Genomic DNA, 72,089 nt, shown 5'->3' with positions numbered 1-72,089 from the left:
GCATGTTTCCCCAAGATTCTCATTTTGTCATCTTCATAATCCTGTGATAGATAGGAAAGCTGTATAGATACAGATATATTCTGTAAGTGGTCAGGCCTCATTTTTGATCTTTGGGGGATGTAGAATATAGTTCTAAAGACAGGGCAAACACATCAGTATCATACAACGTTGGAAAATCTATTACGTAATTAAAGGCAGAGTCATACAGCCCTGGCCAGAGGTACTCTTGGAGTGGGAGGGTAACTTGACATAGCCTGAGAGGCCTTCACCAGGGAAAGCAGAAGGATGTTTCAGACAGTATCTTCTAAAAATGTTCTTCCCTTCTGTCTAGAATTCTCCCATCTCTCCTCTTGAGCAGATTAGAGGTTTTTTTCTGTTGTTTTCCTCCACGAGGCAGTTAGGTTTGTAAATAGCTTATGGCCCTCTCTTCATGAGGTCTAGTTGCCTGAATATCTTAATCAATACTCTGGGCTGTGGACCACAGAAACCTGAGCAAGGAAGGAGAATGCATTTGATGATCTTAGGGTGGGGGGACGAGGGTGGGGGGACGAGGGCGGGGAGAGCTCTTTGGAACCTGGGAGGAGAGTGGCTGTGCCAGAGAATAGAAGGCCACCCGCTGGCACACGGCCCCTCTCTGCACATCTGCTCTTCTCATTTGGAAGCAGGGATCTGTCAGCTTCTCAGAACACTTAACACAAAATGGCTGTCTTAAAGCTCTTGAGTTTATGGATTATTCTGTCTCGTACACCTTTTTCTGAATTTCTTAAATCAGTCTGGCTTAAGTCAGGTATCCACCAGAATCCAATTCGCTGTGTTGGGGGAAGGAGCAAGGCACTGTCAGAGCCACACCTGTGAGGATAATGGGGGCAGGAAAGGCAGAATCTGATCCATTTAGCCTTTGGATTCTATTAACAAACTTCCCACATGGCTTCTTCCATTTGCTTGGTGGACTCCAGGAAAGGAGCTTGAATGCGTAGATGGAGGAGGAGGTTGCTCACATGTGCCATTTGAAAGCAAATCTTTCACGACCATCCCACCTTTCAACCAGACTAATTCATCAGAATTTCTGGGTTTGAGACCCTGTGGCATTGGTGCTTTTTAAAACCTCACTGAGTGAGCAATCACCTTGAAACCAAACCCAGCGCCCTGTGGTGTGACTTGCCGTCCAAGTCCAGAAGCAGCAAGAGAATCCAGAACTCAGGGTGTGCCTATTGAACTTTTAAAAAGCTCACTGGATAGTTCTAGTGTGTAGCCACACTTGAGAACAACTGTACTTACAAAGAATACAAAAAAAAAGTAGGGAAATAATTATTGAGAGGGAAGTTACTGCTACTAATGCAAGTCCCTTACTTTAATTTTTTTATGGACATTAATTGATTTATTCAATGGATATTTTAAGTAGTTTCTGTGTGAAGTTTCCTGTTCACTCACAATGCTTACTTATAAAAGTGAGTAGGCTAAATATGGTCCCTACCCTGGTGGAGTTTCCAGTACAATGTGGGAGACGAACTCTCGGTGATAAGGGCTATTGTAAGGCGCATAGAGGGTACTGTAGGAGTATACGGGCTTCCCTGGAGGCTCAGTGTTAAAGAACCTGCCTGCCAAGCAGATGTGGGTTTGATCCCTGGGTTGGGAAGATCCCCTAGAGAAGGAAATGGCAACCCACTCCAGTCTTCTTGTCTGGGACATCCCATGAACAGAGGAGCCTGGTGGGCTACAGTCCATAGGGGTCACAAGAGTCAGACATGACATGGCGACTGAACAACGGTAACAGCAAATATGAGTGTGTAGAAATAGCACTTCTGGTAAGGGAGGAGGCAGGCAGAGAAGGCTCCCTGAAGGACGTGTTATTCAAGTGTTCATGTGTTCAGTCGTGTCTGACTTTTGTGTGAGTCCTTGGACTGTCGCCCAGCAGACTCCTCTGTCCATGGAATTTTCCAGGCAGGAATACTGGAGTGGGTTGCCATTTCCTCCTCCAGGGGATCTTCTTGACCCAGGGATCGAACCTACGTCTCTGGCATTTCCTTCATTGCAGGCAGATTCTTTACCACTGAGCCACCTGGGAAGCCCAAGTGAGTCATGCTTAACTTATGTGTTGTTACAGATCTCAACATCTCAATTTAATTAACCTAATTAATTAACCTAAGTAACCTAATTAGGTTTAATTTTATTTAAACATAATTTTTGAGGTTTAATTAACCTAATTCATGTGAAATTTTTTAAATTATCTTTTTTTTCTCTTTTAAGGTGACTCATATTCTCAATGTTGCATATGGAGTTGAAAATGCTTTCCTCAATGACTTTATATATAAGAATATTTCTATATTGGATCTGCCTGAGACCAATATCCTGTCTTATTTTCCAGAATGTTTTGAATTTATTGAAGAAGCAAAAATGAAGGTAAGTTTGGTACTGATTCACAGTTCCTCAAGAACAGAAATTTTAAAATATTGGTCCATTATCCACTTCTTTCTGTAATGAATATGTAAGAACTATTATGAAATTTCCCTTTCAACAATATTTCATTAATTCCTTTAATTATTCAGTCCTCCAGTTGCTCTTCTTCCAATGATGTACTTATTTTTATTTTCTTGCATTTATTTACTATTACTGTTTTGACTGCATTGGGTCATGACTGTGGCATAGGGTTCTTTCTTGCAGCCTGTGGGCTTCCCTCTAGCTGTGGCACTTGGGCTCCAGAGTGCTTGGCTCTGTAGTTGTGTGCAGACTCCAGAGCGCATATGCTCTGTGTTTTGTGGCACTCAGACTCTCTAGTTGAGGAGCACAGGCTCAGTAGTTGTGGCACCTGGGCTTCGTGGCCCCACAGCACGTGGGATCTTTGTTGTAGCCGGGGATCGAACCCACATCCCCTTCACTGGAAGGCAGATTCTTAACTACTGGACCACCAGGGAAGCCCCTATTTTTTAACTTTGATTTCTCATCTTCCTATGCCTTCCTAAGAAATGTTAGGATTTAAAATTTTCTGCTCAACTGGGTTGGCCAAAAAGTTTGTTTGGGTTTTTCTGTAACATCTTACAGAAGAATCCGAATGACCTTTTTGGCCAGCCCGATGCTAAGGTTCCTTTTGATCGTCTCTCACTATCTGCCCTCTGACCACTTTGCAAGGTAATCAGGTGAACTATGGAACAGAGGCTGCTCTGGTCCTTAGTGTGTTTATGAAGATGAATATCACCAAGATTGTTTGAAAATGCTGATCAATAGCTGTCCATTGGTTCTCTGACTTGAGAAGACCCACAGAAAATACAATACTTTAATCTTGGTACTAGATCCAAGGGAACACTCTGACAGGCAGGGCTTCTAGGTTGGCTTTACCAATTATTATGCCTTGACATTGTATCATTTTTAGTCAATATATAATTCTTATAAAATTTATGTGAGATAAATAGATGGGAATGTAGAAGCTCTTATAGAGAAAAGTTAACTGTCATGGAGCACTTGGCAATAAACAATAGTTAACATTATAGCTTAATTAAATTCTAATGATTTTCCTTCTACCTTATCTCCTTGCCTTTCTCTGTTTCTTCCTTTCATTTAGTAATATTTATTGAGTGCCTTATGTGCCCAACACTGTTCTAGATACCTTCCTCTAGATTGCTGGAAAAATATTGAACTATTCAACCTTATTTAATAGTAGATATTTGGATAAAAAAAAAAGGAAGAGGTTTTCTAATTCAAAGCCTGATATTGGCCACTCTTTTAGCTTGTGAAAAATTATATAGATCCTAGATTGTCATATGCCAGTGTACCAGCTAATAGTGTTAGGAATAAAAGTGATAATGTTTCTGTATTAGCTGCTTTTCTAAGGAGATGTATAATATGCCTTAGATGGTAATGGAAAAATGTAAACGTTATTCATACTTATATTCATATTAGACATATTAGACATGTCATATTAGACATTAAACATATACATGTTTCAAGTAAAAAGGGAAAGGGATAATAGTTAATTAAAGTGGTCCTTAGTTTGGGTTTCTCACAAAACAGAACCTGAGGCAAGGATTTAGAGCTGATGCTTCATTTGAGAGGTGCAGTCCCTAGGCAGTGAGAGTGAGAAGAAAGGGAAGTGATTCAGAAAAGGATGAGAAGCAATGTAAGATGATGTTTTTACCCTGCTGAGCACGGCTTCACAATGAGCTGATAGCAAAATAGCTGGTTCCTTGGCAAGGTGGTACCCAAGATGTCCCCAGGCAGGGAATCCAAAGACACTGCACCTCAATACAGATTTTGGGAAAGAGAGAATTAAGAGAGAGAATTTACCTGCCTGGCTCTCTGTCAGCTCCTGTTTCCCATTGGTCAGAGTTTACGCATGGAGAGGTAAATACCCCCACAATTCCAGGTTACAGCACCCAGCTTTTTCAGCAGCCACCTTGAAGCCCTGTGGTGTGACTTGCCATCCAAGTTCAGAAGCAGCAAGCGAATCCAGAACTCAGGGTGTACCGGTCTATGCAGAGACTGGCATGGGGGAAGAGCCAGTTATTCTTAGGCAAGCAGAACTCAGTAGGCCTACGGGAAATAGTCAGCCACAGAGGTGGCAGCTGAGGTGGAACAGCTGAGGGTCCATGAGATGATGGCATCAAGGGAATCTGAGGAGATGCCTGAAGTGTTTCTGCTGTAAGATATATCTGAATTCTGTAATATGTTCTGATTTCTCAAGCCTTATGTGTTTTACTGGAACCTTAGCCTCAGCCGTAAATTTTCTTACCCTGGAAGCTCTTTATTGTTTAGATAATGCACGTTTAACTTTAGCAAAAGAATTCTTGAATTTTCTTCATTCTATTTTTTTTTCCTAGAAGAAATCTCTTCATGATTTTGCCTGTTGTATATTCAGGCATTATTAAATGCGATTACTCTGTGAATTGCCTATTTCAGAACTCCCTTTCTAGGCCCTCGTTTGTTGTTTTCATCTTTTCACAAAAGCTGCCAAATAGGATGTCTTCCATTTCCCCATGTCTGTCCTCATTTTTCCCTGTAGTTATAAAACCCTGTTTGTTTGGTTTCTCTGTCCTTCCTGTATCTCCACCTAATGTGTTATCTGCCAGGCTTATGCCCAAAGGGACAGAAATACACATGACATGGTAGTAGTAAGATAACCTCCATAGGTTCAAGAGTTCTTTTACTTGAGTATTTACTTGATCCCCTTTTTTATGTGCAGAAGATTTTGTTTGTTAGTACGAACTGTGTATTTGATATTCCACATTTACTTCATTATTTATAAGATGTGATTTTTAAAACATGTAAGTAGTTTATAACATTGGAAAAATATAGATAAGTAAAAATTAAGATCACCCATTTTCACCAATACATATAACGACTTGTAGTATTTTAATGTATTTTTCTATATATCAAAAGACTCATTTTTTAAAAAAGATCTGAACTTGATCTGTCAAAATATATGAGTTCCTTATTCTGAGAAGATAGAAGCGATGTATATTGCTGCCTTTAAGGAGCTGGCAATCTAATTGAAAAGCTATTAATAACAACATGAGAACAAAGCAAGCTACATAAAATGGAAATACTATAATTCTTATTTGCCCATTGCAAAATAGTGATATGATTTTTTAAGAAAATGTTTTCTCAAAATGCATAACAAACTTTTTTTGCTTAGCAGACATTTATGGAATACCTACTATGTGCCAAAAATTGCACTAAGTACTAGGCATAAAAAGATGTCTTGGATATTCTTCCTGCCCTCCTCTCATGCAGAGAGACAGGCTTCTTAGAAGCCATGGTTAGCTGGACCAACGAGAGGAAAAACCCTTTTAAGCACAGGACAACAGCAAATGCAAAAGAAAAATTGCTTTATAAATTATTTAATTGTCATTACTTTGAATTCTGGAAAGGGGATATGAAACTAGTAGTTTCTTTGGAAATCCTTTCAAGGGCAGTATGATACTCAAGGAATAAGAGGTAAATAAATAAATTCAAAGGCTGTAGAAACTAACAGAAAAGTATCTGTTACATAAAGAATGTAAGAGAGAAGAAAATACTAACATTATTAAATAATAGCTAAAACTGATTACACTGTAAGACTAAAGCTAGTTTCATTTTCAAAAGCATATGTATAGATCATAAAATAGTGATAACTGATACAACGTCAGGAAACACTAAAAATTATTCTGGAGGGTATCTCTTATTAATGTTATGAGCCCAAGTTTCTTTGGAAAATCTAATTTGTTTTGCGTTAAAAGAAGTTCATTAATAGTGGGACTTCCCTGGTGATCCAGTGGCTAAGACTCCAAGCTCCCACTGCAGGGGTCCCTGGTTTGATCCCTGGTCAGGGAACTGGAGCCCACATGCCACAAGAAATGATTAAAGATACTGCCAGCTGCAAATAAGACATGATGCAACCAAATAAATAAATAAATACTATTTTTAAAAAAGAAGTTCATTAGCAGTGTCCATTGGTTACTGTAATATGATTTTAAAATGTCTTAAGTCTTATTAAGAAGAGCCATTGTACAAAGTGAAAAAAGTTCTATATATGCATAGTGAGTATTTTTGTTTTGCTTTTCTTGTGAAGAAACAATATCTGGAAATGACTCTGAAATATATAAATATAAACAATTAAAATTGTATTTTTGATAAAAGAATTTTTAAAATATTAACTAATCTTATGAATCATTTTTCTTTCTTTCTTGAAGTGAGATACATTTGCTACACTTGTTATAATAGACTTGGAAAGGAATTTTGCAACGGATTTATGCATCTAAGAACTACCTTGTAAAATAATCTAATAAGCCATGAACATAGCATTGTTGATGTATGCTTTGGGCAGAGAGTTGTCAGATTTCTTCTCCCCTTCCCTGTTCCCATGTTGTCTGTGTTGTACGAAAAGAAAAATCAAGAAATGAAGTAACTAAAATGCCTGGTTCTGCAGGGTGTGCTCACCATTCACTACGTTTCATTAAGATCATTAACTTTTAAAAGGCCTGAGATAAGCCAACCTCTATCAGTGCTGATCCATCAGATATATCACATTCATTATTAATGCAATATTACCCCCATCAGCATCGGTCTTGCACTGTGTCCCTTTTCACTTGTAAAGTATCATTTGCAAGTTACCTGAAACGTTTTGCATTTATTGACCTCATGCTGGTGTCTAAATTACCTTTTCCACTTCATGTTGTCATGAGCTATTTGAGTCAACATTTTACTGCCTCATAAGTTTAACTATATAAAATAACAGAATAAAATAGATCCAAAGGAAGAACATTTTTTCCTTACTGATCATTTTATAGATAGATTTCTAAGCCAGTGATACTAATTTCTTTATTGGAACAGTATATGTACCTAATATGTACATGAGCTTTCTGTGTAGTTTATGATTGTGGTTTTATTTATATTTCCACATATATTTTCTCTGATTTTTCTCTTATTTATGTGGCTACTAAATTACTAGACTTTTATGGGTACTTTACTAGATTACTTCAGGGTAATAAAAGATAATTTCAGAATTCCAAATATATCATCAAAGCATTTCAAACCTGGGAGGTGGGAAAAGAAGGTGTTGATTAATTGATTGATTTTTTTCCCCATTCATTCCCTACAGTGCACTGGTTTCTGATGATTGAATAAATTGAGTCAAATAAATTGATAAAGTGAATATTTTTATTTTATAGTTTTTAAATAGTATAAGATTTCAGTACAACTTTTCTTAAATAAATAATGAAGATTTTTGTTTGGTTTTATTATAGGATGGAGTGGTTCTTGTTCATTGTAATGCAGGAGTTTCCAGGGCTGCTGCAATTATAATAGGCTTCCTAATGAATTCTGAAGAAATCTCATTTACCAGTGCTTTTTCTTTGGTGAAAAATGCAAGGCCTTCCATATGTCCCAATGCTGGCTTTCTGGAGCAGCTTCGTACATATCAAGGGAGCAAAGAAAGCAATAAATGTGACAAACTACAGGAATTAGAAGAAGCAACAGTTCCTGAGTTACATTCTAGCCAATGATGGACAACTGTACTTTCTGAGTTGGTCTCTAGAGCCACCTTCCCTCCTTTTTTGGAGAGTAAACTAGTAGAAAGCTCCTTTCCTCATGCTTTTTTTTCAAGTGGAAATAGAGGTCAATTGATCGTCCTAAACTAGGGTATAAATAAATTTTTCAATTATATCATGTTTTCTTTAGTATTATAATGTGGGATTGAATGTTTTGATTTGCTAAGGGAAAATAACAATGTATTACCAATAATTGATTTCTGTAGAAAGAAAAGGTTTACATTTAACATCTATATTAAAGCTTGAAAGATTAAATTAGTTGATTAAAACTTCTGGTAGTTTCCTATGCCAGCAACTATTTCCATGAAAGAAAAAACGTGAAGTGCTATTTGATTTACTACTTCAGAAGAAGGCAAATTTCTTTGTGAAGAATTTAAGATGAAAAAACAATACCTTAAACCTCCCCAAAAAGGTAACCAAAATCTGAAGATTTATACAATACCTATGTAGTAGTTACATTATTCACAAAATTTTTATGTCCTTTTATGAACATGCACCCACTTTTCATTTTGATTTTTAAATTATATTCCATGTTTATTTTTAAACATTTTTGTGTAGCTGTGCTCTCTTACATTATTGTGAGCGTATTGTTCTTTAATTAGGTGCTAGTCTCTTACACTGTGTACGTTTTATTCTGGGTTCCTAGCATTCTGTTTTGGGATTCCATGTCATAATTTTATGAACTCCTTGAATCTGTAGGAAAGTGTTTCAAACTGAAGAATCATTTTTAAAATGTGGTCTGTTTTCTAGTTTGGTATTCTTCTTAGGGAACATATTTTTAAGGAAGGAACACTTACGGTTTTGTAAGAAATTTTGAATACATTTTTAGAAAGCCCAAAATCATTTACAATTTTATTTCTGGCCAGAGGCTTTGAATGGTTTCTTTTTTTTTTATTAAGTCTCCATGTTGGCAAGGCTAAGCTCTGTTCATTATGAATTTGCTTAAAGATATGCTTTGAATTATTCAGAATAAAATCCACTTAAAATTAATTATAATAATTAAGATGGAGTTTAAGAGCTTTCAAGTAGATTTGCATGACTTAGAAAATGTCATTGCCCTGTAGATTTTAGTAAGAAAATCCTGAGCTTTCCTTAGATACACATTAGAGAGCAAGCATTTTCCTATACATAAGTTGGAAAGTGCACATTGAACACATCTGTGCATTTGAAAAAGCAGGCTTTCTTATGCTGGCAGGAGCAAAAAGTAGAAGCGATAAATGCAGATTATGTTTTAAGATTGCTTATAGCCTGACAAGATGTCATCGTGTGCAAAGCTATGAACTTTCCATCTGTTAAGAAGCAGCCTAAGTATAATCAACCTACAGTAAGCTGTCTGAAGCCTGAAGACAGAATCCTCTTAAATATGAGACTGGTGTATAATATTGTCTTTATAGTTAATATTGCTGAGGATTTGCTGGGTAAACCTTGTCTGGTCGCATGTAAGTATTTATTTAAATACATTTTCCTTTGTTATTGTTATTTCGTTTTCAGCCATTAAATGTTGTAAACATGAAGCCTTAAATAGAACTTATTTCTTATGGATAGTCTATTTTTGTCTGTAGTTATATGTTGTTGCCTGTAGTGACCTGGTTACAGTGCAAACATGTATATTCTGGCACATCTACAGAAGGGCACTGAGCATCAGTTTTGTTTTCTTTTAAATGGTAGTAGTTTGCTGTATCTAAAATAAATCGGTGAAGGGAATCCAGTCTTTTAAATGAGGGGTATTATGTGAGGCAATGATAGGTTGTACATGTAACATGTTTATTTGGCTCCCCATGAGTATGTCACTGTCATACCTAGTTATTTACAAAAAGGAGCTTTATTACTATGATTCTCTATTCCACGTATTATAGAAAAGTGAAAGTGTTAGTTGCTCAGTCGTGTCCAACTTTTTGCGACCACGTGGACTGTAGCCCACTAGGCTCCTCTGCCCATGGAATTCTCCAGGCAAGAATACTGGAGTGGGTAGCCATTTCCTTTCCGGGGGATGTTCCCAACACAGGGATTAGACTTGGGTCTCCTGCACTGCAGGCAGATTCTTTACTATCTGAGCCACGAGGGAATCCCTCACATATTATGAACAGATTTCAAATATACATCTGTTTTGAGGGAGTGACAAAACTATTTCAAGGACTTTGTGCCTCTATTTTAAAACAGATTTTCCTATTTTAGAAAGTCTCCTTCAAAGGTAAATTCTCCAAAGACTCTGGAATGTAGCAAGTATAAATCATAGTATTTTCCTTTTACCTTACACAATAAACTGGGTGAGTTAACACCTTTACAAGCAACCCACAATACATTAAAAAAAAAAAAAAGTAGCACAAGGAATTATTTGATTTTTCGAGCTGACCCTAAGTAGTTGATTTTTCTGCCCAAAGCCTCCTGAACATATTTAGTTACCTGTAGTTATTTAAGACTTTAAAGCAGAAGATTTTAAGGTTTTATATTTTTATGTTACATGCAATGATATTTACAATGAACACATTTTTGGTTTGTCTTCATTGATAAAACAGTTTAAACTTTTCTACTTCAAGTAAAACTTTAACTTACTGTTTTGTATCCATATTTATAATGTGCCCTTTATTGTTTCTGGGTATTGATATACTTTAATAAAAATAATAAATTTACTATTTCTCCCATTAGTATCTTTATTTCTTTGAGGTTATTTGTTTTAAAAGACTTATTTGCCATCAAATTCTGGATTTAAAAAATCTCATTGGCAAAACACTGAGTTAGACATTTTAGAATATAAATTAGTTTAAAGGTCTGTGGAAATTTGATGCTCCAGCCACCTCAAGAAGTGAAGAGCTAAAGTCAGTTCTTGTAATTGGCATTACTGTGGATAAATTGGCAGTGAAAATTCAATAGCATATCTTAGTACTGTAAGTCAAGAGAAGATGCTAAATTACTCTCAGATTAAACTGAGATTTACGTTCTTAGTAAAACCTTCTCTGACCACCTTATTTCAAGTGGCTCGCATCCTTAGCACTTATATCTACCTTTCCCTGTTTTATTTACTGTATATCCCTAATTGTCACAAAAATTGTATGTATTTTTCTTTATTTTGTTGCTTTTCCCATCAAAACCTGGGCTCCCCGTGAGGGCAGAGATTTTTACTATGTTGTTTGTCTGACCAGTGTGTGCCCCGTAACAGGCACTCAAACAGTTCTTGTCAGAAAGAGAGGTGGGGGGAAGGAAGGAAAAGAATTGATGCATGTTGCTGTGCCAGCTTAACAGTGCCCACTGCAGGTCATCATTCATGCCCTGGCAAGTGAACTGCAGTGCACATGTGCAGCCGTGTCAGACAGTGCCTGAGAGTGACAGCAGGGAACACTAGTAATGGGTCTGGAACAGGGCCGCATAGGACCCTACACAACAGAACACATGAGTGTCCTTTTTAATTTCTGAATAATGTACTTTCTCTTTTTTTGGCCATGCCCACAGCTTACAGGCTCTTAGTTCCCTGATCAGGGATTGAACCCGTGCCCCCGGCAATAGAAGAATGGAGTCCCGACCACTGGACCACCAGGAAATTCCTGCAATAATTTTCTACCAAAGTTATTTAGAAATTAAAAAGTTGATCAAACATTCAGCAAGAGTATCCAGGATATGGTATTTTGCTTTCATTCAAGATATGAAAGAAGAATGGCTTATGTGCCAATTATCCATTTATTGTTTCAGCTCCAACTCCACTCATAATTGTGTCTATAAAAAGGAAGATGGGCAATTTACATACCTTTCTCTTGACAGTGGCTGTGATGTTGAGCTTTGTCAGTAGAAGGTGCTGTGTGTTGGAGAGCCCTTTCATGGGGATGGGTCATTTCTACTGGGCTTGGTGTGCTTTCAAGGCAGACTGCTACAGATCAGATAGCCTCCAACAGTGTTCACAGCTTCTCCACCACCTCGCTAGTCCTGGGAGCCAGGCTTCTTCAGCACCCAGTGGCAGCAGCTTTCCTGGGTAATTCCCTGGGGTGGTTTTATAGCAGGGCTTCCCTTGTGGCTCAGCTGGTAAAGAATTTGCCTGTAATGTGGGAGACCTGGGTTCAGTCCCTGGGTTGGGAAGATCCCCTGCAGAAGGGAAAGGCTACCCACTCCAGTATTCTGGCCTGGAGAATTCCATGGATTATATAGTCCATGGGGTTGCAAAGGGTCAGACACGACTGAGTGACGTGAAATACCTCCCTGCCGAAAGCTTTGCGTAGCATCCTAGAGGGTGCATTTCCAGAAAGTTCTTCCATATCTCTGCCATTCTGTGAGCCATGGCTTCACTCTGCAACAAGATCCAGATTTCAACCCTGGGAGACTTTTTCCTTAAACAGTTCCCCAGTGGTGGTGACTGTTCTTTATATCCACTCTTCCTATGCTACTGTTTAGAGCACTTTACTTCTTCCTTTCCAACCAATCCCTCATTACTCCAACCCTTTTATAGTTAATAAACTTTTATATTAAACTTTCCCACTCTTTATTGTGTGGTTTATCTCCTGATGGACCTAGGCTGTCTAGCCTATAATTTACAGTCAATTATTTTCATAATTGTCCTTGTGGAGTGTTTCTGGTAGCAGGTCAAGCTATGTTACAGCCATGCACCTTATGATAATAAAGGCTCAAATGGCAATTAATGGTGTAGGAATATTTTTTGAGAGAATACTTCTGTGAATATAAACAGTGTTCTGTGTAAGAGTATAAGCACAATGACCTGATTTTGCTAATGCTTCTTGTCTACAGAGTGGTGAATTCTTCAAAGTTAAAAAGAGAGCACATAAATAGTGTAATTTGCTATTGCTCCTATGTTTTCACCCACTCTTCCCATTTGTGTATCATACCAGGAGGAGAGGAAATTGCTTTCAGTGCTTGAACTGAATTCTCACTGCCCTCTTTGAATAGTCCAGTTGTGCTAATAAATTTGTGAATCCACTTACTAGTAGTTGTAATTACTGCTAATGCAACTTCATGAACTCAGGAGGTAAATGAACAGAGCTAATGTCTCACCACTAGTGATGTGTGTGTGTGTGATGTCTATACACACACACACATATATATTTATTTTTTGTAATAGCAAATGCTTTTGTAAGTGCTCACAAACAAAAAGTTCCCTACATTTTCTCTAGAATTGGCACACAGCTTACTATGTATAAGTTATAGCATTACTATGTATAAGTTTTAGCATTCTCCCTTTCCTCTTAAAAAAAATCTGGTATAATAATTGCCTATCTTCAATTTTATGACACTCTCACAGCATGTCTTAAATATAACTGATCTTGCTTTGAGAATATCACTAGCAGATTTTCCTAGTATTTCTTCAATATAAAAAAATGATTTTTTTTTTTTTTCACATTCAGGGACTCCCCTGCACGTCAAATACTGTGCTAGGTGCTAGGGATATAATGATCAGCAAAACAGTCAAAAATCCTTGCCCCCATAGAGCTTGCATTCAATGTAACACCACTGTATAATAACAGACACATCTACACTCATCACTCAACCTTCTGCTGGTTAGATTTTCTTCTGTTTTGACGTTTCTGAACCATGGAGGTCTTTCTTTACTAAGGAGAGGTGGGCAAATGACCAAGGGCAGAATTTTCTAAGAATCTCCTAACACAACCACTCCTGGTTCTGCTGAAGTAAGTAGTAGCCTTAAGAAGAAACACAAAAACTCCTCCTCACCAACATCTACCTACAATAATAACATTAATTAATAATAATTACCAAAGTTTAAAGAGAATAATTTCCTAGTAGTCACCAGAAAAAAATTGACTACAGATATCAATTATATATTCTATTACAGAAAAGAGCCCTAAAATATTTTAAAAACTTTTTTCCCCAATGTGCAGTTTTGATCAAGCTACAGACACATATACACATATTCCTTTATAGGCAGTGAATGTGTTTTATAACTGACTTTCAAAACACCTATAATCTTTTAAAATATTAATCAAGCTGATAACTACGGAAATAAGAGTTGATATTCTTTCACTGTTCTGTCAAGGTATGGAGTCCTTGGATGACCATATCTGTATGGGTAAACTGTTAATTAACCATCCTCACAAGAAAGTTGGAAGAATTAGTAATTTAATGTTTATAAACTTTTTGTTTCTTTGGAAGATATTGCAATTATTATTACAATAGGATTAAGTTACAGATACTAAAGAAGTTGCAGTAATAGCACCTAGCTTAATACTAAGTATTAAATTTAAATAAAAAATTGAAGTACATTTCCAAATGATGAGTAGCCTAGAAATAAAATTTTCTCACTATATAGTCCATATCCTTAGGATAGATTAAGCACTTATTTGTATCTCAAGAGGGTTTTCTTTTTCAGTAAGTACTAATATCTTCTACAATTCTCATTAATTCCAGACAAAAGAAGCATTTGTTAAAACTTTGTTTAAGAAGTACATTTTCTTTTCAGTAGAGTTAAGAAATTGGGAAATCAATAGAATTCAATTCTGTGGTCTTTTCCTATTCAGCGAGAATGAGCAGCTGTGGACCTTGTTCACAAGTGATACAGCAAGCTAGCTGACTGCTGCAGTGGCTCCTTGACATTTCATATTCTTGGTGCTGTTGAGGTTAACTCCACTCAAATCAATTAACAGTTGGTCTTCCCTTGCAAAACTTTAGAGACTTCCCTGGTGGCTCAGATGGTAAAGCATCTGCCTACAATGCGGGAGACCGGGGTTCAATCCCTGGGTCGGGAAGATCTGGAGAAGGAAACGGCAACCCACTCCAGTATTCTTACCTGGAAAATCCCATGGATGGAGGAACCTCGTAGGCTACAGTCCATGGGGGTCACAAAGAGTCGGACACGACTGAGTGACTTCACTTTGCAAAACTTTGGTCTTTTATTGCCTGTTAACTTGATATCATCTCCCCTAATCAATGGCTCTACAATTGAATTGTATGAAAATGTGTTTTCTAAAACTGTAAAGTGCTATACTACTAGTAGTATTGTTTTGTTATTTCGAATTAGGAAACATTTTTTAGTCACTCTGGACATTCTTCAGATGCTCCTGTGCTTTTTCTGTAAAATATTTGTTGGCAGTACAGGATATGTTGATCCTCCTCTATAACACAGCCTTCCCTGATTCTGTAGCAAAGAGAAAACTAGCCCTCTCCTAGCCCATAATTCAGGGCGTGTCAGTATTACATGTGTATCTACAAAATTATAGAAACGAAAAAAAGATTAGTGTTTTCCAGGGGTTTAGAAGGTGGTTGCAGCCTAGGGAAGTAGGTGTGGTTATAAAAAGGCAACAGGAAAGATGCTGGTCAAAATGTAAATATATCAACGTTGAGTATCCTAGTTGTGACATTGTACTATAGTTTGGCAAGATGTTACCACTGAGGGAAACCAGGTAAAGGGTACATAGCATCTCTCTACATTGTTTTTTACTTCCTGTGAATCCACAAACATCTCAAGATAACAAAGTTTAATTTAATAAAACTGTTAACAAAAACCTCCAAGTACCCAAGTTCATGAAGCTTACAACTTAGCTGAGGGGAATAGATAATTTTAGAATTATAGAAGTATATATTTCAAATCATAATTTGTCAAGTTAAAAGGGAACGCTCTCCTAAGCAATGTTTGAGATAAGTGCTGAAAGATAAGTAGGTGTTGAAGATCTTCCAGAACTGAGAGAACAAGGCATGTAAAGACCCAGGGGTGAGAAAGAGCATGACACATTGAAATGATGGGAAGAAGAATTTTGGTCTTTTAGAGCAGTAGATGGGATGGAAAAAATTTGAGCAGGAGAGCAACTAGCTCAGAATGTTATTTTTAAAAGCTCACTTCAGCTGTGCTGTGGAGTGTGGATTAAGGAGGGTAAGACTAACCAGGAAGCTAAATCTAGGTATCAGATGGTAAAGCTGGGATTTGGTGAAGGCAGCAAAAATGCAAAGAAGTGGATGCACTTGAAAGGTATTTAGGAGCTATTATTCACAGGATAGGATTGGTGTTGAAAGGATTGGTGTTTAAAGACCATGTCAAGATTTCATTCTTTAGCAACTAGATAGCTGGTGGGGCCATTCTCTGAGATAAATAATTAAATTTTACAGAAAAGATAGTAAGTTTGGCTTTTTATATTTTATTTTGAAGTGCCTTTGAGATATTAAAGTGTAGATGTCCTGTGCTGCTGCTGCTGCTGCTAAGTCGCTTCAGTCGTGTCCAACTCTGTGCGACCCCATAGACGGCAGCGCACCAGGCTCCCCCATCCCTGGGATTCTCCAGGCAAGAACACTGGAGTGGGTTGCCATTTCCTTCTCCAATGCAGGAAATTGAAAAGTGAAAGTGAAGTCGCTTAGTCGTGCCTGACTCTTCGTGACCCCATGGACTGAAGCCCACCAGGCTCCTCTGTCCATGGGATTTTCCAGGCAAGAGTACTGGAGTGGGGTGCCATTGCCTTCTCTGTAGATGTCCTATAGGCAATTGTATATGTAATTTTGGATGTCAGAGAATGAGTTGGGTTGGTGATATAAATTGAGAGTCATTAGGACAATGGAGGAGAAGGCAATGGCACCCCACTCCAGTACTCTTGCCTGGAAAATCCCATGGACGGAGGAGCCTGGTTGGCTGCAGTCCATGGGGTGGCTAGGAGTCAGACACGACAGAGCGACTTCACTTTCATTTTTCACTTTCATGCATTGGAGAAGGAAATGGCAACCCACTCCAGTGTTCTTGCCTGGAGAATCCCAGGGTTGGGGGAGCCTGGTGGCTGCCGTCTATGGGGTCACACAGAGTCGGACACGACTGAAGTGACTTAGCAGCAGCAGCAGCAGCAGGACAATGGATGTGAATACTAATACAGAGAAAGAATTTAGAGTAAGACTAGACCATAAGATTGAGCCTTGGGAACATTTCTGGGGTAGATAGGGAAGGATAAGCTAAGAAAAGAGACTTAGCTACATGGTCAGAGATGTAGGAGAGAAAGCAAGAGAGTCAAAGAAATTAGGGAGAATTTCAAAGAATGTTTACTGTGAACTAATGCTGCTAAAAGTTATATGAGATATAAAATAACAATGTCTTGGATTTAGCCTTATGGAGGTCTTTGGTGATGTTGGCAAGAGTTGTTTGGTAAATTAATGGGGGAAGAAGCCAAATAAGCTTATTAAAAGCTATGTAGTAGGCTGAGTGACATAGAAGAGCATTAGGATACATTTCAGTTATTGAATATATATTATATATTGAATATTAAATGATATTATATATCACTGAATGAATAAGTCAATACATTGTAGCTACTATAATTTCCACTATTCAGATTAAAAAATTAAGTCCTAGAGTTGTTAATGTCATATAACTATTAAGTATTTTTATTAAGTCAAGATTTGCACCTCTCCTCAACAAAATGCTACTTCTCTAAATGAAGACATTATCAAGTAGGAAAAGAGTAATTTTGTCATTGATTTTTCACTCATTTATTCACATAAACTGGGAGAGAATGTATGATCTTTGAACACTCTAGTACTGTGCTTGTGCTTAGTCGCTCAGTTGTGTCCAACTCTTTGCAACCCCGTGGACTGTAGCCCACCAGCCTTCATCTGTCCATGGGGATTCTCCAGGCCAGAACACTGGAGTGGGTAGCTTTTCCCTTCTCCAGTGGATATTCCCAACCCAGGAATTGAACTGGGGTCTCCTGCATTGCAGGCGGATTCTTTACCGTCTGAGCCACCAAGGAAGCCCAAGAATACTGGAGTGGGTAGCCTATCCCTTCTCCTTATTGCTTTAAAAAACAATTTAACTTGGGAAAATGTCAAAATACACACAATTAGAGAATACTATAATCAATTGGCCATCAACAATTATCAACTCATGGCTTTTCTTGTTTAAAGGATTTGCTCAACTATCCTCTTCCTCCACTGCTTCTGCCCTTACTTATTACAGAGGATTATTTCAAGGAAAGTCCCAGACAAAGCTTCTAAAGTAAATCCTATTTTTTTCAGTATTGTCCATTTTTCCTGCTAAAACTTCCATGGGGCTTTATAAAAATAATGTATAACACCTGAAAATTATGTTTTTTAGAATAGTTTTACATTCATAGCAAAACTGAACAATAGGTATGGAGATGTCCCACATACCTTCTGCCCTCACATATGTTTAGCCTCCTCTTTTATCAACATCTCCCACCAGAGTGTACATTTGTTGTAAGTGGTGAAACTACATTGAAACATCATTCAGTTCGGTTCAATTCAGTTCAGTCGCTCAGTCGTGTCCCACTCTTTGCGACCCCATGAATCGCAGCACGCCAGGCCTCCCTGTCCATCACCAACTCCCGGAGTTCACTGAGACTCATGTCCCTCGAGCCAGTGATGCCAGCCAGCCATCTCATCCTCTGTTGTCCCCTTCTCCTCCTGCCCCCAATCCCTCCCAGCATCAGTCTTTTCCAATGAGTCAACTCTTTGCATGAGGTGGCCAAAGTACTGGAGTTTCAGCTTTAGCATCATTCCTTCCAAAGAAATCCCAGGGCTGATCTCCTTCAGAATGGACTGGTTGGATCTCCTTGCAGTCCAAGGGACTCTCAAGAGTCTTCTCCAACACCACAGTTCAAAAGCATCAATTCTTCGGCGCTCAGCTTTCTTCACAGTCCAACTTTCACATTCATACATGACCACTGGAAAAACCATAGTTATCACCCCCTCGAATCCATAGTTTACATTACTTTGGATTCACACTTGGTGTTCTACATTCTTTGGGTTTGACAAACTTAAAATAACATGTATCCACCATGATAATATCATACAAAATAGTCTCACTGCCCTGAAAATCCTGTGTTCTGCCTATTCACCACTCTCTCCTATAGATATATGTAAGTTTTGATGTTGTCTTTTTACTTCCAACAGGTGTTAGTGAGTGAGTGAGTGAAAGTCTCTTAGTGGTGTCCAACTCTTTGTGACCACATGGACTATACAGTCCGTGGAATTTTCCAGGCCAGAACACTGGAGTGGGTAGCTTTTTCCATCTCCAGGGGATCTTTCCAACCCAGGGATCAAATCTAGGTTTCCCACATTGCAGGTGGATTCTTTACCAGCTGAGCCACGAGGGAAACCCCTACAGGTGTTAAGAACTATCTAATCGGTTAAAAGACAAGTGAGTCAGCTAAGCTGATACCTCTTTTGATGTTTGGCTACCCTCTTTCTGCCAGTTGTTTACTATAATGAAATCAGAAAACACTGGTAAGTTTCCAAATATAATCTTGATTTTAATTTGTAAAGATGTAGCTTTGGCCATTACTGTTTATAGTGATCAGACAATGCAAATAACAACTAATTGATTTGCATTTTTTTTTTCTGGACAAAATCCCTATGTCTTAAACACCACAAAGCTCTTTTGGAGATCACTTGTCCCTGGGCCCTATGAAATCATGGTCTCTCCAAATGCTTTATGTGACATCACAATCTACGTCATGGCCTGTCCATGCTACACCAGCTGCCAGAAGCTCAGATGATGGGAACATGAGTGCGACAATGTTGCCTCTCTTGGCTCTCTTTTCAAAGGTGACAAACTCTATTCTTTCCCTAAATTCTTACCAAAGGTGGATATCATTTTTCTTTGCTTCAGTGTCAAAATTCTTTGCTTTTATTTTTAAAGTAGACTAGGAGTGGGATTTAATAATTTAGGTTTATATACAAACATTGCATATTAATGACATTTATAAATAGGTTGATGAATATTCAGTGTGTATGATAGACACACGGTAGTTTGGCTGCAAATACATCAAATATATTGAAAATTAATACATTTTGAGACTTCATGTCTCAAATACATTTCTGACTTTTTAAAAATTTGTGTTTAGAAGAAAGTTGAAATGTATATAGCTGGAAACTAATCTTCAGATTGGACTCTCTGTAGCCGTAGGGATTTCACCCAAGTGCTTCAGGGGTTATTTGAAGGTGATAATTGACAGCTGAGGGGGCAAGAATCCTGAGTTAGTGGGACTTGCACTTTTCCTGTTTTTTTTCTTCCCCTCAACCAGAGTGGGTCTGTTGTAGGTATTAAGTATCTGCCCAAAACCTTGTTAAATGAAACAGTATTCCATATAAATCTGAAAATCAATGATCTACAAAAATAACACTTGGGTGGAATCATATGTCACTGGAAGGCAGCATTCAGAGAACCACAAATCCAGAATAGAAATAAGGAACAGGTGTTCCACTTTGACATTTTATTTACCGTGTTCAGAAAAGAAAGTAGGAAAGCAAGTATTGCAATTAAGATAATAATATCCATGTACAGAAGACTATGATGAACATGCAGTATTTCTAAAGATTGTAGTTTAACAAGAAACATAAAAAGTAAGATTGTGCTATACAATGGTATTCATTCAAGATAACCCATTTTATCTCACTTTATAGAAATTTCATTTTACCAAAAAAGGATAAACAGAACTACAAATAGGTCTTCAATTTATAATATGTATAATGAGCACTTCTGGAAGAATTAACGTGTAAAATTATTTTAAACATTTTAAAACATGAAAATTGCATCAAATAAGTTGTATCAGATAATTACACTTATTTATATAGAGTTTGGCATTAAAATTTGTTCATTTACTTTTTCAACATAGTTTTATTGGAAAGTGATAGAAAAACAGAATAGAAAATATTACGATCCTGTCCTCAAGAAAATTCATCTAGTAGGGCTGAAAAGAAAACTTAAAAAACAAAAACAAGTATCTTGTAGCAAATGAGTTGCAGAAATGATGTGTTATACATTTTGAGATGAAACGATTAGCTGGCAGGGCTGGAGCAAGTTTCATGGTGGGAGAGAGCTGCCACTTACAATAACAGGAATTTGTAAATTGCGGTGGAAAGCAAAGAGATGCTGAACAGGGCTACTGCTGTGAGCAAGGAGTATAATGTGAAGATCTTTCACAAAATGTTGAAACACTTGCAAAGGGGAATAATGGGAGAATTGATTGGAGCAGAAAGCTACGGTGAGAGAGTGAAGAGACTGTTTTGAAACTGAGGTTCTCAACCACGCCTGGTGAAGGTAGGGTGACAATATATATTCCTTTTAGGGTGCCTGTTGAATCAGCAAAAGAGATGCTCCTACTGTCCTGTCTCAGTTTGTTTGGGCTGTTTGCTTCCCTGGTGGCTCGATGGTAAAGAATCTGCCTTCAATGCAGGAGGCATGGGTTTGATCTCTGGGCTGGGAAGTTCCCCTGGAGAAGGGAATGGCTACCCACTCCAGTATTCTTGTCTGAAAAATTCCAAGGACAGAGGAGCCTGGCAGGCTACAGTCCACGGGGTTTCAAAGAGTCGGACATGACTGAAGTGACTCAGCACACACACAGTAGAATACCATAGACTCAGGGGAATATATAAACAACAGAAATTTATTTCTTCAAAGTTCTGGAGGCTGGGAAGTCCAAGATCAAGATATGGCAGATTTGGTGTCAAGTGGGAACCTGCTTCCTGGCTTACAGACAGCATCTTATTGCTCTATGCTCACATGACCAAAGGGATTGGGGAGCTCTCTGGATGGTTTCTTGTGTAAGAGCGCTAATCTCATTCATGAGGACTTAACCCTCATGACCTAACCACTTCCTAAAGTTCCCAGCTCCCAAATAACATCATACTGGGTGTTAGGATTTCCAACAAATGAAATATGGGAACACAAATATTCAATCTATAGCAATTTCCACCCCCCAAAGGATTCTGATTTTCCTTTTGTTGCCTGGGTGAGAATGTATACAGTGTAATGGGAGACACTATTGGTTGGCATGTGCTGCACACGTGAAGCTTGTGAAGTTGAAGAAAAGGAGGCTACTGTAGGGAGTGGGAAGTTGGTGAGAGTTTTGGACAGCTGACTAGTGTGTACAAGGATGGGAGCATTGGATGGTGGTGTTTGGTGGGAGAGATTGAAGGCATGGCGTTCTTAAGAGTTGACTGCAATTGTCTAGGCATTGAGGAGAGAGAAAGAATAGGACTTGGTATCTGAATGTTTGATGGAAGGGAAAATGGAAACCAGAAAAAGCAAAACGGACCAGGCAGTGTACTAAGCATATTGTTATTGTTAAGTCACTAAGTCGTGTTCGAATTTTTTGCACTCCCATGGACTGTAGCCTGCCAGGCTCCTCTGTCCATGGGATTTCCCAGGCAAGAATACTGGAGTGGGTTGCCATTTCCTTCTCCAGGAGATCTTCCTGACCCACGGATTAAACCCAACTCTCTTATGTCTCTTGCCTTGGCAGGCAGATTCTTTACCATTGAGCCGACAGGGAAGCCCGTACTAAGCATAACCACCTTTCAAAGTAGGTATTGTTTCTATTTTACAATCTAAAGAGATTTAATACAAATCGAAGTAATACAGGACTTAAGTGTATCAGTTGGACTTTGAATAAATGTCTGTATCATTTTAGACTCTACTCTAACATACTGTGATTTTGAATTTCTAAGAGGTCAATAGAAAAAGGGACAACTGGAATGGGGCTGCTTTTAGGGTAAGATGAGTTTATTTTTGAGGCTTGGTGTGCTGGTAGATTGTTCATCAAGCATCTGGGAAAGTATCAGTTGGCTTTAGAGAGAGCTGGGGTTTATAATATTGGATTTTTTTTTTTTTTTTGCATAGACATGACAATTCACAAGGACTCCCAGAGAGAACATAAAGAATTTAAGAAGAGAGGGGACAAAGTCTTGACTATTAATAATATGTCCAGGTTAGAATAAAGTAGGATCAGGTATAGAAAAACCAGACAAAGATTAGAAAGTTATGGGATAAAATAGGAAGTGTAGCCTCACCAAAAACATGGACAACACTGTCTAGACAAAAAGATGGTCAAAGCTGTTGACTACTGCAGATGTCAAGAAGACAGGCTTAATCTGCCCACAAGGAGAAAAAGAGCTGGGGATCAGTAGTTTCATAAGATTTACATAGTAGCTAGTATGTAATGAATTAAACAACAAATGGTGAAGTTAGGGAAATAGATCATCTATGAAAATCTGTAGGCTCTAATTTTGAGATCTTGAGAAAAGGAGAGAAAATGTGAGAGAAATTAGTGCATGGTAGCTAGGAGAAAGAGAAAAGACATAAGAAAGTTTCTGTGAGAGGGACAAGTAGGCATCTTTATAACTTGATAAGGAAAGAGACAGTTAAAGGGTAGAAGACTGAAAAGCAACTGAAGGAAAATGGGTTTCTTAAAGGAAAGAAAGTGTTTTAATTTGAAGAATACTAAAAATAGTAAATAATGCCTATAATCTACTACTAAAAGTTATATAAGGTAAAATAAGGGCCCTTCTTAAATCCCCTGATTTACAAACCCCTCTCCCATTCTACCTTCCCTGTTAATACTTTTGAAGGAATGTTTTCTAGATTTTTCCTTCATTTAAATAAGCGTCTCTGTCTCTGTCTCTCTGCATCTGTTCTCAGATGTATACTTTTTGTTAAGTTAAAATGATGCTATATAATGTTTTCAAATTGCTTTTTTCACATCAACCATGGAGATTTTTCTAGATCAATACATACAGTCACATATCCAATCCATTTTATTCTTTTTAACAGGTGCATAATGTTCTTTTATTTGGCTAGATCATAATTTATATTGAAATCCCTTCGTTGATGAACTTTTCTTGGTACCTTATTTCTAGAAAGGGAATTGCTGGGTGTGGTGGCCTGAATAGAACCTCCAAAGATATTCACATTTTAATCTCTGGAATCTATGAATGTTACTTTATAGACATGATTATTAACTTAATCACCACAACTGGTTACCACCGTGGGAAGATTATCTTGGATTGTCTGAGTAGCCCTAAATGTGATTACAAAGGTCCTTATAAAATGGATGCAGAGGGGGATTTTACTAAATAAGAAAAAGACCATGTGATGACAGAAGCAGAGAAGTAGTGTCAGAGGTAGAAGATGCTATGCCTCTGGCTTTGAAGCAGGAGGACAGGGCCAAAAGCTAAGTACATAATATATGGTTAGCCTTTAGAAGTTAGAAAAGCAAGGAAACAGATTCTCCCTTGGAGCCTCTTGAAGAAACCAGTCTTGTTGACACTTTGGTTTTAGTCCTATAACAATCATTTTGGATCTCTGGCCACTAGAACTATAAAATATAAATTTGTGTTGGTTTAAGCCATGAAGTTTGTAGTAATTCAGTATGACTGCATCTGAACATGATTACATCTGCAAAGACCCTATTTCCAAATAAGGTCACATTCATATGTATTGGAGGTTAGGATCTTAACATTTATTTTGGGGGACAGAGTTCAACCCATACATAACATCTGTTAAGAAAAAGTCACTTCATCTGTAAGTGGTTTTAAGCTTTGATTTCTGGAAACTTGTCGTTTGATGCTGGAATTGTTATTGCTGCTGCTGCTGCTGCTGCTAAATCGCTTCAGTCGTGTCCGACTCTGTGCGACCCCAGAGAAGGCAGCCCACCAGGCTCCCCCATCCCTGGGATTCTCCAGGCAAGAACACTGGGGTGGGTTGCCATTTCCTTCTCCAATGCGTGAAAGTGAAATGTGAAAGTGAAGTCGCTCAGTCGTGTCCGACTCCTAGCGACCCCATGGACTGCAGCCTACCAGGCTCCTCCGTCCATGGGATTTTCCAGGCAAGAGTACTGGAGTCGGGTGCCATTGCCTTCTCCGGGAATTGTTATTACCTCACCCAAATTAGAAAAATCCTGGCTGGATTTGGGATTTCAGGAAAACCCCAGAGGAAATAGGGAGGATGGTGACTATTTGCAGGATATAGTGAGTTTGGTATGGACCAGAGAGCATATCAGAATATACACATGTAGCATATGACTTTAATAAAATTAGTAAGTGAGCAAAACTAAAAAACACATTTTTTTCCTTTTATTTCCTTTTATTTAAAAAATTTTTATTTTATACTATAGTTGATTAACAATGTGTGTTAATTTCAGATGTACAGCCAACTGATTCAGTTATACATGTACATATATGAATTCCTTTTCAAATTCTTTCCTCATTTCAGTTATTACAGTGTTGAGCAGAATTCCTTGTGTTATACAGTAGGTCCTTGTTGGGTATCTGTTTTAAAACTAGCAGTGTGATGTGTCAGTCCTAAATTCCCAATTTATCGCTCCTCCCTATCCTCTCCCCTTGTTAATCATAAGTTCTCTATTTTTGTTTTGTAAATGAGTTCATTTGTATCATTTTTTTTATTCTGCATATAAGCTATATCATATTTGTCTTTCTTAGTCTGATTTACTTCACTCACTATGATAATCTCCAGGTCCATTCATGTTGCTGCAAATGGCTAAACAACTTATTTTCACACACACATATTGATAAATACAAGGTGTTTGTGTGCGCGCTCTTCAAATGATATCTAAAGAAAAGCAGCAGCCACTCTAGTGTTGCCTGGAGAATCCCAGGGAAGGGGGAGCCTGGTGGGCTGCCGTCTACGGGGTCGCACAGAGTCAGACACGACTGAAGCGATTTAGCAGCAGCAGCAAACTCTCGCTAACTATGGAAGCGTTACAGTAACTTGTGTTACTATACGACTCAAGCACCAGCAAATCAGGAGGCTCACAGTTGAGCAAGGAAGTCCTGAAATCACAACTTCCACGTTGTTTCATCACTTTACCAGAAAAATTCTTCCCGCTCAAGTAGTCCGAGAAGATTGCTGCCCTATGCCAAAATGGCAGCGCCGGCGCCACAACAGATACAGCGCATGTCTGGAAGTTACGCAATCCCATAAGGTAGCGCGGCCCCACCCGTGGGGAGAGTTTCCGCCATTTTTGAAAATCAGGAAGGTCCGGGGGTGAATACCGCTGCTGCTGTGATGGCAGCCTTTGCCGTGGAACCCCAGGCGCCCACGTTGGGTGAGTAAAAAACTGCTTTTCCTCGCTGGCACCGCGATGCACACTGTAAGCTTGGAAGCGGGCACGCTGAGAGACAGTAATCGTAGGGTCTCGTCTGCTAATTTCAAGCCTCAAAGAGCTAGCCCTTTGGCTCGCCCCCAGGTTCCAAGTCCGCCCCCTTCTCTAGGCGTCGCCACCCTGTAGCTACCAAGGGGGCTCCGGGACGCTGCGGGCTCCGAGGAAGTCGAAGAAACGGCGGTCTTGTGGTGGTGACTAAGCCGCTTGGTATACTTCCCACAAGCCAGATCCAGACCTGTCCATACCTGAGACTTCGCCGGCACGGCAGACGCTTATGCTGGGTTCCCGGATCCTGTGAAGCGTTGGTGGGAAGGTCGTCACCTGTGAACACGTGGGTGGGCGGTGCCCTGGAGCGTGGTCACCTTTCACGGCTGCTCGGTCACCTGGGCTTCTCGTTACTGCTTGATTCCAACTCCTCCCGGGATTCGCAAAAGGAATGTGTTGTTAATGGAAACTTGAGTTGTTCGATATTTAATTAACCAGGTGATGGCAACCATTCAGATATTCCCTTAATAGGAAGCCATGAGTTCGCTTCATTTTCTTTATCTTGGGAAAAATGACTCTATTGTAGAGGATCTTTTCCTCGACACGTAATGATTCCAACCAGTCCATTCTAAAGATCAGTCCTGGGTGTTCTTTGGAAGGAATGATGCTAAAGCTGAAACTCCAGTACTTTGGCCACCTCATGCGAAGAGTTGACTTATTGGAAAAGACTGATGCTGGGAGGGATTGGGGGCAGGAGGAAAAGGGGACGACAGAGGATGAGATGGCAGGATGGCATCATCGACTTGATGGACGTGGCTTTGGGTGAACTCCAGGAGTTGGTGATGGACAGGGAGGCCTGGCGTGCTGCAATTCATGGGGTCGCAAAGAGTCGGACACGACTGAGCAACTGAACTGAACTGAATGATTTAAAAAAATCATTTCCGTTATATAATGGGGGCATTAAAAAAAATCTTGCGTGTCAACCTTGGATGTCGATTATTGTGTGTATGTGTCGGTTGAGTTGTGGGTTTTGTGAGAACCGTGGAATAGCTTAAAACAGAAAATAAACCATCTACTATAATAGAGATGTATTTGAAAATCGCTAAGAGTCGGACACGACTGTGCGACTTCCCTTTCACTTTTCACTTTCATGCATTGGAGAAGGAAATGGCAACCCACTCCAGTGTTCTTGCCTGGAGAATCCCAGGGATGGGGGAGCCTGGTAGGAGGCCGTCTATGGGGTTGCACAGAGTCGGACACGACTGAAGTGACTTAGCAGCAGCACCTAATGGAACACTAAAACTATGGTTACTTCGACAAACAATGCTAGCTGAGTAAGACACACCACTTAACATTTTAGGAGTAGAGACTCGGAAATGGAAATTTAAGACTTGAGGATCCAACAATATAACTCTTAAGGAAAATTAGTCTGAGGGCTCGGTGGTTAGTGACAGTTTAGTTAAGAGTCCTTTGGCTCTCCTCACTTTGGTTATTTCTGTTGTATCACAGTATGTATTTAGATGTGTCAAAAGTTTTTGGACTTAATTTTTAGTATACTTGCTGCTGCTGTTGTTTAGTCGCTAAGTCATGTCTGACTCTTTTTCGACCCCATGAAAGGTTCTTCTATCCATGGGATTTCCCAGGCAAGAATCCTGGAGTGGGTCGCCATTTCCTCCTCCAGGGAATTTTCCCGAGCCAGGGATCCATCCTGTGTTTCCTGCCTTGGCAGGCGATTCTTTACCACTTCGCCACTTAGGAAGCCCATATATGTTTTTTTTTTTTTTTTTTTTCTTTTGGGGCTGGGAGATGGTACCTAAAACTTTGTACTTTGAGTTTATAAATATATGTTCGTAATAGCTTTTGTTTAGACTTTTGATTTGATTTTAGTATTATGTTCTTCGGAAATATGTAGTAGTACCATGGTAACATAGTAACTAGCACTTTGAAGTAATTACAATGTAATATAGCTCTTCACACCTATTTCAGTATTTGCTTTCTTTTCCTTTTTCATGTGCTTGCATTGTTACTATCAAGGTCTGCTATGAGAAATAAGAGGAAGAGTAATTAATTGACAGCATTTGGATAGTACTAAGCACAATTTTGAGGCAGTTAAAATTACAGTGTAGTTAATAAGGGCTGTATAAAATATCAAGTGTTTGAACTTTCTGAGTTCCATAAATCACAAATCAGCTTTGTCAGATAATTGAAAAATTAAATTTTCATAAGCAGAAATTGCAAATTCTACATGTACACAGTAGGTTTTGGCTTTTAAGGTACTATTAGAATAATAATTGTAATAACTAATATTTGTGAGTACTGATTGTATATTAGGCACTTGAGTTAAGTGCTTTATTTGCTGTCTTTCTAATCAAAGCTGGGTGCTGTGATTATGTCCATCTTTCTGAAAAACTTGAAACCAGGTCTCTTGACTCCAGAGCTCCTGTTCTCCTTACTGTGCTATTTTGTTTTGAAATTAGAGGAAGTTATAGCTTCCTTATTTTCATAGTTGGAATAATAATATTACCTAGCCTATAAATTGTGAAAAATAATTTTGAATGGATCATCATGAAGTATCAGTTCTCCTCTTAATTGGTTTTCTGTTAGGGAGACTTATTGATTATTCCTAACTTTATTTTTTTTGTGTGTGTGTGCTTATTCCTAACTTTAAAATGAATGGTTTTAAAAAATTACCCAAAGCATATTTCTTAGTTGGTATGCTGTCATCACTGTTATTTCATACGTGCTTTAATGTGTGCATAATTACACTTTTATTACAGAAATGACCGTGGTTTTTGTGTATGGGGAAAGAAAAATGGGACATATAGCTAAATCTGTTGTGTCTAATTTGCTTAGACTTTATGTTGGTAGTGCATCCTGTCCTTGTTTTTGGTTGTTACATAGTAGAAACTGCCAGAAATGGAAAGAAGTTGTTCTGTATGTAGTAGGGATTTTTTTTTTTTAGTCAATAAGCAAAAATTTAAAAATAAATGTTGATTCTTAAATCTATGAAATAATGTAAACATCTGTCAAATATTATTTTGTTAATGCAAAATATTTTCATATTTTTCTGGAAAAATTTTATGATTTTTAAAATAATTTAACTGTGGTTTTGTAATATTTAACAATTTTTATTAAATTCTCAAAATTGTGTATACTGGTCCTTGTATCTTTTTGTTACCTATTATTACATTGAAGTCCTTTCTCTGTATTTTATTTTCTGATTCATTTAGGATCTGAACCAATGATGCTGGGTTCACCCACGTCTCCAAAGCCAGGGGTTAATGCCCAATTCTTACCTGGATTTTTAATGGGGGATTTGCCAGCTCCAGTGACTCCACAGCCTCGATCAATTAGTGGCCCTTCCATAGGAGTAATGGAAATGAGATCACCTTTACTTGCAGGTAGGTAAATGTTTGGGCTTCCCTGGTGGCTCAGCCATAAAGAAACTGCCTGCCAATGCAGGAGATGTGGGTTGGATCCCTGGGTGGGGAAGATCCCTTGGAAAAGGAAGTGGCAACCCACTCCAGTATTCTTGCCTCGGAAATCCCATGGACAGAGGAGTCTGGCAGCCTGCAGTCCATGGGGTCTCAAAAGAGTTGGACATGACTTAGTAACTAGATGACAACAAAGGTAAATTGCTTAGTGTAGTTTTAAGTACTATCAGTACATGTACCAGAATTTTAAAAAGAGGAGTGAGGTAGCTTTCACCTTCGTCACCTAAAATTATTGAAACAGGTGTAAGCAATATAATTTACTTTAATTCTAAGAATCCCTGAAAATATGCATACTGCATTTTATTCAATCTAGCATTGATTGTAACACCATTAAGCACCACTAGGAAAGAGAAGCACTAAATATGATACACCATTTGCCATTTTTGTTAATTATTCCTATTTCGGAGATGTTAAAGTGTGTTTGGGTGGGGGAGGGGAATATGGTCATTCAGCTTCAGCTGGATTCAATTTAAAAAATTTGTCTTAATATAATAACAGCAAATATTCAGTCAAAAGAAATATAATTTGTAAATTTGTAGATACGAATTTGACTTCTAGTGTTAGTGAGTTAAGATTCTTACTCACTGTGTTTAGTGAAAGGACTTACTCCACAAACTATGCTCTGCAGTTGCCAGCACAAAATATTGTCATGTAAACAAAACATCTAATACAGGACTCTTTTAGCAAACAAATATTTTAAAAGATAATTTGGAAATTTTGACCATGAATAGTGAGAGCTACAGAAATGGTTGAATTCCAAATGTGAGCTAATAAGTGTTTTAATAGATGTTTAAATGGAAATTCTTTTTTTAATTGTCCTTAAGGTATTATTGGGCTTCCCAGGTGGCGCTAGTGGTAAAGAACCCACCTGCCAGTGCAGGAGATGTAAGAGACTTGGGTTTGATCCCTGGGTAGGGAAGATCCACTGGAGGTGGGCATGGCCAACCCACTCCAGTATTCTTGCCTGTAGGATCCCATGGACAGAGGAGCCTGGTGGGCTACAGTCCATAGGGTGGCAAAGAGTCAGACACTACTGAAGCAACTTAGCGTGCATGCATGTGAGGTGTTATTTGTGTTAAAGTGGTTTATAATTTTTTTTTTTAAAGATCAGGGAGAATTATCATAAGTTATAACTGAAGCGATTCAGTTAGAAACATTATCTTGGACAGATTATTTATTTTTACATATTTCAAGTGTGTTATTTTATTGTTGTAGCTACCATATATTAAGTATTTATGAGCCAGGGAGTATCCTAAGCATTTTATGTTATCTTATTCTTTTATCAGTCTTAAAGAGTAGTTGGTACTGTCTCTGTTTCTTAAAGGAGTAAACTGATGCTAAATGCGGTATAGAGCTTGCTGGAGCTCGCTGGTTAGTGACCACAGGCGGTTAAAGGTTGGGCCAGTCTCGTTCTATAGCCTGTGCTCTGGTGTGCATGGCTTTTGCTGCACCGTCTTGACTCAGACATTAGTCTTACAGAAGATGTGGGCTGCTCTACTACTTGACACTGATGATTCTCTGACCTAAGAAGGCCTCTTTGTAGCCCCCAAAGTTGATCCTTTTCCTGTATGTTTATTATGTACTTTAATAAATTTTTACTGTGAGAAACATGGGAATTTGACAGTCAAATTCCACATTAAAATATTATATTTTTTCAGGTATATACAAATTAGAGCTGTTTGGTATTCTACTTTCAAGTGAGAAATAGGATTAAATTTGATATTGAATTGTTAAGCATTTTGTAGAGAAAACAAAAGTTGTACGCATTCACTAAAAACTAACATTTCTATATAGTCCTTGTTCTGGAACCTTTTGTTCAAAGGGCAGTCTATGGATCACCAATATTGGCATCACTGGCAGCTTGTTAGAAATTCATAATCTCAGGCTCCATCCCACATGGTCTGAGACAGAACCCGAATTTTAACAAGATGCCCAAGTGACTCTGTGTATTAAGGTTTGAGAAACATTGGGAGATAGGAGTTTAAGCCTTATTTTAAAAATACTAAAGGATCTTACCAGATAGATGGAAGATTTATTTGTTTTCTCACCTGACTATGCTGTTTGTACATTGTTAGGTGGATCACCACCACAGCCAGTTGTACCAGCTCATAAAGATAAAAGTGGAGCTCCGCCAGTTAGAAGTATATATGATGACATTTCCAGCCCAGGACTTGGATCAACACCTTTAACTTCAAGAAGACAGGTGATACACATATCCTCATTTATGGCCATGCATACTCATTTCATGTTTTCATGTGGTTATACAGTGAGGGTCAGTAATTTGAAATGTTTCCCTGAAGTCTGTTTTAGTATAACTCTGTTGCATAGGAATAAGCATTAGGGACAGTTACCATAGAGTCTACTGTTTACTCTATGGTACATAGTCAGTGGTTGTTTAAAAGTTCAATATACATAGTTTTGTGACAGAACAAATGAAGATCCAGGGTTTTATCCAGATCTCAGGTACCTTGTGATGATTTGAGGTCATTATTTTTAGGGATGGTTTATTAGTATAAGACTGATGCTCTTTGGAAGGAAAATTATGACCAACCTAGATAGCATATTCAAAAGCAGAGACATTACTTTGCCAACAAAGGTCCTTCTAGTCAAGGCTATGGTTTTTCCAGTGGTCATGTATGGATGTGAGAGTTGGACTGTGAAGAAAGCTGAGTGCCAAAGAATTGATGCTTTTGAAGTATGGTGTTGGAGAAGACTCTTGAGAGTCCTTTGGACTGCAGGGAGATCCAACCAGTCCATCCTAAAGGAGATTAGTCCTAGGTGTTCTTTGGAAGGAATAATGCTAAAGCTGAAACTCCAGTGCTTTGGCCACCTCATGTGAAGAATTGACTCATTGGAAAAGACTCTGATGCTGGGAGGGATTGGGGGCAGGAGGAGAAGGGCACGACAGAGGATGAGATGGCTGGATGGCATCACTGACTCGATGGACGTGAGTCTGAGTGAACTCCGGGAGTTGGTGATGGGCAGGGAGGCCTGGCGTGCTGCAATTCATGGGGTCGCAGAGAGTCGGCCACGACTGAGTGACTGAACTGAACTGAATACTCTTTTAGAGCTGTTCACTGTTTACTTATTTTACTAAAAATGCTTCCTTCTGCATGTTTATGAGTGATGGCCTAGTCTGTTCTGTAGGTGTTCTGATGGTGATGTTAAATCTTGGCTGGTGTGGATGTAGGTGTTCTGCCAGTGTCACTTTCAGTTATGGATTGCAAGGTAGAGATTCTCTGTTTTGATGGGACTGATAGCACAAAAAAGTGTCTAATACTTATGAAATGCCTGTAGTGTACATGCCCTGATCTCATGTATTATTTCATTTAATCCTCAAAATGACCCTGGGATGAATGACTCTTAGGAGCTTTATCTCATCATTGAGGAAACTAGGACACCAAAAGCCCAAGGCAGCCAGTCTGGTTGAGCCAGATTTTAAACCCAGGGAATATTGACTCTAGAGCCAGTGTTGACAAGAACGATGCTGTGCTAATACTACTATGATTAGTCTTGGTTGTCAGTTGAAAGGTAGTATTGATTTTTCTTTTAAGTAGCAAGTTTAGGACCTTTTATAGTCAAAAGTTTTCTCTCCTATTACTGTTATGCTTAGTAGGATACAGAAACAAAATGTTTCAGCTGAACTGGTAAGTTTATTGTATAAAGATACTTCTGCTGTTTGATTTGGAGGAATATTAAAGGCTTTTCTTTAAATCAAATATAGTATATTTATTGGCAAGTTTAAGAAAAGTAGAAAAATCTTTCAGTAAATTTTGATCATAGGCTTGATACACCTGGCCTACTGGGCCTATTTGTAAAGCAAAGCAAAGTTAATTCATTGTGTTAAACAGAATACTTTCTCTTACCAACACTTGTACACCTGCCCTCCTGTCCAGTGTAGTAGCTACTGGCCAAGTGTGGCTGTCGACGCTTGAAATGTGGCTAGTCCTATAATTAACTGAGATGTTGTTTTGTGGAAAGTTTTAAATCCTTCATTTTAGGTTAGAAGGATTGGTTAAGAAAAGAAGCCATTCATTACACACACAATAAACAGTTTCAATTCTTAATGAAGGCTTATTTGATTAATTTCAATATACTGCCACTAAGAGAAAAGAAATAGAAACAATAGAGAAAAGTAACTGCATACATATCACCAAATTGGGCCGAAACCCACATCCAGACTTGAATAGTGTTGGGAAGTCCAGAGGAACAGCAGTCTGGAGTCCCTTTTAGGCAAAAGAGTCCTGGGCGGTGTGTCCATTCCACGGGTGAGGTTTTTGGGGACTCCCGCTTATAGTTCCAAGCTGCAAAACAATACCATCATCCATTTGTGTGCAAAAATGCAGCTCTGGTTTTTAAGTTTTACATTGCTGTTTCTTTTACCTTATGAGTCATAAGACTTCTTAGACTTTGGGAGGCTGGCTAGGCCTCCAGGGGCTCAAGAAATTACAAATGCCACTCCCTTTCTTATCTAAAGTGCCACTTGATTTGCTGGTAACAGTTGGTGTGCTTGCTGGCAAGCACATAGCTTGGCATGGTCAGAAGTCAGTCAGAGGCCTGCTCTCCAGCTTCTGAAGCCTGAACAAGACTCCCTCCATTTTATTTATAATTTCCCTAACAGATATACATGCCTACTCTAAAACAGTTACTTGGTGTGGTTTGTGTTATGTTTGGACAGTATTGTGATAAACTTAACTAAGTCCAGAATATTCTGTTGTATTTTTCTAAAGGTTGATAGATAAATCTGATGTTTAATTTGGTATGAGGACCTCTGGCTTGTAAGTTTATGCCACCTTTCATTACTCCTCTGATAATACCTGGAAAGAAAGGGAGTTTATAGTTACTGCTATGTTCAAAATGTTTAAAAATCTTGTGAGCCATAATTTGTAGAGAAAGCTTTTGACTTGAAAGTTGCTAAGAATATTATTAAAGTCCAAATGAGTTTAACCCCCGGAGACTTTGGTCAGCCTCTCTCTACTCATAAGTTCTCATTAAGAATTGAACAATGAATTTTTATCTCCTTTTAATAATCTCTTGACATTTGGTCTGGTTGCTGGGTAATAACCAGATTTTAGATTTTCTTACTTTAATCAGAATCTATTAAAAAAATTTCTCTGTTTACTTCTAGAGAAAGAGCCTTTCTCATTCTTGATTAGCTATTATTGTTTTCTATTTTGTTTATAGAAAGATTTTTCAACTACTTGAATCTTTAATTTTCTCAGATTTAAAGGAACTAGTTTTTGTTACTTTTTACTAGTAGAGGCAGAGATATGCTGTTTACTGTGTAGACTGATTTGAATCTATACTATTTCATGGTTTGTAAATGTCAATTTAGGAATACAGTTTTGCCAACTTCTGTTTTTCAGTTTGAACTTTGATGATTTGAAGAATCACCATTATATCTGTTATTTCAAATACTGTATTTTAGATACTAAAAACAAATAGCAGTGTTACTGTTAATAAAAATAGTGTCTTTTTACCTAGTTCAGCTTTTCTTATTTTAAACATTATAATATGCCAACGAGTCTGCCTTTTTAGATTAGTAGTGTTCAACTTAAAAAAAAAAATCAACAACAAAACAAGCAAACTTAGAAAGTACTCTTCAATTGTGAGCTAATAAGAGGCGTTGCCAGTACCTGGTAAACATTCAGTTGTCTGTTGAATGAAGTTCTTCAACATTTATTGTGTTTATTTTATGGTTAGAACTTTGCATTTGACCTGAACACTTTCTTCTGTTTTTGCTTAGGCAAACATTTCAGTAATGCAGAGTCCTCTTGTTGGAGTTGTGACAACTACTCCTGGAACAGGTAAGCAATGCCTTTCAATACCAGTGACAATTTTTTACTCTTTGAATGAAGATAGTAAGACCTTTGTTGGTAATTGCCAAAATTTTGTCTTATTTTTCAAACTTGGAGACTTTCTCAAATGTCAGTAACTTTCTTTAGGAAGGAAATATTTGTATATTGGTTCTTTCCTGAACTTACAGATAAGGTTATGATATTCTACTGAAAAGCATTAAGAATTTAAAAAAATTATGTATTAGTGTCTCCTGAATTGTTAAAACTGTAATTAAAAAATAAGTTGCAATTGAGAAGAAGAGGAATGCAGACTGAATAATAAAGATGTTTTGAGAGATATTAATGCATAGCTGTAATGAATGTCATTGACTACAAATAGCCATTGATTATATCTCGTTTTTCTTTAAGATTAATGGTATTTCTGTCACTGTCAGCATCATCATAAGCACAGCTTTTCCAACATATTTATGTATTTATATTTATAATCTATCAAATGTTCATTCAGCAAATACTTGGCATACAATCATGTAGTAGGCCCTGGGAAACTGGAAAAAATAGATAATCTTTGCCTTTGTGGAGCTTACATTTACTTATGAAATTTACATTTATAAGTAAAGTAAATAGTTTGTTAGAAGGTAGTATATTTTGTGGAGGAAAATTAAGCAGCAAAGGGAAGTAGGAGATAAGGGCTTATATAACTAAGGTAGCGTATTAGTTTTCTTTTGCTGCCGTAATATATTACCATAAACTTAAAAGTGGTTTAAATGATTCAGTGTATTATTTTTACAGTTCTGGAGGTGAGAAATCTGAAATGGGTCTCAATGGGCTAAAATCAAGGCATTGGTAGCCCATGTTAATTTATAGAGGCTCTGGGGAAGAATCCGTTTTCTGCCTTTTCCATCTTCTAGAGGCTGCCCACATTTCTTTCTGGTCCTCTTCCTCCATCTTTAAAGCCAGCAACATTGTATCTTTCTGATCATTCTGCTTCATGTCAAGTCTTGCTCTTTCTCTTTTAAGGACCCTGGTGAAGACTTCCAGCCCTTCTGGATAGTCAGGATAATCTCCCTTTTGTAATGTCATCTGATTAGCAATATTAACATCTGCAGTCCTAATTTTCCTTTACCATGTAATGTAAGATTCCTAGGTTTTAGGAATAAGGACATGGACATCTGGGGTGGGAGGGCATTATTCTTACTACAAATAGTTACGGAAAACTAACATTTGCTCAAAAATGTTTAGGGAAAGTTTTCTAAACAGAGGAATAAGCAAGTACAAAGGCACTGAGGTGGGATTGTGTCTGGAGTGTTCAAATACGTGTCAAGAAGTTAGTGTGAAATGGAGTGAGGGAGGGGTGAATAATAGGAGATGAGGCCAGAGAGGTAATGGGGGTTATTGTATTAATAGCACTTGGTCTTTACCCAGAAAAGGTAGAAAAAAATAGGATGAGACTGCCCCAGTGATGTGAATAGACTTTGGAGTAAGGGACAGGGTGGAAGCAAGGAGATCAGATAGTTGGCTACTACCTTAACCCAGGTGAGAGATGGGGGTGGCTTAGACATAAAACAGGACAGGAAAGGAGGAAAAGAGAAGCAACAGCAGAAACAGATGAAATGAAAGAAGCAATAGCAAGACAGTAGATTTAAATGAACTGAATGGACAATTATATAAACGAAATGTGCTAAACACTCCTGTTTAAAGGCAAAATGGTTGACAAAGTAATACCCAGTGACAAACAGATCTTTTTATCCTCCAGATCTTGATTTCTTCAAGCAGTGTGTGAGCCATCACTGGCAGTGTTCTTTAAAGTATAGATTTCTACTACTGGTTTGTCCAATGCTATTTCTACCATGTTCCTCAAAGTTCTTCCAGCCTCCACCCACTGCCCTATTCTAACGGTATGTCCCACTTAGAGGTATTACAGCAGCATTCTACTTGGTACCAGAATCTGTATTTTTAAAAAACTTTTGCTGTAACAAATTATCACAAACTTAATGGCTTAAAACAACACACGTTTATTATCTCATAGTTTCTGTGGTCGGATGTCTCGGGCAGAGCTTGGTTCTTTAGAGCTCAGATGTTAGCAAGGCTCTGTTCTTTTCTGGAAACTGTGGATGAATCTGCATCCAGGTCGTTGGCCAAATTCAGTTGCATTCAGTTGGAGGACTGAAGTCTCTGTTTCTTTACCAGCTGTCGCCAGAGGTTATTTTCAGCGTCTAGAGGCTGCCCTCGTTCTTTGGCTTCTGGTTTTCTTTCTGTCTTCAAAAGCCGCAATGGCAGATCAAGTCTTTTTATATGCTTTGAGTCTCTCTGACCTCTCTGTTCTCTTGTAGTTCTGATTTGACTTTTCTGCCATCTGCAGCTGTTAAGGGATCATTTGATTCCTTTGGTTCATTGCAGTAGTCCACAGTAGTTCTTTATTTAAGATCAGCTGATAAATAACCTAATTCTATCTGTAAAATCCCTTCACAGCAATACTTGGATTAGAGTTTGGTTGAATTACCAACCAATAAAACTGGGGGACAGAAACTTTGGGGTGATGACTTTAGATTTCTATCACATATCATGGTGAAAAATCTAGGATGTCACCTCTATTTCAGTTACATACTTGAGGTAAAATGTTGTAGGGGAATTAGTTCAGGTTTTAGCCGTCTTAATCTGATCAAACAAATAGGTAGGTGACAGTGCTTTGTTGTGTGATAGTACCTTGCTACTTGACTGTTTGCTATAATAGTGATTGTTTGGCTGAGTCAGTAAACGACTCCAGAGACTTTGGAAATGCAAAAGCACGTAATTTAAGTAATGTGTTATATGTTTTAAAGCATTTCTTAGTTGTCTAAAAACATACATTATACTATTCTTATTGCTGTCATGTAGAAGAGTACAGGGTTAAAGCTAATTAAACTTCCTTTTGTTAATCTTTTTTTTCTAATACTGTAACTTCTATGAGTTTCTTGTAATTTTAGAAACCATATGTGAAAATATAAAAACTGTGATAGGAAAATATCCCTGTCATAAAATTGGCCACTGGGAGCCACAGCTGCTTCTCCTTTAAGTTTAAAGAATTTATGTATAGAAAGTCTTAATGGGACATAAGTGAAAAAGAATGCTTCTTCTTGAAAAAGAATACTTTTGAAATCATGTTGTAGGCATGAGGACTATGATGCATGGTCGATACTAAAGAAGAAATTGAATAAAAGAGTTGAAAAGATTGAGGAAGAATATGTAGACTTTCGTTTTTTAAACTCTTACATTTAATGTTAAATACATGAAAACTTCTATAATTTGTAAATTTTAACTTTCGGAGGTTGACAGCTTTTATAAAGAGACATCACAGGACTTAATGGTATGAATTGCTGGTTTATGCTGAGGTCTTTCGGAGAAGGCACTGGCACCCCACTCCAGTACTCTTGCCTGGAATATCCCATGGATGGAGGAGCCTGGTAGGCTACAGTCCATGGGGTTGCTAAGAGTCGGACACAACTGAGCGACTTCCCTTTCACTTTTCACTTTCATGCATTGGAGAAGGAAATGGCAACCCACTCCAGTGTTCTTGCCTGGAGAATCCCAGGGACGGGGGAGCCTGGTGGGCTGCCGTCTATGGGGTCGCACAGGGTCGGACACGACTGAAGTGACTTAGCATGGCATTGTATACATGAGTTTAAAGCTCCAGGAGTTGGTGATGGACAGGGAGGCCTGGCGTGCTGCAGTCCATGAGGTTGCAAAGAATCGGACATGACTGAGCGACTGAACTGAACTGAACTTGTATCTAATAAGGAGATTTTGGTTAGTTTTTAATTCTATGCTGCTGCTGCTGCTGCTAAGTCACTTCAGTCGTGTCCCACTCAGTGCGACCCCAGAGACGGCAGCCCACCGGGCTCCCCCAACCCTGGGATTCTCCAGGCAAGAACACTGGAGTGGGTTGCCATTTCCTTCTCCAATGCATGAAAGTGGAAAGTGAAAGTGAAGTCACTCATTCGTGTCCGACTCTTAGCAACCCCATGGACTGCAGCCAACCAGGCTCCTCCATCCATGGGATTTTCCAGGCAAGAGTACTGGAGTGGGGTGCCATTGCCTTCTCCGTTTAATTCTATAACTGAGGTTAAAAATCTCTTTTAAAATCTTATTTCTGGTGCAGGAAAACCTTGGTCATACAACAAAGTAGGTAATCAAGATTAAAGAATTTCAGAAACTTTTTAATCATTATTGCCTCTGGTAAAGAATACTGAATGTTTGCCCTATCTTTCCCCATCCTCACAGATCAGTTTTCTTCTGCTGCTATTTAAGTGTTCCTCTATTTTTCATCCTATTTTTAATTAAAATTTTTTTTTTACTTCAGAAGTTCTTTCATTTACTTGTCAGCCTTTGCAAGTAGTATAGCATTTATATGTACTGAGCTAGAATCCTTATTTGTGTTAGCATACTGTTAACAGATTAAGTATGATGTTTAGATTATAGCCATTTTTGGCTGCTTTTGTTGATGCCAGGAACTCAATTCAAATAGTGTTCCTAGAAGAGCAGATAAAGGACTAGTTTTTCTGTGAGTAGCTTTTCCCTGACACTTCTTTTTCTGATCTGGGTTAGCTGTTCCTTGAGTGTGAGCCTGTAGAACTCTCTCTGCTAGGCTCTTATCTTACTCCATTACTGGGTTATGATCTTTAGGACAGAGATTCCTTCTGTATACCTTCATTGTTTACCTGTCACAGACCTGGGTATAAAGGGACATCAGTAAATGTTGGTTGACTGAATGGATTGATGGATGTAAGTTGTAGTGAGTTGAATGGTGGCCCCCAAAATGACATGTTCACATTCTAACTCCTGGAACCCTGAGTACTGCTTTTTGTGGCCAAAACATATTAATTTAAGGATCTTGAGAGGGGTATCTCTCAAGGAGAGTGGACAGTTAAGGAGAGAGGAAAAGAGGGGAAGATAATCCTGGTTATTACCTGGATGCAAGTGCGCCCTAAATCCAATCACAAGTGTTCTTAGTGGCACAGAGAAATTTGGCACAGACAGGAGAGATACACAGAGGAGAAGATGATATGAAGTGAGGCAAACATTGAAGTATTGTAGCATGAAACTAAATAAATTTTAGTGATTAATTTTAAAAAGTTAACGCCACAGGCAGAAAAATGGTCCCCCAAAGATGTCTGTGTCCTAATACCCAGGAGTTGTGAATATGTTACATTACATGGTAAAGAGAAATTAAGGATGCTATGGAATTAAGATTGCTAATCATCTCATCTTACACAAGAAGATTATGCTGGACTAATAGAGTGAACCCAACAGAATCACAAGGGTTCTTAAATGGCGAGGACCTTTGTGTTCTCTAACACAAAAGTCACCAGCGTCTCTGGAAGCTACAGGAGCCAGCAGGCAAGGAATTCTTTGATTGCTGGCCTTCAGCAGGTGTTAGACTCTGCTGAAAACTTGTTCTTAGACTTCTGGTTTCCAGAACTTTAAGAGAGAATACATTTCTGCTGTTTTAAGCCACTCAGTTCGTGGTAGTTTGTTACAGCAGACAGAGGAAACTCCTATATGTATATAGTGTTTTGAGGCAATGACATCCCAACACTGATGATTGGAATATTTGTGTCCAACTTGGCGTGGCATAGTTTTTCTTTCATATATTGAGTAAAAATTAGCCTTAATCTTAATAAGTTTCTTATTGCTGCTGACACAGATTATAGTGGTTTCAAATAACTCATTTATTACTTTAAAATTCTGGAAGTCAGAAGTCTGGAATAGGTCTTAGTGGGCTAAAGTCAGAGTATTAATAGGACTCCAATCTTTTGTGGAGGTGCTAGGGGAGAATCTTGTTTTCTTGTCTTTTCCAGCTTTTAGAACTGCCCATATTTCTTGGCTCATGCATTCTTACCAACTTCAAAGCCTGCAGTGGTTAGTTGAGCCTTTATTTCACATCATTTGTTTCCCCTTGTAATTTAAGGACCTTTGTGATTCTGTTGGGTTCATTCTATTAGTCCAGCATAATCTTCTTTGTGTAAGATGAGATGATTAGCAATCTTAATTCCATAATTCCATAGCATCCTTAATTTCTCTTTACCATGTAATGTAACATATTCACAACTCCTGGGTATTAGGACACAGACCTCTTTGGGGGACCATTTTTCTGCCTGTGGCATTAACTTTTTAAAATTAATCACCAAAATTTATTTAGTTTCATGGCAAAGTAGCCATAGTACCATTGATTGGTCTCTAATTTTAGTGGGATAATATCTTACGTTTTAGTCAAAGTAATAATTGCAGATTGTTTAAAAATAGCACATAGTACTTAGATGCAGTACTATAATGAAATGCTGCAGTCTTTAGCTTTATTCCTCCAGAACTAGCCTGTCCAGATCTTAGAGCTGTTCCTTTTGGAATTTAGCTTCCCTTACCTGAATAAGTTGCTGTATTAGCTATCTGTTGTCACTATGACATATTACCACAAGTTCAGTGACTTAAAACAGTTTGGATTTATTTTCTTGTAGTTCTAGAAGTCAGAAGTCCAAAGTCAGTTTCATTGAGCTACAGTCAAGGTGTTGGTAAGACTGGTTACCTTCTGGAGGCCCTAGAGAGGATCCATTCCCCTGCTTTTTGGTTTTGTGTTTTCTAGTTTCTGGTGGTTACCTATGTTCTTTGGATTGTGGTCCCTGCTTTCAACTTAAAAGTGTACTGTATCACCCCAGTCTTTTTCCATCATCACATCACATCTCTTGTGAGGACACTGGGGGATGTATTGGGGGTCCACCTGAATAATCTTCCATAGTCTTCCCATCTCAGGATCCTTAATCCTAAATGCATAATCTCTTTTGCTATGTAAAGTAACGTTCACACGTTCTGGGGATTAGGATGTAGCCATCCTGGAGGGCCACTACTTAGTTGGCTGTATATAATTATATTGCTAATTCTTGATTTTCATTTTTAAAGTTGCTATATTTATCTTAAGGTAATTGAAGATAATTATCTCCCCTGCATTATCTGAATATAATTGAAATATATCAAACTTTATTCCTCTGTCAGTGTTTTATATTACTATGATTATATAAGTGCTGTTTAGTGTTGCATCAAGTAGTATATTATAATTTATCCTTCCTTTAAAATTTTAATTTTTCTTAATAGTTGTTTCTTTTTCCCATTTGTCTAATTTTCTATGTGCCATTTGCTTTCTTTAAGCAACTGTTCTGCTGCTGTGTCTTTTTAAAAATGCTCATAGTTTCATTTTTGTTTGTTTTAAACTGAGAACTTCTAATTCTCAGCTTCTCTTCTGGCTGTTTCCTATATTAGCTTGGTGTATAGCTCTTATCTCAGGATTTGCCTTAGCAAGTTTCTAGAGTTGCTCTGTTTTTCCTAGTTAACATGTTTTCTTAGTTTATTTTCTCTTTTTGGTGAAGGACATATTTGAGTACCTTTCTAGGATAACTTACATGGGAAATAAACTTTAAGACCTTGAGTTTGAAATGCTTTTTACCTTCCTTGTAAGTGGGTTGCTTGTTTGGCCAAGTATAGAGTTCTAGATTGGAATTTTGGAGGCATCATTCCTTTGTCTTCTGGCTTCCAGTGTTCTGCAGAAGTCAGACACAGTGATGGTTCCTAAGCTGTTGTAGGGGCTTGGTTTCAAAAAATTTAAGGTCTCTGTATGGTTAGTGTTTTCAGTTTTACAAATCTGCCTTGGTCTGGGACTTTATCTTTCTGGGGAGTTGGTGGATCCTTTAAATCAAGACACTTAGCCTGGGTTTTGGCAAACTTCCTTATATTTGATAATAGCCTTCCCACTGTTTTCTGTGTTCTCTATCTCTCTGGAATTTCTTCTGTTTGTGAGTGCTGCAGAGATTTCTAAATTTCTACTTTTTCTGTGTTAGAGTGTCTTGTATATCTGTATTATACTTTCTGAAAGGTGTCCATAATCTCAATTTCCAGTGCATCTAATAATTTATTTTGATATTTTAATATTCAATGATCTTTTTTGCTGCTATTCTCTTAAAGTATTTAAAATGTAGCATCCTGTCTTGTTTCATGGTTAAAATAACTTACCAGTGAAGTTCACGCTGGACTTTTATTCCTGTTCATACTGTCTGTTTCCTTCTAGATCTTTTTTTTTTTCCTCTCTCCTTTTTCTTTTTTTTTTTTTAACTCTTATACCTTTTCTTAGTGAAGGCATATATATTGAATGAGGCACTAAATAGCTACTTGGAGTCTGTGTGTGTGTGTGTGTGTTGACAGTGGTAGGAAGGGGGAAATTAGTGGAGAGAGGTTATTCTGCCTCTTTTTGGGCTTTGCTGTAGGAGCATCGGACAGTTAGATAAATTTTTGTTGGAAAAATATCTGATTTCAGTATATATAGGTCCTTTCTTTTAAATTTCCCAAAGAAAAATTCTTTAATATTCGGTATTAATGTCTAAGCTGCTGTTCTGAATGTAGAAAGGGAGAAGTCTTCTTTTCAATATGCAGATTTTCGCTTAGTCTCTTACATAGTTATTCTCCACTGTGACTGTGACCCACCTGCTGCTGCTGCTGCTAAGTCACTTCAGTCATGTCCAACTCTGTGCGACCCCATAGACGGCAGCTGACCAGGCTCCCCTATCCCTGGGATTTTCCAGGCAAGAGTACTGGAGTGGGGTGCCATAGTCCTGAGGTATTGACGTTTCTTTTCCTTGGGGACTAACACCTTGGTGTTTTGGGGGTGGAGTAGCTGCACAAGATGAGGAAGGCCTTGCCTTTTCATCCCTTATTATATACTCTCTTAAACTAGTTTTCCTTGATTTCAACCAGGAGTCTGTTTCACACCTTCTGTGGTCTCCAAAACCTTGGACTTTCCAGAGTGATTGTCATTAGGTACCTGACAAATGCTGGAGATGAATACTGGTGTTCAGTTCGTCGTACTATTTTGGATATTGTTATATTCATCCGGGTACAATGCGTTTGTCAAACTGCAAGTCTGAGCATACAGTCCCTGCAAGACTGCTGTATCTTCAGGTGCCGACTGTAAGTTTAGGGGTCCCCAGGGCCACTTTCATTTCAGACTTGCTGGCTGCAAATTCAGGCTTTCCCAAGCCCACTCTAAGGTCTTATAATTCACTAGACAGATTGAGGATCCACTGAAAGTGCAATGCTTACAGTTAGTTTTATTATAGAAAAGATACAGATTAGAACCTTCTAAAGAAACAGCTACGTAGGCTGAAGTCTGGGACTGTTCCAAGCAAGAGCCGTGACGTGTTATCCTCTTGGCGTTGACACATGCACTACGCCCAGAGTATTGGCAAGCAGGGAAGCTCACGGAGCCTCCATGCCTTGAGTTTCCATTGGAGTTTCATCACATAAAAATGATTGCATCATCGATCAAGTGGCTAAACTCAATCTCCATCCCTTCTTCTGCCCAGAGGTGACCTTTAACATGAATGGTCTTTATGGGTGGTCATTATGGCATGATCTACTTCACTAAAAGTCACCTTGTTAGCATGAACTGTCAGGCTCACTTGAGGTTGAGGGGCCTGCCACAAATAACAGAAACACTCTCCTGGCTGGGGAAATTTCCTGGGGTGTAGGGGTTATCTCCCAGGAACCTGGAAAGGCCAAACATCTCTTTGGACTGAGACCAAATTCTTTTTATATGTTGTGCTACATTGTTTCATGCTAAAAAGATAACAGCACTGCCAGGGAACTCTTTTTCTCCCAAGTTTCATATCCCATGTATCTCTTTAAAATTTCCCACTCTTTCTGTCTCTTATTTTCATTTAGGTTAGTGGTCTGTTTTGAAATAATGGAATCTGGTCTTTAATTGAAGACATTTTCATAAAAGGTAATAAGTTCTTTTGCCTTCCACTTCCAGTCTGATCTTAAGACTGTTTGAGTAATGATTTACCAAGGGAGACAAAATTTGATGTGGTTTGATAGGCACACTTTTTCATTTTACAAAGCATTGCTTACAGGTAACAGAAGTCTGATTGAAAGGAAGTAAAATTACTGGACCAATGAAACAGTAACAAGGTGGGGGGGCAATTATGCTAAAGTTATGTACATAGTTTTAGATTATGTATAAGTGATTTATGTTTTTCAGAGTAGTTGATGGGGCAAAAATTAGATTGCTTATTTGAGACTTAATTTTGATTTGTTTTATTTTTAAAGGTCATAATGGTTGTCTTATTTTATCCTTCATTTAATTTCTTCCTTGAAGGTTATTACATGATATAGCAAAGCTAAATTGTACCTTATTGGTAATACAGGACATAAAATTTTTGAATTGGCTTTAGATTTTATACTAAAATGCCTTTTTACCATCTCTTATTGTGTTAAAGGCATGTCTTTGTAGTAAGAACTAAACTTATTTAAGGTTATCTTTTGTTTTCTACTCTGGAAAAGTGTTAGGGATTCCTCCCAATAGTTTATTTAGGTCTTCCCTGCCTGTAGTACTCTAGGGAGTATGTTGGAGGCAGAGGGTAAGGGAGGGGTGATATTTAACAAATCAGTTCTATGTGGTATATCCTTTCACTAATCAATTCTGTGTGGTGCATTCCTAAAATCTCATGTGATTGTTGAGAGCCTGCAAGGGCCAGGGAGCCATGGCAAAATGGATCCAGTTAGAGCCCCCGTTAATCTTAATCATTCCACTCTTTGACCCTGTTCTATTTGCTTTCTTGTTCTTATACCGCCGCCCCCCCACACCTCCCCCAGTCGGTAAAGAATCTGCCTGCAATGCTGGAGACCTGGGTTCGATTCCCAGGTCGGGAATATCCCCTGGAGAAGGAAATGGCAACCCACTCCAGTATTCTTGCCTGAAGAATCCCATAGAGGAGCCTGGCAGGCTCCAGTCAATGGGGTCACAAGAGTCGGACACGACTGAGTGCACTGTCTCTTTCTTTGTGTGCTTCTCTGTATTTTCTAGCAGGAAGATTGATAAGTTGATTAGCTCACTTATTAAAGTAGGGTGTCTCATTTTAAATCAGGCTTAGTTTAGAAATATTTTATACCTATTAAATGCCTCTGTGATGATGAAGAAAAGAATAATTGCTAGGAAAAAGAAAAGTTACCAAATGTATTTTAGCATCCTGTGCAGTTTAACATTCTTTAAGTTATTTACTTTGTATTGTCTCTCTTAAGCATGAATTTAATTTTAAAATTAGGCACATCTATAGACTGAACCATGTAATATACTAGAATTCCATGTCCTTCTTGGATATCCTTTTGTTTTCTCTAGAGTTAATAATAACTGTTCCATACCTTCTTTTGCTTGATTACTGTTGTAAAAATATTTAAATATTTGTCAAGTTTCTGGTTGCTAAATTGTTTTTAGCCTGATTTCTTGAACATAAGAAAATCAGTTTTGAGCATCTCTTATTTTCTAATAGGGGCTAGGATAGTGTTTTGATTAAATAGATTTCTTAATTAGCCTAGCAGATCTGAGGTGATCTGAAATTATTTACTTTTTTCCATAAGGAAAGGCTATATTAATGTGTTAAATTAGATTAATTCTGGTTTCTAAACTTGAGTCCAGATGATGTAAGGGAATTCAAGTTGCATGGCATAAGAATTAAGAACTTTGAAATTTGTAAATGGTCATATTTTTTTCCTCTTTAGTTAAATCACATTGTTACATTGTAGTTTTTACTTTATTGATGCCTTTGACTTTTAATTCTGTTGAGGCTGTAGTTTTGGTTTGATACTGCTTGGAGGCAAGAGAATGGAGATCATTCTTGGAAGTCTTTTATTTTAGATTTGACTCTGAATATGTTTGTGCTGTTGATGCAAAATAATAATTGTACCAAGTACATCATTCATAGTATTGAATTTATATCTTGTTAAAATAGTTAACTTTTGTGAGTTCTTATCTATCTAATGTTCCATTTGATTCTTGAAGTAACGTTTAAGTCTACTGTTGCAGGTTAATTGATGGATATAATATAATAGAGGGAAACTAACATTACAGAATTATTGAGCTATAATTGACAGTCAAGTTTAAATTGTATACTATGTGCCGATTTGCTACACTGATATATTACAAAATGATCCTAGTGTTCGCTGACACTTTTCATCGTATTACTTAATTACCGTTTATTTTTTTGTGGTGAGAAAAAAATAGCAGCTTTTAAGTATGTAATCTGGTATTATTAGTGATAATCAGCATGCTGTACTTAAATCCCCGGAGCTTATTCAACTGTACCCTTTGACCAGAACAACTCCCCTTATCCCCTATCCCCAAGTCCCTGGTAACCACTGCTGTGAGTTCTGCGCTTTTACACTCCCATATAAATGGGGTGATACAGTATTGGTCTGACTTCTTTCACTTACCATCTTGAATGTCATGCACTCAAGGTCCATCCATATTGTCGCAAATGGCAGGACTTCGTTCTTTTAAATGGCTGACTGACATTTCGTTGGACTTCTGTAGCACATCTTTATCCATCTATCTACTGATGGACCTTTATTTTGTATCCGTATCTTGGCTGTTGTGAATAGTGCTTCAGTGAACATGGGAGTGTAGATATCTGAGATCCTGGTTTCATTTTCCTGGGCTATATGCTCAGAAGTGGGATTGCTGGATCATATGTAGCTCTCTTTTTAATTTTTTTGAGAACCCTCTATACTGTTTTTCATAGTGTGTGTACCAACTTGTATTCCCACCAGCAGTGTATAAGGATTCCCTTTTCTCCAAGCCTTATCCTTATCTTTTTTTTTTTTTAAATGAAAGCCATTGATGAATAGCCATGAGATATCTCATTCTGGTTTTGATTTGCATTTTCCTAATGATTAGTGATATTGAACACCTGTCTTTGTACCTGTGGACATTTGTATGTCTTTGGGAAAATGTCTGTTGAGTTCCTCTTTCCATTTTTTTTTTTAATTGGATTGGTTTTGTTTTGTTTGCTTTTTGCTGTTGAATTGTATGAGTTCCTTATGTATTTTGGAATATGTATCTGCATATGTATTCCTTATCACTCTTCTCTGCATTATGATTTTTTTCTTACAGGATTTTGTTTTCTAACATACTAGGTATTTGCTTGTCTCTCTTCCATAAGAATTTAAGCTCTGTTAGAGATTTTTTTTCCTCCCTTTGGTCTAACTTGGTCACTTTTTGTATCTTTAATACCTGGAATGATCCTTAGTGTACATTTAAAGTCTCTGCTTCTCAGAAATAAGTGGTCTTAATAGGACAGAGCTTCTGAAATAAAATGAACATGTAAAGTGTTTAGCTTGACATGTTGGACATGAAGCACTCATTAATTGTAGTTGTTGAAGGATAAGAAAAGAAAAAATAGAATCAGACGTTTCAGATAGAAATATCCTGAATAAGAGAAAACTGCATTCACATCTTAGGGACTAGGGTAGTACTGTTTAGGAGCACACTGGAAAAATAAGGTTGGAAGTATATTGATGCTTTTGAATTGTGGTGTTGGAGAAGATTTTTGAGAGTCCCTTGGACCGCAAGGAGATCCAACCAGTCCATCCTAAGGGAAATTGGTCCTGGGTGTTCATTGGAAGGACTGATGTTGAAGCTGAAACTCCAATACTTTGGCCACTTGATGCAAAGAGCTGACTCATTGGAAAAGACCCTGATGCTGGGAAAGATTGAAGGCAGGAGGAGAAGGGGATGACAGAGGATGAGATGGTTGGATGGCATCACTGACTCGATGGACGTGGGTTTGGGTGGACTCCGGGAGTTGGTGATAGACTGGGAGGCCTGGCATACCTCCTTCATGGGGTCACTGAGCGGATATGACTGAACTACTGAACTGAACTGAACTGATATTGTGGAGACCAAGGTATTTGGATTTTGTACTGTCTAATGAGAAGTAATTGAGTATTTTTAAGGCAGAGGTGTCATAATGAAAGTGGTGGGTTTGGAAGATGAGTCCAACAGAAGTCCTTGAGGTTGACTGGAGATCCTTCTGGTGTAGGTTTAACTGGAAATTAATAAAACATTTAGAAATTTGTAATAAAAAATAAATTTGCAAAGTCATAAGTTACACTCAAATTTTAATGGTTTCCTCTCATTGTATCAGTTCAGTTCAGTTCAGTCGCTCAGTCATGTCCAACTCTTTGCGACCCCATGAATCGCAGCACGCCAGGCCTCCCTGTCCGTCACCAACTCCCGGGGTTCACCCAGACTCACGTCCATCGAGTCAGTGATGCATCCAGCCATCTCATCCTCTGTCGTCCCCTTCTCCTCCTGCCCCCAATCCCTCCCAGCATCAGAGTCTTTCCCAATGAGTCAACCCTTCGCGTGAGGTGGCTAAAGTACTGGAGTTTCAGCTTTAACATCATTCCTTCCAAAGAAATCCCAGGGCTGATCTCCTTCAGAATAATTATGATTTGGGTACAGTGTATATTTTGAATTATTTATGGAATTGCCAACTTTTGATATACTTTTCCATTTAAAACTAAAACTTTCATTTAAAATAAACCAAAATGTTTATATTGTTAACTAACTTACTAAATATACTAATATAGGGCAAAGTGTGTTTAGTCCTGCAAACATTGGTCAACCCCGAAAGACAACGTTATCTCCTGCCCAGTTGGATCCTTTTTATACTCAAGGAGATTCTCTGACATCTGAAGATCACCTTGATGACACTTGGGTGACTGTGTTCGGGTAAGGTTTCTAGATAATTTAACTTTAAAGCAACAACGTTTTCTAATGAATATTATCAAATATATTTAAAAAAACTAAAATAATTGCACAGCAGATACTCATTTATCTACCTAGATTGACCTAAATTCATCTTTTTTTGTTATTGTTAGTACATTTCAGGGTAAGTTGCAGACATCAGTATATATCACCTTGACATTTCTTCTCTTCTTCTCTTGACATTTCTTTCCCTTCTCCGGGGGATCTTCCCAACCCAGGCATCGAACCCAGGTCTCCCACATTGCAGGCAGGTTCTTTACCAGCTGAGCCACAAGGGAAGCCCTTGACATTTCAGCATGTGTATTGCTTTTTGATTTTTAATAGTTTTTCCATCATTTTTCTGTTTGCCTTTTCTTAAATTATTTTCTCTTCAGCATATTTGCTGAATATTGGAAGCAGGTTGAACCACTAGACTTAGAAAGCCCCTTCCTTTGTTGAGATTGTGTCTGTGTTTATATTGGACTTTACCAGTTTTGAACTAACAAGTTGAATTGTATTTGTATATATATGCATACTATGTCACAGGATTGGTACTTACTAACTCTAGAATATCAAACATTAATAGAAACTGTGCATGACAGTCCTGGATGCATTTGAATAGGTTTTTAGATCCAAAAAAAGTACTTTAAGGCATCTTAGAAATCATACTGCATCACGAACAGATGAAAAACTGAAGGGGTAGACAGATTAAGTGATTTACTCAGAGACTTTGTATCTAGAGACTTTATATCTAGTTATCAGTAAAGCTTCAGCAAAAACCCAGGTTTCTTATTTTCAGGCTGTGATTGTTTATACAGTACTACATAAGGTTCGTTTCTGAAAGTGTGATGTCATACTGTTGCTGAACCTTAATTACTATACTTAGTTTTGGGGTGAAAAATACAAAAACATAAGAGCTTGAAGGAAGAACAGTGCACACAGTAAGTATTAGTGTACTTTAGTCAATTTATTTAAATTCAGAGGGATGTGTAAGATTAGAGTGAAGTTTTCCTTCTTACCTTTTCCCCAACAGCTACAGTTTTTCTCCTTGTGAGGTAGTTACTGCCACCTGTGTTTTGTGTCACCTTCCAGAGAGAGTTGTTGTTGCTGATTCTGTTTAGGTAAAAAGCAGGGTCATATTGCTTTTCCTTGTTCTCCAGAAAGCCCACACTCAGCCCTACGTCCATAGCCACTGGGCTGACTGCTGCTGCTTTTTTTTTTTCTGTGTTTGTGTTTAAATTTTTGTATTCTCTCATGAAGTGCTTGTCTGTTTTTGAATGTATCTGTCCACTCAAGTGTCTTCTTCAAGTTTAGTAGTAATGGTGTCACTTTTAAGCTTTCTCAGTAGTTGGGTAAAGTAATTGAAGTATTATACTTCTGTAAGTCCTTCATTTTTAAGACTTATCCTTTCCCACCCATATATTTTCTGTTGCTTTTATATTTTAGTAACCCTGCTTATGAATTTAATTGCAAGAACAGAAACATTTTCTTTTAAGGGATAAAATATCATCTTTTGGTTATAGGGAAGTGCAGCTAAAAAGTACAGCTAAAATACATTATATATGTTCTTCCTTTGATAATTTGACTTTTTCCTCCTGACTCAGGGTCATCATGAAATAACATTTATTGTTTTAGGGTAATGATTTTTTAAAAAAAATTTAATTGGAGGACGGTTTCTTAGCAGTGTTGGGTTTGTTTCTGCCGTACAATGGGTGAATCAGCCATAAGTATACATTTTTCCCCTCCCTCTTGAGTAGGGTGATTCTTTGACAGAATATTGGACTGTTTCTCCTCAGAGTGGTCCTAGACTCTTAGATTTATGTTTTATTTCTCAAGTGCCTCCCTCAAGTGCAGACATTATTTCTCTGGTTTTGATATTTTTTAGTCCTGCTTTGCAGTCACCCTGACTTTTTTGTTGTTTTCTTTGGAGTTAGAAACCTTATATCCAAACTTACGTAACATAAAATAAATTTCCAATCTTGAATGCAGTATTGTAGTCACATAGATTTTAATATGTGAAGTTTCTTATTTATTTTTATGACTCACATTTTTTCCTTTAAGTTTCTAATTCAAGCTCCAGATAACTGAAGTTATTGGTTAAGGAAACTCCAGTTTTTCAAGTTGAAAATAGCTGTATTATTTGAACTATCAAAGTTATATCTCATTGTGTTAGTTAAGGCTTTATGAAGCACTTTATGAAGAAGAAAGTAAAAATCACTTAGAATTTTCCATACAGAGATAAGGCCATTTAAAATTTTGGTAGCCATCTTTTTAGTTGATTGTTTACCATTGATTCTGGTTCTGAGTTTTTGTTTCAGGAACACATTTTTGAGTTTTCAGGTGGTGCTCAATATATATATCGATATGACTGTATAATGAAAAGTTCTTTGCTCTATAATAACCATAGTAGTATATCCCACCCCCCCGCAACAAGCATGTATGCACATACACATACCCACGTAAAGTAAGTTATATGCAGAACTGTGACTTGAATTTTAGAAATTTCAGGGGTGGAATTTGGGGATGGAAAAAAGTAGCTGAGTCAGAACTAATTTTAACATAATTTGCTTTTGGGTGATGGGCAAATGAATAGATTTAACTAATAATAGAGGAAAGCAGAATGATCAAGGGTCTCTTATTAATGTACTCGACAGCTGGGGGGAGTTTATCTTGAAACGCTTGTAAGTTAATGTGCATTCGTCATTATTGATGTTGATTGGGCAAGTTTTTTTCCCCAGGTTTCCTCAGGCATCTGCTTCCTATATATTATTACAATTTGCACAATATGGGAATATCTTAAAACATGTGGTAAGTCTTAATTCTTTTCAGTTCAAGATTTAAGCTGAGGAAAGATAACCTGTGAATTTGCTGCTAAATGTCTTAAAAGTTTTTCTTTCTTTTTTAAAATTTTCAAAGGATATATCTGTTGGAGTCTGACAGGCTGGAAGTTGCATAGTATTTGATAAAAAGAGATAGAGAAGATAAATGAGAGTTTCAGGCTTCCCCTCTTTTAAAAATGGTTAACAGTCTCTTAAAAAAGATTATGACAAATTTTCCAAATTGAGCTTGTTTTATTGGGGTAAACGAAAGGATATTTCTAACTTTGAGTTCTTAGAGTTTCTTTAGTTTTACAGAGAGCTTTTTTTTTCTTTAAATTACCTTGCACAGTAAATTATAAATAACAAATCTTTTCTTTGTTGCTACAGATTGACTTGTTTAATTCCTACAAAAAAATCAAATCGATGAATACAGTTTAAAAAAAATTTCATAGCAAGTGTAGATAAGACCTTTTTGTAAGAAACAGTTATCTTTTGAGAATTACTTTGCTTGTAGAGAATATTTGCCACATATTCTTTATATAAGAGATTTAAGAATTAGAGATACTGAAATTGTTTAAATAGAATTTTTGTTGAATTCTAGTATACAGCTTTTTACAGGGCATCAGATAAAAAGTAGAAGCAGATTTATTTTTGTATGTTTCTGTTTTCTAATAGAAAATTTGAATTTTATATACTTTATATTTTAATTTAAGAGAAAACTTCATTTTTTGCAGATGTCTAACACAGGAAATTGGATGCATATTCGTTATCAATCTAAACTGCAAGCCCGGAAAGCCTTAAGCAAAGATGGAAGAATTTTTGGAGAATCTATCATGATTGGTGTAAAACCATGTATAGATAAAGTAAGTTATTGCTGATGTAAGGAAAACAGCTTAATTTATCTGAAGAACACGGAACTAAGTACTAACATTGGTGGTGGGTCACTTTGCTTCACTGTACTGCTTTTGCTTAGTTTTTGAAAATGTGATGGATGATGTTATAGCACTCTTTGATGATAAGTCAAAGATATTTAGTCACAATATTCTAGACATAATATATCCTAACCCCTTCACTCTGTAGGTAGTCAAGAGGTCTTAGGTAACTTACCCAGGGTTGTTAAGGTGAGGCCTACATTCTATGTCTTTTAACCCATTCCCTTTTTTGTGCAAAGCAATGTCAGATTCAAGTACTTTAAAGGAGTGGTGCTATTTCAGAATGAACTATTCCATAGGAATGGTGAAAAGTGAAAGTGAAGTCACTCAGTTGTGTCCGACTCTTTGCGAACCCGTGGACTGTAGCCCACCAGGCTCCTCCGTCCATGGGATTCTGCAGGCAAGAATACTGGAGTGGGTTACCATTTCCTTCTCCAGGGGATCTTCCAACCCAGGGATTGAACCCCGGGTCTCCTGCATTGGAGGCAGACACTTTAACCTCTGAGCCACCAGGGAAGCCGTTGAACGGTAACTGAGGGTTACCTTTTGAAAGACTGAAGCTTGTTTTTTAATGTAATATCAAATAGATTTATTTACATGTATATTTTTTAAAACTTCATAAAAAATGTCTTTATTTATTTGGCTGTTCCAAGTCTTGGTTGCAGCACGTGGGATCTAGTTGCCACACTAGAGAGTGAACCTGAGTCTTCTGCATTTGCAGTGCAGAGTGTAGCCACTGAGCCACCAGGGGAGTTCCTAACTTTTTGTTTTATATTGAAATATAGTTGATTAACAATATTGTGATAGTTTCAGGTATACAGCAAAGTGGTTCAGTTATACATAAACATGTGTTTGTTCTTTTTCAAATTCTTTCCACATTTACATTGTTACATAATATTGAGCGGCGTTCCCTATGTTATATAGTAGGTCCATCCATGTTGATTGTCCATTTTAAATATATCATTGTGGTTATGTCAGTCCCCGTAACGATCCCTTCTGCCCATCCTTATCCCAGCAACCATAAGTTGATTCTCTAAGTCTGTGAGTATCTTTCTGTTTTCTAAGTTCATTTGTATCTTTTAAAATTCCATTTATAGGTGATACCATATGATATTTATCTTTCTCTATGTGACTTACTTAGTATGACAATCTCAAGAGGTGTCTGTGTTGCTGTAAATGGCATTATTTCATCATTTTTAATGGCTGAGTAATACTTCATTGTATATATATGTCACATCTCTATCCATTCCTCTGTCAATGGATGTTTAGGTTGCTTCCATGTCTTGGCTGTTGTAAGGTGAAGCTCTTTTATTAGTCATTTCTGTTTTAAAATATTTAAATAATACTAAATGTTTATATGGGGCTTCCCTCATGGCTCAGTTAGTAAAGAATCTGTCTTCAGTGCAGGAGATCCAGGTTCGATCTCTGGGTCAGAAAGATGCCCCCGGAGAAGGGAAAGGCTACCCACTCTTGTATTCTTGCCTGGAGAATTCCATGGACAGAGGAGCTTGGTGGGCTGTAGTCCATGGAGTTACACTGAGTTGGATGTGACCGAGTGACTCACATATACACAAACAGACATATATTTATATACTTTTAAATAAACTGAGTACACTTTAAACTTTTCTTTGTAAAAAGATCATGCTTTTCTTGTAAAATCATGATCATTCTTTAATATATGTGAACTTCTACCTACCAGGCACTGTGCTTGATACTTATATATATACATTAGTGCATGAATTAGACATGGCTCCTGTTATTATAATCTAGGATTGCTGAGTAGTTGTGTAATTATTACATTGTGCTGTAACAGATCATCGTAGAGGCTGGAGGAAAATTTGGGGTTACTGGGTATAAAATAGCACTGGACTTTGATCCCCTACCCATCTCAACTTCCCCCAAAATTCTCTTGTCTTTCTTCCTGATTTCATAGTGTTTGTTGCTGCTGCTGCTGCTAAGTCGCTTCAGTCGTGTCTGACTCTGTGCGACCCCGTAGACGGCAGCCCACCAGGCTCCCCCTTCCCTGGGATTCTCCAGGCAAGAACACTGGAGTGGGTTGCCATTCCCTTCTCCAATGCATGAAAGTGAAAAGTGAAAGTGAAGGCGCTCAGTCGTGTCCGACTCTAGCGACCCCATGGACTGCAGCCAACCAGGCTCCTCCATCCATGGGATTTTCTAGGCAAAAGTACTGGAGTGGGGTGCCATTGCCTTCTCCATAGTGTTTGTTAGGAGAGTCTTACTCTTGAGAGTTGATAGTAGATATTTGAGGTCATTCAAGTGAGATTTCTGTTTGAGCATTAGATTTCATGCTAGCTAAGAAGCAGGTATTGTTTTATCAAGTCTAAAATTATTTGAAAGGTGAATTAGATCAAATAAAGTATACTTCTTTTAATGATGTTTTGTTTGGATGTAATAGTGGATAAGATGTAGTATGTTAGTAAACAGAAGTTCTTTCTTTCTCCAGAGCGTCATGGAAAACAGTGACAGGTGTGCTTTGTCATCTCCATCTCTCGCCTTCACACCACCAATCAAAACCTTAGGTACACCAACCCAGCCTGGAAGTGCTCCTCGGATTTCTACCATGAGACCTCTGGCTACAGCGTACAAAGCTTCTACTAGTGACTATCAGGTATTTTAAGGATTGGATAAAGAACATACTTTAAAGGCTGCAGTGCATAGTGTGTTTGTTTAACTTTTTTGTTGGGTTGATTTATATGCAATTAAATGCCATTAAATATTTCCTATTGAAGTTGATTACCTTGATGAAACCAATAAACTTTGTGTTTTAAAATTTTCTATTTTACAAATTACAGTTTTGGCCAGTGGAAATTTATCTTGAATTTTCAAAAAAAAAATCTTTATCATTTTAAAAAACATTTTGAGAGTTGTTATTTTAGTTTTTTCTAAGTTACGTTTGCTTACATAAAAAGTTTCTTGTGGACATCTCTGGCGTGAGAGAATGTTAAAACTCTATTAGTTGATAACTAAATCTAAGGTATCACAAACCTTAGATTGGAAGTAGTTTTGGTGATCAAAAGAAAACGTTGCCTAGCTCCCATTTCAAAATTTAACCATTTCAAAAAAGCTTAAAGGAAAAGTTCATTATGTTTATTGAAGAATACTAGAAATATTATGATTCTCATTCAGTATATAATTATCTCCTGCTTAATTAGCCAGGGGTTCTAAACTTGCCCAGTTACAGAGACAAGTCCTAAGACAGCAAATAAGACACTTTAATAGAGCAGTTGGACTTCTCTTGAAATTTGGGAATCATTCTAGAACTGGCTTAATTTTTCCTTTTAGTTTTTTTTCTTTTAATCATCATTTTAAAGTCCTCATCTCCTGTCGCTTTAATGTTTGTTCATTTTACTAATTGGGCAGCAGATGCACCTTGCTTTGCCAAAGGAGTATAATTTTGCCATTCTTAAAAGCATATGGATCTTCTAACTAAGCCTGTGTTTTAATCTTTAATTATACAATTCAGTGCTACAAATCCATTTTAGTGTTTGGTAGTTTAAAATTAGCTGTTAACTCTAGAATGGACTCTGACACTAAAACCATAACCATATAATTTTACGTATGTGTGTTTTTTTGATAGGTGATTTCTGACAGACAAACACCAAAAAAAGATGAAAGTCTTGTATCCAAAGCAATGGAATACATGTTCGGCTGGTAGTGTAGGAAGAGCTGAGACGCCAACTACAAAGGAGAAGACTGCCACACTAAAACAGAGTTCGCAGGGTGCTGCTGGGATTCTTCGGTTAGTTATATAACCACTCTCGACAGCGTTGTATAGCTGTCTCATACTTCCTTTGGAAGCTTTTTTCTTTAAGAATATAGCAAATTGTAGCTCGCACTTTAAAAGATGCTTGAGATACATTTTAAAGAAACAAATCCTTGTATAGAAGATTTGGGGCTTTTGGTGATAGTGTGTGATTAACTGCAAAAACTCATTGATTACTGTAAATTATATAATTGAGTTTGTAGTGAGCCTTTGTAGTCTTCATAAGTTGGTGAGGTGAATTTCATGAAGGGTAACTGTACAGCTGCTTCTAACAAGACACAAAGATTATAATTAACAGTTTGAATTAGGGTCTTTTATTAATTTAGATAGTATTTAATATTTTAATTATCCTTGTTTATGTTGTCCTGTCCTGGGTGATCATCTTTCAGTCTTGTAAAGCCAATGCAATCTTTTAAAAAACCTGAAGTGTCTTGATAATAAACTTGTCAATTATATGTATTGAGCAGTTTTTGAGAGTGATTTATTAATTAGTGCAAAAAGTTTGAAGTCTTTGCAGAAATAGAGAAAATATGTCAGGAACCTTCATCTGCCTGTAATCCAGCTTTGATAACCACGTAACCACTACTATTTTGCCATGCTAGTTTAATCTCTCACTCTTTTTGTTTAAAGTATATCTGAGATGTGATTTTAAATACTTGAGGTTATATCAAAGAAAGAATATTTCCATATGTAATTACCATGTCAGTATCTCACCTAAAAGAAGAATAATTTCTTAAGTTCTAATATCTAGTCCTTTAAAAAAGTTTTCCAGTTGTTTCAAAACTTTGTTTGAATTTTACAGTTGGTTGGTTTGAGTCACTATTGAGACCACGTCTACACAGTGTATTTGGTTTTGTCTCTGGAGTGTCTTGAAGTTTAAATTAGAGTTTCCTTGCTCTTCTCCACTGTTCAGTACACCTTGACTTGTTCAAGGTACCATGTGAGTTGCCTCTGTAGAGTCCCACAGACAGAATTTGATCAGTAGTTTTTTTGTTTTACTTATTCTATCATTTGTCCCATATCCTAGAAGTTGTATCTGCTGCTCCTAAGTCGCTTCAGTCGTGTCCGACTCTGTGTGACCCCATAGACGGCTGCCCACCAGGCTTCCCCGTCCCTGGGATTCTCCAGGCAAGAACACTGGAGTGGGTTGCCATTTCCTTCTCCAATGCATGAAAGTGAAAAGTGAAAGTGAAGGCGCTCAGTCGTGTCCTACTCTAGCGACCCCATGGACTGCAGCCAACCAGGCTCCTCCGTCCATGGGATTTTCCAGGCAAAAGTACTGGAGTGGGGTGCCATTGCCTTCTCTGGAAGTTGTATCTAGGGAAGGTTAATTAGATTCTGATCTCATTTTTTTGAGCAAGAATACTTGATGGTAGTATGGGATACTTTATGTTAAACCAGGGGACATTTAGTTCTGGTTGTCCCACTTTTAATAATCCTGAGGTTGGTCATTGGGCACGTGGGCAAAAGCCAGACACTATCGTTGGAAAGGTCGCCATTAACTTTTTATATAACATTTTAAAAAGCATGCATTAATGATACTTGTATGAACCAGTTATTTCATTAAGGTTTGTAAAATGATGCTTTTCTTTCATTCCTATTGCATTTGTTAGCTGTAATTCTTTTCATATGGAATGACTTTGGGCCATCCATTAGGGCTGTTTGGTTATCATGAAATACATTCATGTCAGGATGCCAGGATAAATATTTAATTTGTTTCCTTTATCAGTTTTCAGAGTAATTTTTGGTACCCTGGAAACCTCCACTGCTGTTCTGAGTTAAAAAAACAAAGTTTTTTTTTTATCCCTTTGTATCACTATGTATGTATGGCTTTAAGTTTTTTTTTTTTTTTTTTAATTCATTGTTTGAATTGCTTGCAGACATTGTGTTACTCAAATTATCCTCCTTGGCCAGTGAAAACGTCAAGCTGGCACTGTGTAAAAAGGAGGTTTTAATTGACATAATATTTCACCACAGAACATGTATCTAGGTAGTCTGCATATTTCTTTATATAAAGAGTAACTAAAATAACACATTGTGTGGAAGGTTTTGGTACCCTTTTTAAATTGCAGCAAACTACTGTGAAGACACCACCCTTATGGCAGAAAATGAAGAGGAACTAAAAAGCCTCTTGATGAAAGTGAAAGAGGAGAGTGAAAAAGTTGGCTTAAAGCTCAACATTCAGAAAACTAAGATCTGGTCCCGTCACTTCATGGGAAATAGATGGGAAAACAGTGGAAACAGTGTCAGACTATTTTTTTGGGCTCCAAAATCACTGCAGATAGTGATTGCAGCCATGAAATTAAAAGATGCTTACTCCTTGGAAGAAAAGTTATGACCAACCTAGATAGTATATTGAAAAGCAGAGATATTACTTTGCTAATAAAGGTCCGTCTAGTCAAGGCTGTGGTTTTTCCAGTGGTCACATATGGATGTGAGAGTTGGACTGTGAAGAAAGCTGAGTGCCGAAGAATTGATGCTTTTGAACTGTGGTGTTGGAGAAGACTCTTGAGAGTCCCTTGGACTACAAGGAGATCCAGCCAGTCCATCCTAAAGGAGATCAGTCCTGGGTGTTCATTGGAAGGACTGATGCTGAAGCTGAAACTCCAATACTTTGGCCACCTCATGCAAAGAGTTGACTCATTGGAAAAGACCCTGATGCTGGGAGGATTGGGGGCAGGAGGAGAAGGGGACGACAGAGGATGAGGTGGCTGGATGGCATCACCAACTTGATGGACATGAGTTTGAGTGAACTCCAGGAGTTGGTGATGGACAGGGAGGCCTGGCGTGCTGTGATTCATGGGGTCGCAAAGAGTTGGACATGACTGAACTGAACTGAACTGAACTGTGAAGACTTGTTTAATTCTCTGAGATGAAGTGATACTAAAGAATATACTGGGATGGATGAAAATCATTTATCATTACATTTATTATAAAGTACGTTTTATCTGAAACTTTAAAAATCTTTTCCAACTTAAAATAGGATTGTTTTATATCCTGTTTCATTACATACAGAACTCAGTTATTCAAGGTAGAACTGGATACTTCTCCCATTAAAACTTCTGGATTTGTATTGAGTTACATTTTTGTAAAAGGGCTGTAGATTTTTGTTTTGAGAGGGCATTTTATTTTCATAGACCTCTGTGGAGCATGAAGTTTGCTTTCTAACTAAAAATATTTGTTTGCTATGTTTGAGTTTGTTCTTTTTACCCAGTATTGTCTCTGACCTATCTTCGTATATATCACATCATTTATTTAAAGAGAGCCAGGAAATAGATGACATATATGAGTATGTGTATGTGTGCAGAATTGTTGGATGTTTTTACAGATGAACTGTGGTTTTATTGTTGTTTAGTCTGTAAGTCGTGTCCACCTTCTTGTGACCCCATTGACTGCAGCACACCAGTCTTTCCTCTCCCTCACCATATCGCAGAGTTTGCCTGAGTCCCTGTCCATTGAATCAGTGATGCTGTCCAGCCATCTCATCTTCTCTGTTTGCCTTTGGTCTTTTCCAGCAGTAGGGTCTTTTCCAGTGAGTTGGCTGTTGGCACATCAGGTTGCCAAAGTGTTGGTGCTTCAGCTTCAGCATCAGGCCTTCCAGTTAGTATTCAGGGTTGATTTCCTTTAGGATTGACTGGTTTGATCCCCATGCTGTCCAAGTGACTCTCCAGAGTCTTCACCCGCACCACAATTCGAAAGCATCAGTTCTTTGGCAGTCAGCCTTCTTCATGGTCCAACTCGCACATCTGTACGTGACTGCTGGAAAAATCATAACTTTGGCTGTATGGACTTTTGTCAATAGAGTGGTGTCTTTGCTTTTTAATACGCTGTCTAGGTTTGTCATAGTCTTCCTTCCAAGAAGCGAGCGTCTTCTAATTTCATGGCTGCAGCGATTTCATCCACAGTGATTTTGGAGCCGTAGAAGAGAAGTCTGTCACTGCTTCCACTTTTTCCCCATCTGTTTGCCATGAAGTGAAGGAACCAGATGCCATGACTTTAGATTGTTAAATGTTGAGTTTTAAGCCAGTTTTTTCACTCTCCTTCACCCTCATCAAGAGGCTCTTTAATTCTTCGCTTTGCCATTAGAGTGGTATCGTTTGCATATCTGAGGTTATTATTTCTCCTGGCAGTCTTGATTCCAGCTTGTAACTCATCTGGCCCAGCATTTCGCGTGACGTACTCGGCGTATAAGTTTAAATAAACAGGGTGACAGTATACAGCCTTGTTGTACTCCTTTCCCAGTTTTGAACCAGTCAGTTGTTGCATGTAAGGTTCTTACTTTGCTACTTGTTTGCATACAGGTTTCTCTGGGGACAGGTAAGATGGTCTGGTATTCCCATCTCTTTAAGAATTTTACACAGTTTGTTGTGATCCACACAGGCAAAGGCTTTCATATAGTCAATGAAGCAAATGTTTTTCTGAAATTCCCGTGCTTTCTCTATGATCCAGCAAATGTTGACAATTTGATCTCTGGCTCCTCTGCCTTCTTCTAAACCCAGCTTATACACCTGGACATTCTTGATTCAAGTACTGCTGAAGCCTAGCTTGAAGGATTTTGAGCATAACCTTACCATGGGAAGTGAGTGCAGTTGTCTGGTAGTTTGAACATTCTTTAGCCGTGCCCTTCTTTAGAATTGGGATGAAAACTGACCTTTTCCAGCCCTGTGACCACTGCTGTGTTTTCCAAATTTGCTCACATATTCAGTGCAGCACTTTAATAGCATCATCTTTTAGTATTTTAAATAACTCAAGTTGGAATTCTATCACCTCCACTAGCTTTACTGGTAGTGATGCTTCCTAAGGTCCACTTGACTTCACACTCCAGGATGTCTGGCTCTAGGTGAGTGATCACACCATCATGGTTATCTGGGTCATCAAGACCTTTTTTGTACAGTTCTTCTGTGTGAGAACTCTCCACTATGATCTGTCTTGGCTGACTCTGCATGGCATGGCTCATAGCTTCATTGAGTTACACAAACCCCCCCTTTGCCACGACAAGGCAGTGATCCATGAAGGGAATGGTTTTATTACTATTTTTTGACAATAAGAGTGAAGAAATGTAGAAATGTGTTTAGGAGCTTAAGTTCTGCAAAGAAATCAATCTTGGTTAAAAAGATAGTAATCTGTAGCTTCAAAGTTTGCAGTTAAATCCCCTCATTCCTTTCTGAAATGTTTTTTCCTTTTTCCCCAAAATGTCTTAATTAGGTTTCATAAAGTGTTGTAAAACTAAGGACACTTTCCCTTCCATCTTTCCTGTTGCTACCTGATCTTAACTCTTTTAATGTTCTTACCATTCATTTATCAAATGTTTACTAAGTGTTATTTTGTCTTATTCATTATGCTAGTTGCTGGAGATTGAGCAGCAGTAAGGCATAGGACTTGGATGTTTTCCCCCCGAGATTGAAGATGATTAGGTTATTTAGCGTTCCCTCTACTCCCTTGCCATTTTCACTCTTGTTTACCCAAAGCAGGGGCTTCCCAGGTGGCACAGTGGTAAAGAGACCTTTTGCCAATGCAGGAGCAAGAGACACGGTTTCACCCCTGGCCCAGGAAGATCCCCGGAGTAGGAAACGGCAACCCACTCTAGTATTCTTGACTGGAAAATTCCATGGACAGAGGAGACTTGGGGGCTACAGTCCATAGAGTTGCAAAGAGTCAGATGTGACTGAGCATGCACACACACACCCAGAGTTTACCCTTGTTTACACTTCTTTAGTCTAACTACCTTTATTGGTTCTCCACCCCCATCATCTTTTCCCACACTGTGAAGAAAGAATAATAGAAAAAATAGAATACTAGAAAAAAACAAACTGTTCTGTTGCATTGTGATTTTTAAATCAAAGTTTAAGTTTGATGTACAGCTTTCTTATCTTCTAACTTGCATGTAGAAGAAAGGTTATGGCCATTGACAAATCTTGAGCTAGATGACATTGTGTTTTGAGTTTTTCTTTTTTTCCTTTTCAGTTTTCTGTTTTCTAGCTCATCTGTGTCTCATATGTCCAGAGTAACTTAAATGGCAAATGCTCCACATACTTCTTTCCTTCTGTTCATAGTTCTAGACACGTTCATGTTATGACACTAGGGAGAAAAGTGAGTCTCTGTTTCTCTAATATCCTGTGAATTGGTTGGCAATAGCTATGTGATTTAGGGCATGAAGACACTCCTGTGATTTACACAGTTAACCTTAAATATAAATACTCTTAAACCTCAAGTACTTTCCAAACATTTTTTAAAAATCTCAATATGTAGGAAAAGACTAAGCATAAAATACACTAGTACATTGTAGGTTCAGTCAGACTTGAAAAGGGTTGAGATTTCTATGTGATGTAGAAATCTGATTGAAGTTAAAGTTCTTAGTAAGCTTGTATGACTTCTGGATGTTAATGAAGCAAAAGTGTAGGTATTGTGACTCAGAGACTCAGCTTTGGAAGTTCACCTCACGTTAGTAAATAAGTTGAACCAAAATTATTTTAGCTTAAAATTTTACTAGGTTGTTAAAAAGTAATGTAATGATGTAAGGTGAAAATAATACCTCTGACATTTTTAAATAGCTTTCCAAAGTGGGTATCTGACTATCTTGGTCTAATACTCATTTTCTTGACTCAGTGTTCTTATATTTATTTCAGTAAAAATGCTGATAGCTTATACAGTTCAAATTACTATAATACTAGCTGGTTAATTAAAAGGTAGTGTTTAAAGTTATTGGAATTTGCTTTTTATAGTGATTAAAAGCATAGATTTTGGAGTGAGACTATTTTTAACTCCTATGTCTGTCTGATAACTATATAACCTTGGATAAGTTACTTAACATTTTTTGTGCCTCAGCCTCATCATGTATAAAATGATGATAGTATCTTCATCATTGGATTGTTAAGATTAAATGTGATTTACATGTAAGTCACTTAGAATAGCATCTGGCATGCACTATGCATCCATTAAACATTAACTATTAATAGTTAATATGCTTGCTAATTAGTCTCATTAAAAAAATGAGTATGTGATGGATTGAAGATGGCTGCAAATTTTTGACATTCTTCCCTATTGAGCCACAGAATCTAGTTCTCCTTCCTGTGTGTGTGTGTGTGTGTGTGTGTATGTGTTTAACTGATATAATACAGTGTAAGTGATGGTATGCCAGGCCCAGAACTAGCCTACTAGAAGATCAGCAACTTCTACCTTGGTCTCTTGAACTCCTGATCTCCCAGGTGGGAAGACCCATTATCCCGTGGGAGAGCTATGGAAAGGGCCTGAGACTGCATGGAATGGGAGAGGGACTTAGCTCTCAACAAAGCCTTCTGTTGACAAGGCACTAAGTATGTCAGTGAGGGTGTCACAGACTCTTAGCATAGCCTAGCTGCCAGCTCAGAATCACCAGGAGCCCATTCATATCGTGAAACAGGAGAATTACCCATCCAAGACTTGTATGAGTTCCTGAATTCACAAGATCGTGAGATATAAGAGTAAATGGTGGTTGTTTCAAGCTACTAAGCTTAAGGGAGGTAGGTTATGGGGCAGTTGAAGCAGAAGGTAAGAACACATTATACAAGTCTTGCCTAAAATCACATAGATATATAGTGATAGCAATTGGACAGAAACTCAGATTCTTTAGAGTACAGTGTTGTGGAATTATAGTGTATTTTCTTTAAAACTTAAGATTATTTGATTTTTAAATCATTTAAGATGCATTGGAGATGAGAAGTGTTTTAACGAATGTCCTAGATTCCAATTGGTGGATGTAAAAGAAGCTATTATGTAATAGAATATTTAAAAAGAAAGTATTAAAAACTATACATGAGTTATTTTTAGTCTTATAAAGTTTCTTAAGAATTTACAATATATGAAGCATCAACTCAGCATAAATCACTGCACACATTTAATTGTGAATATTTAAACATCATTAAAGTTTGGTAAATTCTTCATTTAAATGTTCTACATTCTGTTTGTGCCAGCACTTATTATCTAGGGTTAGGCTTCCCTTGTGGCTCAGCTGGTAAAGAATCCGCCTGCAGTGGAGAAAGACCTTGGTTCGATCCCTGGGTTGGGAAGATCCCCTGGAGAAGGGAAAGGCTACCCACTCCGGTATTCTGGCCTGGAGAATTCCATGAATTCTGTAGTCCATGGGGTCTCAAAGAGTCGGACACGACTGAGTGGTTTTCATTCATTCATTCATTCATTAAGGCAGAGGGAAATTTGGGGGACACAAAGGCATCTCTTGCCCAGAGGACACATGTGGATGGTTTAGCTCCCAGATTCTGCAGTTTGCGAACTCTCAGGGCAGTGTATGCTGGAGCAGAGACCCTGACACTGGGAAGAGACTCAAAACCTTTTTCTGAGGTGTGTCAGTGAAACAAGTGTTTTTGGAGCCTTTGGGTCATATCTTAAATGATCAGGTTATTGATGAATCAGTAAAGATACTTTTATAAATTTAAGCCGTCTGTCTCTTCCTGGCTGTTTCTTGTAAGTAGCTAAGTCTTGCATAAGTAGTTTTTGAAGTGTAATTTCAAGTGGAATTTAACTGGTTAGATTTTTTTATTTTTGAAAACATCCATTCATGTTCCTATTACTTCAGAAAAATGTTTAACTCAAACTGGGGATGTGCCTCCACCTTGTGGTGACTGTTGGAAGTGTCCAAAATGAAAAAGTTTTAGAGTAAACCTGAGGTAAAAAGGCATTGCTGTGTTCAAGCTTTTGGAACTAATGACAAGTTTTTTACATCTTTGTTTCTTTTTGCCCTTTTTGTTTGTTTTTTGTGTACTTGGTGTTAGTCTTACTGTATCTTTACTTTTATCACAAAAGATCAAAAGTATTTTTTAAAGGGAATGGACAGTTATAAATAAATCATTTTTTCTCAGAATTTTCTTTTGAGCCAGAATAAAAGAAATATTGATCTTAATGAATTAAAATATGAAAACACTGAGTAATGTCATTGGTTTAAAAAGGATAAATTGGTTAGGATCAAGAGATAATTCATTATTTCAGGCAGCTCTATGGCAGTTCACTTAACCTACATAAAGAACATAGAACATGTACATGTAATCCCATCCATCCGTCAATATTTGGAAAACTTCATTCAACTACCAATTCAAGTAATACTTATTGAGCTCCCAGTGTCTACTACAGGGCTTCCCCGGTGGCACAGGAGTTGCAGGTTTTATCCCTGGGTGGGGAAGATCTCCTGGAGTAGGAAATGGCAACCTGTTCCCAGCATTCTTGCCTGGGAAATTCTATGGACAGAGGAGTTGGGTGGGCTACAGTCCAGGGGGTCGCAAGAAGAGGGGGTTGAGCTGGACACGTCTCAGCAACTAAACAACAACGTGTTTAATCAGTAGGGATAAAGATGCTTTTGTGGAACTAATACTCTAGCGGAAAGAGACAACAGGAAATAATCATAGTAAATAAGTTACAGTTCAGTTGCTCAGTGTGTCTGACTCTGCAACCCCATGGACTGCAGCACGCCAGGCTTCCCTGTCCATCACCAACTCCCAGAGCTTATTCAAACTCATGTCCATCAAGTTGGTGATACCATCCAACCATCTCATCCTTGGTCATCCCCCTTCTCCTGCCTTCAATGTTTCCCAGCATCAGGCTCTTTTCCAGTGAGTCAGTTCTTTGTATCAGGTGGCCAAAGTATTGGAGTTTCAGCTTCAGGATCAGTCTTGCCAATGAACATTCAGGACTGATTTCCTTTAGGATGGACTGTTTGGATCTCCTTGCAGTCCAAGGGACTCTCAAAAGTCTTCTCCAACACCACAGTTCAAAAGCATCAATTCTTCGGCACTCAGCTTTCTTTATAGTCCAACTCTCACATGACTACTGGAAAAACCATAGCTTTGATTAGATGGACGTTTGTTGGCAAAGTAATGTCTCTGCTTTTGTATATGCTGTCTAGGTTGGTCATAACTTTCCTTCCAAGGAGCAAGTGTCTTTTTTAATTTCATGGCTCAGTCACCATCTGCCGTGATTTTGGAGCCCCAAAAGATAAAGTCTGTCACTGTTTCCATTGTTTCCCATCTATTTGCCATGAAGTGATGGGACCAGATGCCATGATCTTCATTTTCTGAATGTTGAGTTTTAAGCCAACTTTTTCACTCTCCTCTTGCACTGTCATCAAGAGGCTCTTTAGTTCCTCTTCGTTTTCTGCCATAAGAGTGGTGTCATCTGCATATTTGAGGTTATTGATATTTCTCCTGGCAATCTTGATTCCAGCTTGTGCTTCATCCAGCCCAGCGTTTCTCATAATGTACTCTGCATATGTTAAATAATCAGGATGACAGTATACAGCCTACTTCATATACTCCTAAAGGGTAATAGGTGTTATATGGGGTAAAAAAAAACAAACAATGGCACTCATGGTAGACCTCATTAAGAAGGTGAGATTTGAGCAAAGACTTGACAGGGATGAGATTTCTAGATGAATCTGGGGAAGAGCTTCAGCCAGAGGGAACAAAAAGGACAAAGGCAGGAGTTGTGTGTTCAAGGAAGCTAGGGTTGCATGAGCAGGGGAAGACTAGTAGGAAAAGCGATCAGAGGTAATGGAGCCTCGGATCACATAGAATCTTAGAGACCTTGATAAGGGCTTTCCCTTTTCTCTTTGTGGTAGACACTACAGTGGCCCCCAGAGACATGGTGTCCTGGGCCTCAGAGTGTGGGAGTCTGCTACTTACATGGCAAGGGAGCTATGCAGATGTGATTAAGGATATGGACCTTGACAATAGGTAAACATGAAAAGATACTGAACATCACTAATCAAAAGCAAATCAAAACCACAGTGAAATACCACCTCACACCTGTTAGAATGGCTACTATGAAGAAGACAAAAAATGTCAAGCATCGGCAAGGATGTGGATTAAAGAAAATCCTTGTGCATCCTTGGGAGGAGTGGAAATGGGTGCAGCCATCGTGGAAGACGGTATGGAGTTCCCCCCAAATTAAAAACAGAACTGCCATGTGATCCAGCAGTCCTACTTACGGTTATTTATTTGAAGACAACAAAAACACTAACCTGAAATATATGCACGTCTATTTATTGCAGCGTTATTTATAATAGCCATGATGTGGAAATGACGTGTGTCCATTGACATATGAATGGGTCAAGAAATGATGGGGGGTTATATATGTATATGATGGAATATTATTCAGTCATGCGGCTCAGCTGGTAAAGAATCTGTCTGCAATGCAGCAGGCCTGGGTTTGATCCCTGGGTTGGGAAGATCCCCTGGAGAAGGGAAAGGCTAACCACTCCGGTATTCTGGCCTGGAGAATTCCATGGACTGTATAGTCCATGGGGTCGCAAAGAGTTGGACACGACTGAGTGACTTTCACTTTCTTTTCATGGAAAGTGAAATCTTGCCATTTGTGGCACTATGGATAGAACTTGAGGGCAGTATGCTAAATGGAGTAAGTTGGATGGGGAAGACAAATAATGTATAATCTCACTTACATGTGGAATGTTAAATGAAACCAACCAACCAAGCTCATGGCCTGAGAGAACAGATTGGTGGTTGCCAGAGGTGGGGTGTGGGGGGACAAAATGAGTGGAAGGAGTCACAAGATACTGTACAAACTTCCAGGTATAAAATAAGTCATGGAGTGTAATGTACAGCATGGAGTTAATAATACTGTATGGCATATGTGAAAGTTGCTGAGAGAGTAGATCTTAAATGTTACCACAAGAAAAATAATTTTAACCATGTGTAGTGATGGATGTTACCTCAGCTTATTATTGTGATCCTTTTCTATTACATACAGCTATCAAGTCATTGTTACACACATGAAACTAATAAAATGTTATATGTCAATCTTCATTTAAAAAAAATTTATGGAATTGAAGTATAGGTGATTTACAATGTGTTTACACTGTGTTAATTCCAGGTATACAACAAAACGATTCAGATATATATATAGAGAGAGATACTGGTATATTTTCAGATTCTTGTAGGTTGTTACAAAATATTGAATATAGTTCCCTGTGCTGGGCAGTAGGTCCTCGCTGGTTATCTGTTTTGTGTATATAGTAGTCTGTCTGTGTGTTAGTCGTTCAGTTGGTCCGACTCAGCGCAACCCCATGGATTACAGCCTGCCAGGCTCCTCTGCCCATGAAATTCTCCAGGCAAGAATACTAGAGTGAGTTGCCATTCCCTTCGTCAGGAGATCCCAAACTCCTAATATATCCCTCCCTCCCCTTTTCCCCTTTAATCATCAGTTCAATTGCTCAGTCATGTTTGACTCCTTGCGACCCCATGGAATGCAGTATGCTAGGCTTCCCTGTCGATCACCGGCACTCAATTCCACTCAATTTAAAAAAGTAAGCAAGCAAACAAAAGGGTACGGACCTTGAGTTGGGAAGAGTATATTGGTTACTCAGGTGGACCCAATTTAATCAGCCCTGAGACCGCTCAGAGGATCCCCTCCTCCTCCCAAGTCAGAAATAGAGCTTCTGAGAAGAGCTGTCAGCTGACAGCAAGCAATTGGAGACAGTCCTACAATTGCTGAATTCTGGAATCAGCCAGAATGGGTAAGAAAACATTCTCTCCTGAAACCTTGGAAAAGGAACACATCTCTGCTAACTTCTGGATTTTGGCCTTCTAAGACAGACTCATTTGAGCTCTCTGGACTTCTGACCTGTTGGATCTGTGAGTTAATAAATTTGCACTCTTTTAAGCTGCTAAATTTGTGATAATTTGATTTGACAGTAACAGAAAACAGCAATTAGATCCTTTCTAGTAGAGGAGTATTATGATAGGATTTGCATCCTTTTTACTAATTATGCAAATTTCTGTGCTCTCTTGACACAATACAAGTAGTTTTTATACAGTTAATCTCTCACTAAAGTTAATCACCTTCTGACTTTGGTAGTTGAAAGCTGAGTAATTTATATCCTTAACAGCAGATACTGTTTTGACAGTTTGAAAAGCCTTTTTACATTTTCTTAATTTCAGCTTTAATATATATTTCTTTTCCAAGAAGTCCAGATTAATATGATCTGGAACATTTAAATAGTTTAAAGTTTGTTCTCTTTGGGAAAAACGACACTATCTGTAGCAGTCAGGCTTGAATTGTCTCTGAAGCCAGTATTTACCACTTCCTTTTTAGCCCCTTTTTTGCATTTTTTTCTTCCCATAAAGTAAGTTCTTAATAAAACTGAAGTTACTAAAGAGTAAGAAAGGGATAAAAAGCTATTAAGATTGTCTTTAAACTGCTGTCTGAATATTTCTTAAAATGTGGATGTATTTTCCATAGCGTTCCACTTTGGCTGTCTCAAGCAGAAGCAGCGTATGCGTTTTCTGAGTCAGTTCTCAGTAAATAATTCTTCTAAGTTTGTATAGAATAATAGCTTACTAAACCGTAGTTCATTTGAGGCACCACATTTCAGCTCGGGACCACAGAGCTTCTCCATCAGCTATGGATAAGAAATTGTAGTTCTAAGGAAAACCTCTAGGCCAACGTGCAGAAAGGCCCAAAACGGGACTCGGCAGTTACTCACAGAATGTTCTTACAAAGAGATTTCCTCAAACTCATCTGTATTCAGTATATTAATAGTATACATATTGATGGAAACTAGTCCTCTATTGTGCTTTTGTGTTTCAAAATAACTGAACAACTCTGCACTAGGAGGACACTAGCTTTAAAAAATCATTTTGAAGTGGTAGAACTATAGTGAGTAAACATTCTTAGGGACAAACTCCCATCTCTCTGGAGAAGAAAGAATTTAATCCTCTTTCTTTGTGGTGAAGTGCTGGGCACAGTGGATATTACTGCTTCCGCAGCTTTATAAAGTAAAAAATATGAAGTTACTTAGTTTCGTTTATGCATTGTAAATTGAACCAAACATTAGGCAATTGGTTCTCTTAAGGGTCAATAAAGCCTGGTCACACTGAATCTTTAGCATAAAACAGTTTCTCCCAGCAGTAAGTTTCTGTTCCTACTGAAGCCCTAACTCCAATATAACATTGTCAGATTTAAGTTAAAACATTTGAAATATTAATGATCAGTATTATGATTCATTTAGGAAAGAGAAGTTAGTACTTTGCATTAGTGAAAACCAAGGAGACTGAGGGCTTTAATGTGAAATTTAAAGTAAACTTATTCATAATGAGTTAAGAAGCTGCATTCTGAGATTCTGGGGGACCCAAACTCTAGTCAGACCTAGAACATTCCACTTCTGCAAATTAAGACTTTATTATTAGATTGCCCTTCTAATTCAGTCCTAAGAACACTATGATCAATTACCTATGCCAAAGGTATAGATTTATTTCAAGTTATTCTGATTAATGCTTTGACTTTACTACTCTTTATGGCAACCACATCAGCCTGTTTTTGACAATTAAGTATTGCGACTTGGTCACTGTCACTCTGCTACTGTCCCTATTGAATTCAAGGAGCCCGGTTCAATGGCAGCAGTTCCTCTGTCTTTTCTGGCCTGCAAAGAACAGCCACCTCAGAGCTTTGAAGATGCTGGGGTACCCCTCATGAATGTTTATTACATGGTCTTGGTGAAAGGAGTGTCCTTTGGACTCTTCAGGAGATACAGAGTTGGGGCATAGATGAGCAAGTCTAACATGATGAATTCATTCTAGCATCCAATCTATCTAAGCCTTTGGTATCTTCCTCTTCCAGATTTTCCAGAGTATTATCTGGGGACCCTTTGGGGTTGCTGAGAGCCTTGTTTAGTATCTGTGAACTCAAAAAACTTTTTTTATAATAATACATTATTTTGCCTTTTCCATTCTTACGTGAGAACTCTGAGTTTTTCAGAGGCTAAATAATATGTGATGATAATATCTCTATGATGGCTAATGGAATATGTGGTTGTGTCTT

The 72,089-nt window shown here is 38.0% G+C and overlaps 2 protein-coding genes across 4 annotated transcripts in view; both read left to right on the top strand.

Annotated features, from left to right (window-relative positions):
* The window catches only part of DUSP19 (dual specificity phosphatase 19), a 16,840-nt gene extending 7,092 nt beyond the window's left edge, over positions 1-9,748 (top strand). The window contains exons 3-4 of one of the 2 annotated variants that reach the window (XM_019969703.2): positions 2,248-2,400; positions 7,716-9,748. In XM_019969703.2, the coding sequence (XP_019825262.2) occupies positions 2,248-2,400; positions 7,716-7,973 (411 nt within the window). In that variant the 3' untranslated portion in view covers positions 7,974-9,748. The remainder of the gene's footprint in view (positions 1-2,247; positions 2,401-7,715) is intronic. The other variant, XM_019969713.2, reaches the window with a different exon arrangement.
* Positions 9,749-19,418: 9,670 nt separating this feature from the next.
* On the top strand, positions 19,419-66,187 carry NUP35 (nucleoporin 35). 2 transcript variants are annotated; one of them, XM_070802584.1, is made up of 9 exons: positions 19,419-19,505; positions 29,077-29,247; positions 31,416-31,543; positions 35,087-35,147; positions 49,581-49,722; positions 52,476-52,545; positions 53,291-53,419; positions 55,953-56,117; positions 57,087-66,187. In XM_070802584.1, exons 2-9 carry the CDS (start codon positions 29,088-29,090, stop codon positions 57,162-57,164), a joined length of 933 nt encoding a protein of 310 aa, XP_070658685.1. In that variant the 5' UTR covers positions 19,419-19,505; positions 29,077-29,087; the 3' UTR covers positions 57,165-66,187. The 2 variants fall into 2 exon arrangements, with proteins under 2 accessions (XP_070658685.1, XP_019825248.2); XM_019969689.2 differs by lacking the exon at positions 19,419-19,505 and adding an exon at positions 25,431-25,804.
* The last annotated feature ends 5,902 nt before the right edge of the window (positions 66,188-72,089 follow it).

Source organism: Bos indicus, chromosome 2 (genome assembly GCF_029378745.1).
Source record: "Bos indicus isolate NIAB-ARS_2022 breed Sahiwal x Tharparkar chromosome 2, NIAB-ARS_B.indTharparkar_mat_pri_1.0, whole genome shotgun sequence".
Classification (NCBI taxonomy): domain Eukaryota; kingdom Metazoa; phylum Chordata; class Mammalia; order Artiodactyla; family Bovidae; genus Bos; species Bos indicus.
The sequence above is the reverse complement of the archived record's forward strand: the minus strand, read 5'-3'. Positions and strand labels throughout refer to the sequence as shown.

Excerpts from the sequence above, each read along its gene's own strand:
- NUP35 (XM_019969689.2), top strand. The coding sequence starts at position 25,765 with ATGGCAGCCTTTGCCGTGGAACCCCAGGCGCCCACGTTGG. Across the intron at positions 29,248-31,415 it reads GAGATCACCTTTACTTGCAG|GTGGATCACCACCACAGCCA; the intron begins GTAGGTAAATGT and ends GTACATTGTTAG. Across the intron at positions 56,118-57,086 it reads CTTCTACTAGTGACTATCAG|GTGATTTCTGACAGACAAAC; the intron begins GTATTTTAAGGA and ends TTTTTTTGATAG.